The following is a 72089-nucleotide window of genomic DNA, read 5'->3' on the forward strand; positions in this document are numbered from 1 at the left end:
GATACTTTAACCCTGTTTCTGTCAATCTCCATTCCTAATATCTTCTTAGCCTCTCCTAATTCCTTCATGTCAAATTCAGAGCTCAGTTTCTTCTTTAGTTCATTCACTGCCCTTTTGTCTCTACTAGCAATAAGCATATCATCTACATATAGTAGAAGATATGTCCTATTAAGATTGTTTTCTGAGTCAAAATACATGCAGCTGTCATAATTGCTTCTGATGTAGTTTATCCTTTCCATGAACTCATCGAATTTTATATACCACTGCCAAGGACTTTGCTTGAGACCATATAGAGACCTTTTTAATAAACACACCTTATTCTTGGCTTTGTTAGGATGATAGCCCTTTGGTAGTTCCATGAGAATTTTCTCTTCAAGATCACCATGTAGAAAAGCTGTCTTGACGTCTAGTTGTTCTAGTTCCATATATAACTGAGTGACTAAGGCCAGGATCATCCTTATAGATGAATGCTTGACAACTGGAGAGAAAATTTCATTGAAGTCTAATCCCTCAATCTGTGAATACCCCTTAGCTACAAGTCTGGCTTTAAACTTCACTCTCTTTACAAATGTGGTGTATTCTTTAAGTTTAAACAACCATTTGCATCCAATTATTATGTCATCCTTCTTCTTTTCAACCAGTTGCCAGGTATTATTCTTCATAAGTGATTCTAATTCCTCCTTCATGGCATCTTGCCACTGACTTTTCTCCTTTCTGGACATTGCCTCTTCATATGATGTAGGCTCCGAATACTCCACCTTTTCTGCTGTATTTAAAGCATAGGAGATCATTTATGCCTCATCATATCTTTGAGGAGGCCTTATTTCTCTCCTTTGTCTATCCCTAGCCATCTTATAGTTACTGAGATTATCAGTCTGTAGAGAAATGTTCATGTCCTGAGCTTGATCCTCAGGTTGTTCAATACTTAGTTCAGATTCTGAGTCTTTATTAACTTCAGTAGACTCCACCTCAACTTGTAACTTCTGATTATTCAACTTGATACCTTGTGTATCAGTCTCATTGTTATTATAGGTCATCCTTGACTCATCAAATGTTACATCCCTTGTATTGAAACATCTAGGGTCTGTGTTCTCTAAATTCCAAACCTTATAGCCTTTCACTCCTTCTGGATATCCAATGAACATACACTTCAAGGCTCTTGGTTCTAGCTTGTCTAGTTTTATGTAAGCATAAGCCAAGCAACCAAATACTTTTAGAATTGAGTAATCTGCTGGTTTCTTGTTCCACATCTCCATAGGAGTCTTGAGGTTCAAAGCATTGGAGGGACACCTGTTTATCAGAAAAGTTGTTGTTGCCAAAGCTTCACCCATAATGTTTTTGGAAGACCTGCATTTAGAATTAAGCATCTTACCCTTTCTAATAAGGTTCGATTCATCCTTTCAGCTACCCCATTCTGTTGTGGTCTACCCCATTCTGTTGTGGTGTCCTTGGTACAGTAAAGTGTCTGGTTATCCCTCTTTCTTTACACATATCCTTGAATTCTTTAGAGAGGAACTCAAGTCCATTATCTGTTCTCAAGTACTTTACTTTCATGCCAGACTGATTTTCAGTGAGTTTCAACCATTCCTTGAATTTATCAGTAGTCTCATCTTTTGTTTTTAACAGGTGTGTCCATACCATTCTTGAGTAATCATCAATGATGGACAGGAAATACCGGCTGCCTCCATGTGTATGAGTTTTAGAAGGACCCCAAAGATCAGCGTGTATATATTCAAGAGGTTTTGTAGATGAGTGTTGTCCTGAACCAAATGATACTCTCTTGCTTTTCCTAAAATACAGTAGTCACACAACTCAACCCCTTGAACCTTATCTCCACCTAATAGTCCTTGCTTTGATAGCTCTTCCAGCCCTCTTTGTCCAACATGTCCAAGTCTCATATGCCATAGTTTGGACTTGTCTTGATTCTCTTGTATGAGTGCAGTACCTCCAATCACTGTTTTTGCTTGTAAGGTGTATAAAGAGTTCAATCTTTTTTCCTTTCATTACCACCAGTGATCCCTTGGAAACTTTCATCACACCATTTTCACATCTGAATGTTTAGCCACTGGATTCAAGAGTACCTAATGATATTAGGTTCCTTTTTAGTTCAGGAACATACCTAACATCTGTTAGCATTCTTTCTACTCCATCATGCATCTGTAAATCAATACTCCATATTCCTTTTACCCTGCATGATTGATCATTTCCCAGCATCACTATACCTTGATCTAATTCTGTTAGCCCATGAAACCAGGATTTTATTGGGCACATGTGAAATGTACATCCCGAGTCTAAGATTCATTCACCTTTTATACAACTCTCTGCCATCATCAGAGCTTCAGCATGTTCATACCCATCTGAGACAACAGCAGCTTCTCCAGTTTTCTATTTGTTCCAGTCATAGGGCTTTTTCTTCTTATTGTCAGGACAATCCCTTTTAAAATGTCCTTCCTTATGGCATAAGAAACACTTGAGCTTAGTTCTACTCTTGGATCTTGACCTGTTTCTGCTAGTGTATTTGCTTCTCTTCTTTGACCTGCCCCTAGCTGTTAGTCCTTCTCCAAGAATCTCTCCACTGGATTGAAGCTTTCTCTGCAGCTCTTTAGATTGTATAGCTGACTGGACTTTGTCTAGTGTAATGGTTTGCTCTCTACCATAGAGCATAGAATCTTTGAAGTTTTCATATGACTTTGGAATTGCATTTAGCAGTATAAGGGCTTTATCCTCTTCCTCAAGCTTGACCTCCACGTTTTCCAGATCATCTAGGATCTTAATAATTTCATCAATCTAATCTTGAATTCTTTTACCATCTTGTACCTTAAATGAATACAATCTCTGCTTTAAGTACAACCGATTGGCTAGTGATTTGGTCATGTATATGCTTTCTAATTTCATCCACATAGCAGCTGTTGATTTTTCTCTGCACACCTCCATCAAGGGCTTATCTCCTAAGCATAGGATAATAGCACACTATGCTTTGTCCAAGATTTCATCCTTCTACTTATCATCCAAAGAACTTGGCATTTCTTCTTTTGTCTTGAATGCGTCAACCCATCCTTGCGACACCAGAATGGCTCTCATCTTGATTCTCCACAGAGCAAAATCATTTTTGCCTGTAAACTTTTTGATGTCAAATTTCATTGATCCCATAGTGTCTATATTTCCCACAGACGGCGCCACTATTATGAGACTCAAACTAATTATTCAACACAAACATGCCAAGATTCTGGTAATCAAACCAATCCAAGAACCAACTCAATTCAACTGGACAATTTCTCTGACTCTCAATTGATCAGTTCTTGTAACCATCTCACAGAAGAAAACAAGTCAAGATAGATTCAAACTCATTCAAGAACACTCACGGCACATTCAACAATTAAGAATTAGAAATCAAATAAGAACAATACACCAGATATACGTGGTTCAGCAATTTACATAGCCTACATCCACGGGGAGGATAATCACTTCTATTATATAATGAAATCTCAATCAAAGTTTACAGTGAATCAAATCTTACAAACGATCGATCACAAAATTGATAATAAAGATTACAGAGCTTAAATAATAATTCCTCACAATCCTTCTTCTCTGTGTGACTGCCATTCTCTGATGTGGATTCCCAATTTCCCTGTTCTTCCCTTTGTCGATCTCTCTTGATTGTTCTGTCTCTCAGAAGTAATTCCGTTAACCACTTTTCTCACTTCTCAGCTGTATATATATCACCGATGCTTAAAGTAGTTCCAACGGATTTATTTATTAAATGGGCTTTCTTGAATTATCAAGTCCAAAACCTAAGTTCTGATGAGCATTCCCTTGGCCACCGAGAAACCCCTTTTGAACTTTGGCCCATGACTAAATTCAATAATAGACCCAAAGTATAAATCCACTTGATTGGCACTTGATCCAACACGAACTTTTCCCGACCCGAGTCCCGACCCGATCAATTTTGGGATCGGGATAGGGAACTCTTCCCGACGGGATTCCCGACCCGACCCGAATATAAAATAATATTTTTTAATTAAAAAAATAATTTTTTTATAATTTTATGTTTTAATATTAATGTTTTATAATTATCTAACATATAATTTTTTTATATTTATATTTTTTAATATTAACATTGAGTTATAAATTTTTATTTTGTTTTTTTATTATTATGAATAATTATATGTTTTTTTGTATTAATCAAGTAGTTGTTTTAATTTATTTATAATGTACTAAAAAGATGTTTTAGTTTTTTAATGGTTATATACAAATAAATTTTAATTTATTTGTAACGTACTAAAAAATTGTTTGATTTTCTTCATAATTTTTTTTAAAAAATATTTTCATAGAAATTTTTTTTTATAAAAATATTGTTCGGGATTACCCTCTTCCGACCCGACGGGATCCCGAACATTAGGGTCCCGACACTTCTCAGGTGCGGGATCGGGACAAAAAAAATATCCCAATTTCTATCGAGACGGGAATCGGGTAAGGGGGTTACGGGACGGGTCCCGACCCGATTCTACCCCTAGTTTTGGGGCAAAGAAGAGACAAGATGTTTCGGACAATTTACTATGTCAGCCGCACTCTTGATAGAGCACAACAGAATTACACTACTAATGAAAAAGAGATGTTGGTTGTGGTGTTCTCATTCGATAAATTCAGATCATATCTCATTGACTCTAAAGTAATTGTTTATACTGACCATGCAACAATTCACTATCTTTTTGCCAAGAAGGATGCCAAGCCGAGATTGATTCGGTGGATACTCTTGTTACAAGAGTTTGAATTTGAAATTAGAGACAAGAAGGGAAGCGAAATTTTAATGGCGATCATCTGTCTCGTTTGGAGTTGGGAGGAAAAGCTGAATATGAACTCATGAAGGAACAATTTCCCGATGAGCATCTTTTTGTGGTAAATTCTAAACTACCTTGGTTCGCCGATTTTGCTAATTTTATTTCTTGTGGTGTTTTGCCTCCAGATCTTAATCATCAGCAAAGGAAGAAATTTTTTTCATGATGCCAAGTTTTATCTGTGAGATGATCCTTTTGTGTATAAGAAGTGTTCGGATCAAATGATCAGGAGATGTGTGGCTGATGCTGAAGCGAGAGAAATTTTGGAACAATGTCATTTTGCACCATATGGCGGTAACTTTGGAGTCTCACGGACAGCCTCCAAGGTATTTCAATCTTGTTTTTATTAGCCAACTCTGTTCAAAGATAGTTATACCTTGGTAAAATCATGTGATAGATGTCCAAGGATGGGAAATATATCTAGGCGTCTGAATTACCCCTTACAAATATTTTAGAAGTTAAATTGTTTGATGTTTGAAGTATTGATTTTTTGGGACCATTTCCCATTTCCTTTGGTCAATCTTATATTTTATTGACTGTTGATTATGTTTCGAAATGGGTGGAAGCAGTCACCACCCCCACTAATGATGCTCGTGTAGTGGTGAAGTTTGTGCAGAAAAATATTTTCATGAGGTTTGGCACTCCAAGGGCAATTATTAGTGATTAAGGTACGCATTTTTGCAATAAGATTTTTAATTCATTACTGACAAAATTTGATGTTAGGCATAAAGTTGCATGTGCATACCATCCGCAAACAAATGGACAAGCTTAAATATCCAAACGAGAAATCAAGAAAATTTTGAAGAAAAAAAAAAACTATCAAAACTAACCGGAAATATTGGGCAATCAAGTTGGATGATGCACTATGGGCTTACCGAACCGCATTCAAATCTCCGATTGGCATGTCTCCCTATAGGTGTCTGCCAGTGAAGTTAGAGCATCAAGCGTATTGGTATGTGAAAAAATTGAATTTTGACTTGAAAGCAGCTGGCGAAGAACGACTGTTGCAGTTGAATGAGATAGAGGATTTTTGTAATCATTCTTATGAAAATGCCAAGATCTACAAAGAACAGACCAAGAATTGGCATGAAAAAATAATACTGAGGCGAGAATTCAAGCCTGGTCAACATGTATTACTATTTAATTCTCGTCTCAGATTATTTCCAGTTAAGTTGAAATCGAGATGGTCTGGTCCGTTCACAGTGGTAAAAGTGCATCATTATGGAGCCATTGAACTGAGTTGTCATGACGGACAAACCTTTCAAGTCAATGGGCATAGGTTGAAACATTATTTTGGCAATGAAGTGCGGAACATTGAGAAATTTGCATTGATCGAGCCCGCATAAAATCACCAAGAAAGTCGGGCTGACGAAGTTAAACCAAGCGCATTTTGGGAGGCAACCTAAATTTTAATTTTGTTTTATCTTTATTTTCTTTTTAGCAATTTTATTTCTTTCAGTTATTTTTTGTCTTCTAATTATTTGGTCCTAATTGAGAGTTTAATTTCAGGTACTATTCTTCACAAAATCACATTTTGGAGTATAAAATTTGAAGGTTTGGCGCTCCAGCGCGTCCATTCAGGCGCTCCATCGTTGCTCTGTAGATCAGGAAAAAAAATTTTTGCAAAAGTTTAGCACTCCAGCGCTGCTCTGTAGGTGAGAAAAAAGTTTTCAAATTCGAAGTTTGAGCGCTCCAACGCTGGTCTGATGCTTGACAAAATGTTCAAATTCAAAGTTTGAGCGCTCCAGTGCTATATTTCAAGCGCTCCAGCGCTGTCTCCAGAAAAGATCGGGCGCCTCAACGCTGCCTTTGAAGCGCTCCAGCGCTACTGCGGAATTTTTGAAAAATAAAAAGGGGATCTCACTTCTCACCTCATTCTTCCCTCATTCTTTTCCGTCGTGCCTCACGCCTAAATTCTAACCTAGCTTCGACTCCATCTCTAAAAACTCCATCAACATCGTCACTTTTTTATATCTATTACTTCATAGAGTCAAATTTTTGTGCTTGATCATCCAATTCCCAGAATTTTGTAGCTAGGGTTCTTCGAGAAAGGGGGTCGACCCATCTCCATCTGTAGAAATTTTTGTTCGAATTCAAGGAAGGGAGGAGTGCTTATTGTTCTATATCTTGCCGAATTTGCTGCTACAATCATGTAAACTCCCAGTCGAGGTAACTTGCGAATTTGTGTTGCTTGGAGACTGAAATTCTGTTTTCCCGTGAGAATTGGATGCCAAAATTGTTAAATGGTAATTAAGTGTTATGGTGTTTTTCTGAAATTGCGTATGAGGAATTGTGGCAGTGATTTGTGAATGTTGGCCGTGTATATTGGCTGGATAGCTTTGTTGGAGTGGTTAATGCGTGGTAATTTGTGTTGATTGGTCTGTGATTGCACAACATTTTTGGAAAGGTGTATTTGCAGTTATGTTTTTGTTGTATTTAGTTGTGAGCAAAATATTGTAATGGCCCCGAAGAAGAAGCAAAAACAGGGTGCCTTTTCATCTGCGAGTTATGATCAAAATCGTTTTTGAAATGAAGATGCCGCTAAAATTTACAAAGTGATGGTGAATAAAAGCATGGTTCAAGAAAGGGGATTTGATAATAACGCAGGTTTGGCTTTTTTGAGGTAATGCGAGCAGCTTATGCTAGAGGTTGGATTGAATTTGTTAAACCGCCCGCTGAAGCCGTTGTATATTTATTCCAAGAGTTTTATGTTAATCTGAAAGTTAAACATGAAGGATTTCATGTGCTTGTACGAGGACAGAGGGTGGCTTTTGATGGGGCTACCATTAATACACTCTACGGTATGTCGTCTATTGAAGAGGATGAGTATGCAACGTATATCGCAGGTGAAGTGGATTATTGTAGTGACCCGTATCCAAAATTAGCGATCAATGCATAATTAATCATATGTTCATGTTTAGATTAAGTAAAAAATGATTAAGTAAATTTCAAATGGATTAACGAGTCCAGAAATGGATCCAAAACACTCGAAAATGGTTGGAAGGGTCCGGAAGGATCAGACGATCCGAACTGAGTGCGGAGGATCCGAACATGAACGGAGCCATGCTTCGGAGGCTCTGAGGGCTTCGGACGCTCCGAAGTGGGTTCGAACGACCCGAACACCTGCGGCCAGCTCTCCCAAAATATTATGTCATTGGTGACATCATCCGAAAAGAGTTCGGACGATCCGAAGGTGCAGAACGGAGGCTCCGATCTGTAGTCCCGGACAGGTGTATGGTTTCATGTGTGAGTGTTGACACGTGGCAGGCTTCGGATGGCCCGAGGAAGAGATCGGAGGATCCGATCGGGTTCGGATGGTCCAAAGACGAGTTCGGACGATCCGAACGAGTTTTATAAATATGAGGTCCGAGCTCCTCATTTAGTGCGAATTCCAAATTCCACTCCTTCGCCCACGTGGCTCTACTTTATGGCTTTGGGTACTCTTATTTTAGAGTTGGAGTAGGTATTATATTCTAGCATAGTCAGACAGTGTCTGACATAGTAGCGGAGCAGTGCTCGTGTAGCGAAGCCGTGCTCGAGGTTGTGGAGCTGCAACAGGGGTGTAATCCTAGTTGCGAGATAGTCGCCATCAGTGGGCTGACGACGGACGCAGGTATATCTATGGTCTCCTAAAAATATTTAGGAGTATGCAATAGCTTAGTTAAGGCTTTTAGAGCTTAAGTAATGATGCATGGGTAATTGCATTGTAGAGTTGATGATAAGCTTGGAACCTAGAGTGGGACTGCTAGGACTGCCTGTAATAAGGTACATAAGTACTGACTGAGATAGACACCGGTTTTTTCATGCTTATATGTTGCATTTGTGTGTCATATTATTATGCAGCATGTGCATATCATATTGTGCATGTCCATCTTTTGAAATGAGCCATGTAGGGTTGCTCAGCCCTGTTCGTATGGTTCATGTCGAGCGCCCCGCGACCGACGGGTTAACCGGCACTGGCATCTGGAAGACACGGTCTACGTCCGTTAGGAATGAGCAGTGTACGCAGGGTTTGCTCCTCGGGTTGTACCACTCATGTCCTAGGCGCCATTACTGAGCAGTTGTATATAGTTATAAGAGATATGAATAACCGGTCATTTGCATGCATCATATTTGTATGTTTTACCCGTGCTTTCATATTGATCTTAGAGCTCACGTCCAGTCTTTTCTGTGTATCTGGACACCCCATTCGACGGGGCAGGTGTAGGTGCAGGATTGAGCACCAGGAGCTTCGAGTAGCCAGTGACCAGTGAAGACAGCAGGATTAGCTATAGGTTTTTGCCCTTTAGGCTTATTTATTCGATTGGGTTGTATAATCGAATTTGTTTAACCGGTTGTATTCTGCCGGTCTGATTTTATTTAAGTCTTCCGCAGCGATTTATTTTGAATGCATGCTTAATTATGCTCTTAACTCTGATTAGGTAGTGGATCCGGGTTGGGTCGCTACATTTATTGGTATCAGAGCGGCATGCAAAGAGACTTGGGATATAGTATTAAGACTTTGGGTTATCCTTATAGGATTGATGAGACCTTGGAAGAGGTGATGATGTGGCGATTAGGTTGCCCGAAGACTATCATCATCGGCAGGATTTCTGAAGATTTGGCTTATGGGATTCCAACAAGTGCGGACAGGAGAGATGGATCGTGTCTGAGTCTTCGAGATTTCTATTCATGTGGATCCTAGCTTTGGATCGAGTACCGGATGCCAGAGGCAGTGGCAGAGGATTGGTGGGGACTTACTTGATGTTTGCATCTGTACAGTCCGTACCATGATGACACTACTCTGAAGATTCTCCAGTCGTAGTTGGAGATATTGTCAGATAGACCTTTACCAGAGAGTGCCTCGAGTGCCTAAGGCATGACAGGTTTCGAGAGTAAGGTCATTAAACTCATGCGGAACATGGTTTTGCCGGTATGCATGTATCGATGCTTTTGGTAGGCACACGGGAGTCTTCATGTTCAAAAGCATGAATTGAATACAAGAAGAAATCTGACGGTAGATCGTGAGCAGAAGAGGTCGACTGACAGGCACTGATGCAGAGCATAGCTGGTTAGCTATCACGTGCCATTTCTCCGAAAGTCTTGGCAGGACGAGATACCGAGAGATTTGAGCAGGAGTATGCTTGTATCGATGCGTGTGTCTATTAGAAGCTTCATGCTCAAGAAACGAAGACGAGTACGATGATTTAAATACTGTATTGTTGTAGTTGTAAACAATATTTCAGTTGTAATGAATCATCATAATATGGTTGTATCATTTCAAGTTAATGATTGTACATTTTCATTGTATTTTCGGAATACTATAATTGTATTACATGGAATTGTAATAAAGAAATTGTACATAACTTGAAATAAATGATACATGTACTATTTATCCAGCAATTCGTGGATGATTGCATGATTCTGCTAAGTTTTGGCATGACGATTAGTTGATTAGTGTTCAACTATTGTAGCTCATGGGATTTTAGTGGGCCGACTGTGACTGTTTGACTTGCGGTTAGTTTAGGCGTTTTCCTAGGATTGACCTAGTTAGTCAGAAAGCTAAGATAGTGCCAGCGATGAGTGGACTCATCTAGAGGAATTAAGGGTATTGTTCGGTCTAGAACATTTGGCTTTGTTCTAGGTTGTTTCCTTAGAACAGTAGGCTGTCTGACCTTCATTAGGTTGAGACTTGTGATGATGGGTTTTCATCAGGGTACCAGGTCCAGTATATACCAAGCGTTGTGGACTATGACCATGACTAGACGTGATGGGACGCGACCCTATGCCAGCGTTACCTGGGAGCCTTTGTGCTTCAGGAGATGGCGGTAGGAAGGCTACTCAATCTAGGGATTTGGCGACAGTCACAACGAGGTATGGCCTTGGATTAGATATCTAGTTTGATATCGGTGGTTCGATATCTTCTAGTGTGCCAAAGATATAGGTTGAGTATTCTGTTGTGGGAACCAGTCTTGGAGAGATTTCCTTGACAAGTGTGTACTCTGAGCAGATAGGTTTTAACCTTTGGGTTACTGCTAGACGTGTGGATCTAGTAGAAAGATGGATTTCTACCAGCGATGGCTAGGGGTTGTCATCAGAGTTGTGGTTAGAATTTCTCTGTGATAGGAGTCATTCAAGAACTTGGATGGGATGTTGTTTTAAGACTTCGACTCGAATACAAGGACTACTCCATGATGATTGACTTCATCTGTGATTGATTATATCAGATGTTAAGGATTGTAAAAGATTATTTGAGATGTGAGAGAAACGTGGCCTATACCCGTGAAGCCTTGGTGGTTGTCCAGGTGGGTTATCATGGTAAGCTACCTCAGTCTTGAATTGTTGCACAGTCTTAGCGAGGGATATAATTAGGAGTGTGTCCGGAGATTGTGAGAATCTTTGGGATTCGTTAGTTATGATTATTGGACTTGATGAGTCCGCTAAGTACTGTCTGATATTTTCAGAGGTTGAGCGTAGGATTTTCCATGGGATGGAAATGGGCTAATTTGATAGATAGCGAGCGAATCTTGGGTTTAGTTTTTCTTGATGTTCGTCTTGGGTGAACAAGACAACGATTGGTAGTGCTAAAGTGGTACGGGATCTGTACTAATGACTACTAGTGGCTATTGGCTAACTCTATTAGAGTTAGGTTGATTAAGTTTAGTGTACGAGGCAGCTGTCAGTAGTAAGGCACGAGATTGTGTCGATAGGCTACTAATAGCTATTTTCTGGTTATCAAGTATGGGTCTATTAAAACCAGAGCGATTTGGGTATTCCAAGTGTTTGGAAATAGTTCGTTGTGGCAACGGAATCAAGTTTGATCTAGCCACGTAGGATGGATGATCAGTGGTGGTCTGATCTGATGAGTGCGAGCATTAGCAGTTCGACAAGATAGATAAGGTGAATCCAATCAGTGATGATTTGGATATAGCAATCGAGAAATACTTGGGATAATATTTTGTCGCTTAGTGCTTAGGATATGAGTACTTGGTACAGTCGCGGAGCAGGTGATGCTTTGGAATCTCTAGGTTTGCCAGAGAAGAATCTACCGAAAGACTACAATTGACTTGTATGGTCAAGTTAAGTGTTAACTTGACAGGGAAAACAAGCGAAGGAATTGGTAGCTCACCGGATAGTGTTCTTGTGATGATATCTTATTATACCGTTGGGTTTGAGATCCAAAGAGAATTGTGTACTCGTATGAACATCAGTTGTCTGATCGTGAGGTGTGACATTAGCTTGGATCTAGTTCTCGAGATCCAGCAGAGTGTGTCACTAATTTTCAGCGTGTGGTGCATGAGATCATTGAGATGATCGAGGCAGTCGTTGATCGACTTAGTGAACAACAAGATTGTTGTGCAAATTGAAGACTTTGCAAGGTAGAGATGAAGAAAATTTGTTCTTTCCAATCAGTGAGTCACCTCCGTACAGACTTTTTGTCAAGGATATTGCGTTTTAGCAATGGACAATGGTCGGATGCGTGATAGGTAGCTAGTGATGATGGTGAGTTATACCAGGTGCAATGACTGTTGAGTTTCGAGACGGAATAAGAAGCGTTTCCATATGTCTGTGCACTGTGAAATGTCCCAGGCGAGCATAATGGTGGGAGCTTGCCTTAGTCTTGATGAGCGTACAGTTATTGGGAGTATGTATAACTATCAAGAGGATGTCCATCGATTGGAAATTCATGAGGTGAATAACCTAGGGTCGAGATGATTTAGATCATCAGAGGAGTGATGATTTACATTGGAGTACGCGTGGCTTCGCAGGCCAATGGCTAGGATATGACTTAGCGTCATTATTGGCGAGTGATGATAGTTTTCATCAGGTCGCAATGCTGAGTTATACTAAGAAACATGAACTGTGATTAGTACAAGACTGGATGGTCTGAGTTCCCAGTAATTACCTTTGGGAAGCTTGTTTTGCATCGAAGGAGCATAGGGAGGTTGACCAGTCTATGGAATCATGTGAAACAGTTATTTTGTAGTATGACCCTGTGTCAACTGAATTCTCTAGAGGAGAAATTTGTAATTTGCTGCGACAGCACAGTGTTGGGAATGATATTTCCTGACTAAAGGTGTTAAGCACAGAGAACTTTTAGAACCATTAGATGGTTAGATTCGATTAGTGATTCGATGAATGTCTTAAGCCGGTCAGGTTATGACTTGGTCTTTGTCAGTCTAAGATTTCCCTTGGGATGATGATCTCGATTGAGCGGGTGTTTGTATCCTTTGTGATCAGGGAGATCGTAGTCGGAATCAAAGGTGTATCAGTGTTGTGATATGCTAGTGCCAGAGGAGTTCGACTGTCGACCAGTAGCGCAATAATCTTCAGTTGGAAGAATGTTAATGCGGTTCATCATTAATGGAGCTTACAAGGAATTCGACAAGAGACTGAGTGTGTCGGAAGCTATTTCAACCAGAAACTTAAGCAAGGGTTTTTAGTTTGTTCTCGAGGTTTACCCTAGATTTCGAGGACCAAATCTTTTAAGGGGGGAGAATGTAGTGACTCGTATCCAAAATTAGAGATTAATGCATAATTAATCATATGTTCATGTTTAGATTAAGTAAAACATGATTAAGAAAATTTCAAATGGATTAACGGAGACCAGAAATGGATCCAGAACACTCGAAAATGGTTGGAATCGGACGATCCGAACTGAGTTCGGAGGATCCGAACATGGACGGAGCCATGCTTTGGAGGCTCTGAGGGCTTCGGACACTCCGAAGTGGGTTCGGATGACCCAAACACCTGCGGCCAGCTGTCCCAAAATATTATGTCATTGGCGACGTCATCCGAACAGAGTTCGGACGATCCGAAGGTGCAAAACGGAGGTTCCGATCTGTAGTCCCGGACAGGTGTATGGATGCATGTGTTAGTTTTGACACATGGCAGGCTTCGGACGGCCCGAGGAAGAGATCGGAGGGTCCGATCGGGTTTGGATGATCCGAAGACGAGTTCGGACGATCCGAACGTGTTTATAAATATGAGGTCCGAGCTCCTCATTTAGTGCAAATTCTGAATTCCTCTCCTTCGCCCACGTGGCTCTACTTTAAGGCTTTGGGTACTCTTATTTTAGAGTTGGAGTAGGGAATATATTCTAGCATAGTCAGACAATGTCTGACATAGTAGCGGAGCAGTGCTCGTGTAGCGGAGTCGTGCTCGAGGTTGTGGAGCTGCAACAGGGGTGTACTCCTAGTTGCGAGATAGTCACCATCAGTGGGCTGACGATGAACGCAGGTATAGCTATGGTCTCCTAAAAATATTTAGAAGTATGCAATAGCTTAGTTAAGGCTTTTAGAGCTTAATTAATGATGCATGGGTAATTGCATTGTAGAGTTGATGATAGGCTTGGAACCTAGAGTGGGACTGCTAGGATTTCCTGTAATAAGGTACGTAATTACTGACTAAGATAGCCAGCGGGTTTTTCATGCTTTTATGTTGCATTTGTGTGTCATATTATTATGCATCATGTGCATATCATATTGTGTATGTCCATCTTTTGACATTAGCCATGTAGGGCCGCTCAGCCCTGTTCGGACGATTGATGTCGAGCGCCCCACGACCGACGGCTTAGCCGGCACTGGCATCTGGAAGACACGGTCTACGTCTATTAGGAATGAGCAGTGTACGCAGGGTTTGCTCCCCGGGTTGTACCACTCATGTCCTAGGCGCCATTACTGAGCAGTTGTACACAGTTATCCCAGATATGGATACCCGGTCATTTGCATGCATCATATTTGTATGTTTTACCAGTGCTTTCGTATTGAGCTTAGAGCTCACGTCCAGTCTTTTCTGTGTATCTGGACACCCCATTCGACGGGGCAGGTGTAGGTGCAGGATTGAGCACCAGGAGCTTCGAGTAGCCAGTGACCAGTGAAGACAGCAGGATTAGCCGTAGGTTTGTGCCCTTTAGGCTTATTTATTCGATTGGGTTGTATAATCGAATTTGTTTAACCGGTTGTATTCTGCCGGTCTGTTTTTATTTAAGTCTTCAACAGCGATATATTTTGAATACATTCTTAATTATGCTCTTAACTCTGATTAGGTAGTGGATCCGGGTTGGGTCACTACAATTATGATGCTATCATTGCAACACTTTGTGAAGAAGGGGCTCAGTGGAAAATGAAAGATAATGAAGTGGTAAATTTTTCCTCTGGGAAGATGAATCGAGATGCGCTGCTTGTGTGTTGCCCACCGGTCACACTTCTGAGGTGATGAAGAAACGGGCTGTCCTCACTTAAAGTATTGTCACGGATAAGACAATTAATTTGGAAAATATCATTCGGGATTCTATTCTTGCGGTAGTTAAGGGCACCACTACTAGAGGATTGCCGCATCCTTCTTTGATCACGGACCTTTGTGCACATGCCGGAGTTACTTGGAGTGCGGATGAGGAGCTTTTCAAAGTCCACGGACCTATTACAAGTATCACTCCAGAAAATTTTCCACCACCTCCTCGAGCAGCAGTACCTCAGGACCATCCCACCAACAGCAGTCAGCCACCACTGCATGATCTACCACTTTCGGGAGCTGGAATGTCTTCCAGTGAGCGTTTGACACGTTTGGAGCAGCAGATGGAGAGCCATTATCGCAGGACTGATATGCTTATGGATTACATGGTGGATTTTACGATGAGCCTAGCCCAGCGTTTTCCTAGCTCCAGTGATGATCAGCGGTTTCCTCCACCACCTACTTGGCCGCCACAGGGTGACGACATGGACGATGACCACTGACGTTCATTGTCATTGGTATGTGTATTCTCCTTATTCTTATCGATATATTGCACATGACAATGCATATATATAAGTTTGGGGGGAGGTTTTGAATTTTTTTGGTGGGAATTTTTTTGTTTACAAAGACTGTGGGGAAGTTTATTTGTTTTGCCTGCTAATTTGGTCAGTTGAAAAAGATAGTACTGAATTTCTGATGGTTTGAGAGTTTCACTGAAGTTTTTCACCAGTTCATGCTTGTGTTTTATTTTTCATAGTTCGTATTGTGTCTTAGTTCGTGTTGTGTCTTTGTGTCAGTCTTATTGTTCGTTTGTGTGTTTGTTTTTTTTGAAAAAAAAAGTGAAAATGAGAAAAGAGAAAGAAAAATGGCCTATGATGATGAGTTGGAAAAGAAAAAAGAGAATATAATCTAGTGTTGGCGACATTGTATCTTGAGCTCTCACATTCTATGCACTATAGCCTTGACTGTCGATACTCTTGACAATTAGAAAAAGTTATGTGGATTTTTTAAGAAGATTAGATGATTTGATTCTTAACTTTGGTGATGCACACTTGAGACTGAGGTAGATTTTTACAAACAGGGGGATGATTTAGGCAATTTTGTGGTTGAGCCTTGTTAGCTTCTTACTTGTTAGCCTTTCTTTTGTAGTCTTGAATTGAAAAATCCAAAACCCAAAATGAAAGCTAAAGAAGCAAAAATCCAAAGAAATGAAAAAGAAAAAAGATGAGAAAGTAAGGTGAGGGAGATATTGAAATAAAATGGATTGAAATCATAATCCAAATAAAATGTAAAAATATGGAGAATGTATGGAGTAGAGGAGTCAGAGAAATATCTGACAGTGCAATGAAATTGATAAACCTAGCATACTTAATACTACAGAAATTGAAAATGCCCAATTCCCTTTGCCTGATTCCTGAGAATGTTTAATTTGAAAATATATTGGATACTTGTCTCTTATAAAATGTTCTTGACCCTAAAAAAACTACCTAATAAGTCTTTTTTATCCTTGTGAGTAAGGGTTGAACTTGGTGGAGATTGTGTTGAAACTAGAGGGTGGGGTTAATGACTCTTTAAGGCTTACTGGTTGCATGATTTGATCGAAAATTAGGTGGGTAGACAATATTTTCTAATCACACACGCACGAAAACTCTTGAGAAAATTAGCTACACGTGGATTAATTGTTGAACATCTGAGGCCGATTGGTTTACTAAAATTTTATTGTTTTCTTGTGTGCTGTCTAGTTGTTTGTTTGTTTAATTGTTTTGTTTTGCTCGGGACTAGCAAAAATTTAATTTTGGGGGAGATTTGATAAGTCCAATTTTTGCACTTATATTTTATATGAATTAGCTTGACTTTTGTATGTATTGAGCGATATTATGCAATTTTTCTTGTTAGTGTTAGTTGCAGAAATTAGAGTGGAAACTATTTTATTTGAATTAAAGAGTCATAAAGTGCAAAAAGAGGTGAAGAAAAGAGATGAAAAATAAAATAAAAAATGCACAGACTGGCACCACAATGCCTGTTACCGGCGCTCCAGCGTTATACGGACCTTCTGGGAAAAAGAAAAGTCAAAAAATCAGCGCCCCAGCGCCATGTCTCAAGCGCTCCAGCGCTGTCTTGAAAAATTGTCGGGCTCCCCAGCGCTGACCGCTTAATTCGTATTTACTAGCAAGTGCACTAGGTCAAGTGATAGTAAAGTGGACAGAGAGTCCAAGTATCGATCCCACAGGAACTGTAGTTAATTCTCAAGAATTAATTATTTTACTTAATCTAGACAAAAATAATAAAGAAAGATGAAACGAATTAAATAAAAATTTAATTACTAAAAATAATAAAAATTAAAATAACTGAAATATAAATATAATTAAATTGAGACAACCAAGATACACGCAGGTACCGAACAAATCATGTAACATGTAGCCAATTCAGGACTCAGATTTAATCTTAGATTACGGGAATTCTCTTAACTTGTTCAAAGGTCTTTTTCTAGAACAATCAAACCTACTCAAATATTGACGGATTAATTTTTCATAATTCTAATCAAATTTGAGTGCATTAAATATTTGTGAAAATTCATTTTTCGCCTAAAACCACACACTGAAACCAAATTCCATTTCTAGTCGGTTTTACCATGTGTTGATTATCAGAGTGATCAAAATAAATTCCTCCTCTGTCGACTTGAAACCGATTAACATGCAAGCAAATAATCCACAAGACAAATATGAATCTAACAATCAATAAAATAAAATCAATTCTGAAAGATCTCAAATAAACATCCAAGCTTTCTACATAAATTTGTCCAGCTCAATCACGCCGTCTTGTTTGAAGAAAATCTACTCAATAATTGAAAACAATGATTCAAAAATAAAAGAAGAAGAAGAAGAAGAAAAGAAAAGAGAAATCTTCTCTCCCAAGCCTTGTAGCTGCCTCCCTTGTGTTGTATGCGTTCTGAACCCCTTCATCTGATGATAGAAAGTCTATTTATAAAATCTTCAAAAGATTGCATCCTTCGGGAATAAGATGCACGGACCCCGTGCCAGGTCCGTTCCTGGGTTCGTGCCTATGTTTTTTTTACCGCGCAGTTTTCTTAAAAAAATCATATCTCAAGTTCTAGCCGTCGGATTGAGCTGAAATTTGGACAGCAGATTTAAAACATCTTGAATTTATTTTTAACGGTGGAGATCGGATTTGAATCTCTATAAAATTAAAATTGAATTTTTGACCAAAGCTGCTCCGTAATTTATTCAAAAATCTATTTTCCTACAAAATTAACCCGGAGAGTAAAATACACATACATGCACTAAAACACATAAAAACACATAAAAACAATATGAATGCACACAAAATAGACATAAAAATATCACGAAATAATGCATACAAAATGCACTTATCAACACCTCATACTTAACTTTTGCTCGCCCTCGAGCAAGACATGCAAAAACAATATGCAAATAACGACATAAGTAAGAATGAATCATGAACAACATAGCCTCCGACAAGTTTAAACTTCAACAACTAAAAACCACAAACTTTTGATTGTTCACAATACACTGTCAGTTTAACGTAAACGTGTGTGTGTGCCATGTCATTCAAGTTTCGTGCAACTTCAAAAGAATCTATCCTAAGAATGCTTAGCGACCTATGACAATTCAATGCAAGTGTCACAATCCAGCACTCTTTCATCCCAACAATCCCAAACAAGAACATGCACTTTCTTGAGATTAATTATGCACCGTCGGATTTTTCACCCGGTTTATTTTTTAAGCCCCAATAATTACTAGCAAACTTAGCTATAACTGAGATAATATTCAAATTTCAACCCCCTCGTCTATAGCCCGGATGGAACTACAATCCCATTTATCCCGCAAACTTAGCTATGAAAAAATTAATTATGATTTCAATCATTTTCCAAGCCCGGATGGAATTGTTATTTTTTTAAAATTTCAAATTTTTAACCCCATGGAATCCGCATACTTAGTCAAGAACAAGGGATTAGGGTTTCAATCCCTTACTCGTAACCCGGTTGGAGTTAACTTATTTTTTACAAAGACTTTGTTCAAAAAATATTTCTAGGTGCGCCGCGCCCAAGATCATACATGCAATGTCATAAAATCATCAGGAATCCAAAGACACTATCATTATCAACAAACATCTATTGTCGTGCAATGGTCAAGCAAACACGAACTTTATCAATTACTTCGCTACACTACACCGGTATAACATGCGTGCTTAAAATAATTCACGATTCAACCAACAGCTTCTCATGTTCAATCAAAAGCAACATTATTTTTCAAAAACAATTTTTTTTCACAACTCTATCATCATCGGCCAACATTCATCATTCTACTTATTCACACAACACAAACAAAAACATAATGATATGCATGATTACGAACTATATGCAATGAACTAAACCAAATGAATGCAAAACACAATGATCAACGAACAATGAAATAATCTATTCTACCCCCCCCCCCCCAATATTTATCCAAAGCATTGCCCTCAATGCTCTAGAAACAATGAACAACATGCAAAACGAACATCAAAAACAGAATGAAACTGAAAACTGAAACTCCCCTGGTTAATTCTCTGGCATCTCCATCATTCCCTTTTCACACTCTAGCAGCGACATCTTTTAAGGTGACAGTAGCAGACTAGGTGAATCGGCATTACGGCAAACTGGCATGGGAAAGAACAAAAATCAAATATAAATAAACAAAAACCAAAAATTAAACTAAAATATAAACGGAAAGAATATTGTGTTACCTCCCAGTCAGCGCTAAATTTATAGTCTATAGCCCAAATATCCAGTAGTAGCCATCAAAGAGCGGCTGTCGCCCATAGTAAGAATCATACGATTCTACATATGGGTCTTGATTTCCTACGCCCTCAAGCTTGGTGTGATATTGGCACTGTAAACTCATCGGTCCAGCAATACTCGGCATGAACTGATTAGTATGGAAGGAGACTCCGAATCTAGGCTGAAGCTCATAGAGGATGGAATATTGTGGAGTTGGTGTCAATGGAAAGAATGGATCTTCAAGTGGTGTACATGTAAAGACAATTGAAGAGGTCAAATATTTTGCTTTGTATATTTCTTCCTCCTCCACTATCACTTTTGGCTCATCCTCACAAGAAAATTCCTCAAATAATATTTCCTCATGATCTGACACAATTACTTCATTTTCTTGACAGATCTCAGAAAGTGGTTCTATAAAATGCTCAATCTGCTCATCCAAGAAACTCAGGGAGTTGATGCGGCTTTCTAAGAACTTATTTATCTCAGTATATTGTCGCAAAATGTTCTCCAATTGAGCCACATAATCTTCAGAATGCTCTATACACTATTCTTGAAGCTTAAATGGTTGGTTCGCAAAATTTTTGGAGTTGAATTCTGGAGGATATTTGTGACTCCAACCCTGCAGTGAAGGATCACAATGCCAATGATAGTCGAAATCTGCCATATCATTTAACAAGTGCGTAGCACTGTCGTAATCTCTGTGAAACAAGTGACTGCCAGTAGCCAAAGCTCCATAATCTACCCAACTTCTAGTTGGCTCATCCAAACCACTATAAAAAATCTGAACTAGAGTGTATTTTGAAAAATCATGGTACCGAATATATCTACCAAATAATTGAATCTCCGCCAAACAACATAAAATGATTCTGAGTATTGTTGGCCAAACCTTGTGAACACGTGTCGATGATCCATCTCCAAGTACCTCACAAGTAAGAAAAAATATAATTAATAAAGAAAAATAAAACAAATGCAAGAAAAAAAATGTCTAGTCTCAAGAAAAAAATATTCTATCATAATATTAACTGAACAGTCCCCGGCAACGGCGCCAAATACTTGACTGCTTAATTCGGTATTTACTAGCAAGTGCACTAGGTCAAGTAATAGTAAAGTGGACGGAGAGTCCAAGTATCGATCCCACAGGGACTGTAGTCAATTCTCAAGAATTAATTATTTTACTTAATCTAGACAAAAATAATAAAGAAGGATGAAATGAATTAAATAAAAATTTAATTACTAAAAATAATAAAAATTAAAATAACTGAAATATAAATATAATTAAATTGAGACAACCAAGACACACGCAGGTACCGAACAAATCATGTAACATGTAGCCGATTCAGGACTCAGATTTAATCTTAGATTACATGAATTCTCTTAACTTGTTCAAGGGTATATTTCTAGAAAAATTAAACCTACTCAAATATTGACGGATTAATTTTTCGTAATTCTAATCAAATTTGAGTACATTAAATATTTGTGAAAATTCAGTTTTCAACTAAAACCACACACTGAAACCAAATTTTATTTCTAGTCGATTTTACCATGTGTTGATTATCAGAGTTATCAAAATTAATTCCTCCACTATCGACTTGAAACCGATTAACATGCAAGCAAACAGTTGATCAGACTATCCACAAGACAAATATGAATCTAACAATCAATAAAATAAAATCAAGTCTGAAAGATCCCAAATAAACATCCAAGTTTTCTACATAAATTTGTCCGGCCGCCCAATCACGCCTTCTTGGTTGAAAAAAATCTACTCAATAATTAAAAACAATGATTCAAAAATAAAAGAAGAAGAAGAAGAAGAAGAAGAAGAAGAAAAGAAAAGAGAAATATTCTCTCCCAAGTCTTGTAGAGGCCTCCCTTGTGTTGTCTGCGTTCTGAACCCCTTCATCTGATGATAGAAAGCTTATTTATACGCCCCAAATCTTCAAAAGATTGCATCCTTCGCGAATAAGAGTTTCCAAAAATAAAAAGTCTGCACGCCGTCTCTCTCGAGCGGGCTCAAGGTGCGCTCGAGCGAGAGATCTTCTGTATATTTTTTTTCTGTCCGTAATTCTCACTCAAGCGGGCTCAAGGCTCTCTCAAGCGAGCAGTTTTCTGCCTCAAAACTCAAAAATTTCGCGACATCCACGGACCCTATGCCAGGTCCGTGCCTATGTTTTTTCAGCGCGCAGTTGTATTAAAAAAATCACATCTCAAGTTCTAGCCGTTGGATTGAGCTGAAATTTTGTCAGAAGCTTCAAAACATCTTGAACTTTATTTTGAATGGTAGAGATTGGATTTTGGATCTTTCTAAAATTAAAATTTAATTTTTGACCAAGACTACTCCGTAATTCATTTTTCAAAAATTCATTTTTCTACAAAATTAACCCGGAGAGTGAAATACACACACATGCATTAAAACACATAAAAACAATATGAATGCACACAAAATAGACATAAAAATATCACGAAATAATGTATATAAAATGCACTTATCAAGCGCCCCAGCGCTGCACTGCATCAATTTTTGGAAACTTTTTAGACGGATTTTTAAGGAGATTTCTTGAATTAATTGAGGGAGAGACGAGGGTTTGCATCTATTCTGAAGGTTTAGGACTGTTGTTGCAAGACTTTGGAGGCACAAGAGCAAAAGAACTCGGTACGAAGGCGGAAGACGATGACATCCGGTGACGGAGAAGCTTAATATACTTCGTTCTAGTTTCTCTTGATACACTAATTTTTATAGTCTGATGAAGTGTTTGAAAAACATGATTTATTTAATCTTTAAGTTTATCATGAACTAATTTCTTAGTCTAGATGTAGACGGATCTTGATTGGAAATCATGATTTGGATATTTTGATTGATATATTTGAATTCTTCGCATAGTTTATTTGTGTTTTTCTGATTTTAATGCTTTCAATTTACTGGTCATAGATTGAATCATATATTATTTGGAATCTATCACTCGAGAGATGAGATTTTGAATACGATATATGAAAATACATCTTTGGTGTTTATATTTTTCGATAGGCATATAACTCCATAGAAGTCGTTAGAAGAATTACTGTGCTATTTATCGGATTTAATTGTTGAACTTATATAGAGATATTGAGTTTACTATTAAATACGAATTTTTGCTTAACACTTGAGAGAGGGAGTAGAAAATAATAGACATTTTTGGCTAATAAACTAGAAGAATTTGTAATTAAGAAATCATTAGAAATAAATTGTGATGGAAAGTCAAGTAAAGTCGAACCTCTAGAGTTCATCTCCTATTGAATTTTCATCTTGCGAATTCGTTGTTAATTAAGTTTAATTCTTGCAATTTTAGTTTACTTAAATTCAACTCATTATTCGTAGCTTTACATAGGATTAAGATTTGATTAGTTGCAAATATTTGATATAATACTCCATCCGTCCCATATATATTGTCCTCTTTGAATTTTCACACAGATTAAGAAAAATGTATTGGGAAAGCAAATTTTATATAAACTTTCTATTTTATCCCTATTCAATGTATTAAAAAATGATTGCACAATTCTCAAGATGTAGTTAATAGGGGTATATTAGTAAAGAAGTGTAAAAAAAATATTATTAAATATGATATATGACTATATATTTGGGACAAACAAAAAAGAAAACGTGGACAATATAACTGGGACGGAGAGAGTACCAATTTATTCATTTTCTGTGGGATCGACTTGGACTCATTTTCTATATTAAAAACTTGACATTGTATGTTTGCGAGCGAAAAACACGCAACATTGTTATAAGTGCATCCTTTCTCATAACCCGCGGTCAATATTTTTCGATGTGTTAGCCTGTTAGGTAAACGTCTGGATTAACGCAATAGTATGCAAATCAGTCTAGTCAGGTAAACCGCAAATCGCCATAGTCATTACTTTTCGATACGCGAGGTAAATCGTAAGCGCCCCTAATCGCTAAGTAAACCACAAATCCTGTGCGATAGACTAATCCAAAAAAATATTAATAGGAAAAATCGAACAATTTATGACCAATCAAGTGCTTACCAACTCAAACAATTTAGACATTCCCTCGAGGACACATCCTTTCCCATAATTGATTCTACAAGTGCTTGCTCTCATATTAAATAATAAATTTAATTTAACCGTCTATATGATATAATTAGTAGTTAGTAAAAATAATGAAATCACTTATTTTTTGTTAAAATTATATATACAATGAATATTTTTTTTCTATTAATTCAAATAATATAATACAAATATTAGCCAAATATTTGATTTGTTATGATGTGATTAAATTTATGTTTACTGTTCTTTAAACAATAAATTTAATATTTGTCTAAATCAATAAAAATTTATTTATAGAAACTTTGCTGTATTTATGAAATATATATATATATATATATGAGTTTCTTTCAAGTGCCCATCACCATGCCCACCAATGACGTAGGTCCATGTAGTGACCCTGCATGGAATCACCTACTAACTGGCAACTAATAGCATGCATTAAACTTAATACAGCAAAATACTTAACAGAGTAAAAACGTGCGGAAACATAATCCATAATCAGCTTAGTAATATAATCCAGGCTTAAATCTGTAGTGATACAACCATATCGAAATTCTTAAAAGTAAACATTATACAGCTAATAAATCGTGCTGTATAAAAACTTTCAAAGCTCCTGCTCCCTAGTCCTGCCTTGAACTACCAGCTCCGTCCATCCTGCAACCTACCCCATGGAATAGGGTGTCCAAGATAACAACTAGGACGTGAGCGCTACGCCCAGTACATAGACATGAGTAAACATATGTATATAATGCATGCAACATGATGACTGGTACAGGGTCATCTGAAAAGTCATGCTCAGAACCGGCGCCATATGAGTGCTGCCACCGCACGGATCAACCTCTGGGTGCAACCACACTCGTCTAGTACACCAGAGTAGACAGACATAAATGCCCCCGCCGTCGCGGTACCCTCAGTGACAGACTATCGAGTATAGAGCTGAGCGGCTCTATAATCAGGTATAACAAGAAATAGGCTCAACGTGTATATGCACATGACATATGAGTATAGAAAACGGTAAATCATACATCATGCCATATAATAATGCCAAATAAATGCAACATATAAACATGTATACTCGCTGGCAATCTCAGTCAATGTGTACGTACCTCTAGGCTAGTTCAAGTATAATAGATCCTAGGTTCCAAGCCTATATTCAAAGTTCACCGTATCACTACATAAATTCTATAAGCCTTAACTAAGCTAATAAGTACTCCCAAAACTTAAATAGATTCCCGGACCATACCTTCGTCCGTAGTTAGCCCTTTGGAGTCGCTAGTCCCGGATGACTATAACCACACCTTGGTTATTCCAGAACCTCTATTATAACCGATAGGGCCCTCAAGTGTATATCTCACACTATATAACTGAAGAAGGAAACTCGGGAATTCGTAATTGAAAATGAACTCTGAACGGCCCTTTTTATAGCCAAATTTCTCGGCCAGGATCGGAACTTCCGATTTTGGGATCGGAGCTTCCGATCCAGCTCATTGCGTGCATGTCTGCCACGCCAGGATCGGAACTTCCGATCTACGATCGGAGCTTCCGATCTGCTCTATGACCGACACTTGTCAAAACTCGCGACTGAGTCATCGATCATTTTTGACAGCTGGGGATCGGAACTTCCGTTCCAGGATCGGAGCTTCCGTTCCGATCGGAGCTTACTATCCGGGATCGGAGCTTACTATCCGGGATCGGAACTTACTATCCGGCCCAAAATGAAAAAGCCCAAATTTTACTTCTGAAGTCCAATAACACTCCGAAATTGGTTAAATACCAACCCTTAATCATGTTTAACATATTATTATCTTAAAATGGTATATGGGTTACTACATTCTCCCCACCTTTAGATATTTCGTCCGCGAAATAACATCTAAAGACAATAAAGATAACAATATGAAACATCAAACCATGTCTTATTACAACAACGGTAATTACATCTTATATGGTAATCAAAAATACAAAGCAAACAACTCAGGATATTCTGCTCGCATACGACTCTCAGTTTCCAAGTTGCTTCTTCAACGCCTCGGCGCTGCCACTGTACCATCAAGTGGTATAGTCTTGTTCCGAAGAACTTTCTCCTTCCTATCTAGGATACAGATTGGTCGTTCAACAAAAGACAGATCTGGCTCTAGCTGAATATCAGTAGATTGAATCACATGAGATTCATCAGCTATGTACTGTCGAAGCAACGACACATGAAAAACATTGTGTATACTGGAAAGAGATGGCGGTAAAGCCAAACGATAAGCAACATCTCCGATCTTCTCCAGTATCTGGAAAGGCCCAATGTAACGAGGAGACAACTTGCCTTTCACACCAAATCTCATCACCTTCCTAAAAGGTGATACTCGCAGAAAAACATATTCACCAGGCTCAAACTGAAGTGGCCTGCGGCGAATATTCGCATAACTGGCTTGTCTATCTTGAGCAACTTTTATCCTATGCTTGATCAAATCTACCTTGTCTACAATCTGCTGCACCAATTCAGGACCCTCGACTTGCCGTTCCCCGACTTCATTCCAGAATAACGGAGTACGACACCGTCGACCATACAATGCCTCGAAAGGTGCCATATCAATACTACGATGATAACTGTTATTGTAGGCAAATTCAATCAAAAGTAACTGATCCTGCCAAGATAAACCAAAATCCATGACAGAAGAACGTAGCATATCCTCCAGCGTACGAATAGTGCGCTCTGACTGCCCGTCAGTCTCCGGATGATACGCCGTGCTCAAACTCAGAGTGGTACCCAACGCCTGCTGAAAACTACCCCAAAAATGTGAAGTAAATCGCGGATCTCTATCACTGACGATACTCACTGGAATCCCATGTAATCGCACAATCTCCTGAATATATAAGCGTGCCATGCGATCATAAGAATACTCCCGGTTATAAGGAATAAAGTGTGCTGATTTCGTCAAACGGTCAACAACGACCCAGATAGCATCACACTGACGTGACTTCATAGGTAAGTGGGTGACAAAATCCATAGTCACGTGCTCCCACTTCCATTCGGGAATCTCAAGATTCTGCAGTAATCCACCTGGTCGTCGATGTTCAGCTTTGACCTGTTGACAAACCAAACATCTCGAAACAAACTGATAAACACTTCGCTTCATTCCCTTCCACCAGAATCTAGTTCGCAAGTCCTTATACATTTTCATACTTCCAGGATGAACTGATAATCGACTCCTGTGAGCTTGAGATAGAATATTATTCCTGAGCTCCGCAACATTAGGTACAACCACTCTATTGGATAGGCACAATAAACCATCTGCCTGAAAATAGAATCCAGATGTATTAACTCCATTGGCTAGACGTGCCAATCGCTGAGTCTTAACATCAGATATCTGAGCATCTCTGATCCGAGAATACAATACCGGCTCAGATAGAATAGTATACAAACGAATCTCATTCCTCCCTTTCTTGTGCTTGAGCGTAAAACTCAATGAACAGCATTCTTGAATCATATGAGATATTTCATTAGTCTGAAGTGCAGACAGTCTCACCTGCCGACTCAAGGCATCAGCAGTAAGATTAGCAGAACCTGGATGATATTTGATTTCACAATCATAATCCTTCAGGAGATCCATCCAGCGTCTCTGTCGCATATTCAATTCTGCCTGAGTGAATAAATACTTCAAACTCTTGTGATCCGTAAATATCTCAAATTTCTCGCCATAAAGATAATGTCTCCAAATCTTGAGCGCAAATACAATGGCGGCTAACTCGAGATCATGCACTGGATAATTACTCTCATGCAACTTCAACTGTCGAGAAGCATAGGAAATAACATGTCCATGCTGTGTCAAAACACATCCTAACCCCTGACCAGAGGCATCAGTATAGACAACATAACCTCCTGATCCAGAAGATAGAGCTAGCACAGGTGCAGTAGTAAGACGTCTACGCAGCTCGTGAAATGACTCCTCACAATCCGAGGACCAAATGAAGGCAACATCTTTCCGTGTAAGCTGAGTTAAAGGCCTGGCCAACTGTGAAAAATTCTCGATGAACCGACGGTAATATCCCGCTAGACCCAAGAAACTACGAATCTCAGCAACCGTCGTCGGTCGAGACCAGTTCAGCACTGCCTCTATCTTACTAGGATCAACAGATATCCCTTCATTAGAAATCACATGACCGAGAAATACTACCCGATCAAGCCAGAATTCACACTTGCTTAATTTCGCATATAGCTGCTTATCTCGTAACGTCTGTAGAACAATTCTCAAATGCTGTGCATGCTCATCCTTATTATGAGAATAAACAAGAATATCATCTATGAAAACGATGACAAATCTATCCAGATAATCTCGAAATACCTGATTCATTAGATTCATAAAGACTGCCGGTGCATTCGTCAAACCGAATGGCATCACCAGAAACTCATAATGCCCGTATCTGGTCCTGAAAGCAGTCGTAGATATATCTGAGTCTCGTACCCACATCTGATGGTATCCAGATCTCAGATCTATCTTCGAATAAACAGAAGTACCCTGTAGTTGATCAAACAGATCATCAATCCGCGGCAAAGGATACTTATTCTTGATGGTGACACGATTCAACTGCCTGTAATCAATACATAATCGCATCGATCCATCCTTCTTCTTGACAAACAAAACAGGTGCTCCCCACGGAGAAACACTCGGACGAATATATCCCTTATCAAGTAGATCTTGCAACTGCTGTTTCAATTCCCTCATCTCTGACGGTGCCAGACGATAAGGTGCTCGGGATATAGGCGTAGTTCCTGGTACTAGATCAATACCAAATTCAACCTCTCGAACCGGAGGAAAACCAGGAATCTCATCAGGGAATACGTCAGGAAACTCGCTGACAACCGGTAGCTGATCAATACCCGTACTACTCATGGACATATCAACTGCATAGATGAGGTAGCCCTCCCCACCTGACTCCAAGACATGACATGCCTTCAGAGCCGAAACAAGCGGCATCGGAGGTCGCGCACCCTCACCATAAAAGTACCAACTATCACCCTTAACAGGATGAAACTGTACCAGACGCTGATAACAATCCACAGTAGCGTGATACAAAGTCAGCATATCTATTCCCAAGATACAGTCAAAATCCGTCATCGCTAATATCATCAAATTAGCCGATAACTCATTACCCTCAAACTCCAGAAGGCAACCCATCACTAGACGCTTAGTTACTACCTTCTGCTCCAACGGAGTAGATACAACTAAATCCATATCTAATGATACATAAGGTAATCTATGTCTCTTAACGAAGCGACTAGAAATAAAGGAATGCGATGCTCCCGTATCAATTAATACAAGTGCAGGAATACCACATAACAAGAAGTTACCTGCCAACATGCGATCGCTTCCCTCAGTAGCCTGCTCCTGAGACAGAGCAAACACTTGCCCTTGAGTCTGAGAACGATAACCAGAAGAACTCTGTGGTGCTGGCTGCTGACGTGGAAAAGTAGAAGCCTGAGATCCAACCTGGGATCCCGATCCACTAGCAGAACCCATGCGCTGAGGACAATCTCTCCGCAGATGTCCCTGCTGACCGCAAATATAACAAGCACCAGTAGCTCTCCGACATGAAGCTGCAGGATGCTTCCCACCACAATGGCTACAAAACTCCTCCTTCTTCTTCTTCTTCCCAAAACGGAACATACCTCGTGAACCACGAGATCCAGATGAAGTAGTAGGAGTAGAAGAAGACGTAGGTCCGGATTGCACAACAGATTGAGCTCGAGGCTCAACAAATCCACTAGGCTGTGCTGGCATCATCAACTGTCCACGCCTGTTGCTGGTCTCCACAAGACGGCAACGGTTCACCAAAGTCTCATAAGATACCGGGTCATCACAGACGACAACCTGAGAGTAGATATCTTGGTTCAGGCCTTGCAGAAAGATATCATATTTCAACGCATCACTCTCATTGATATGGGGACTGAAAGGTAGCAGATCAAGAAATCGCTGTTGATACTGATCAATAGTCATTGATCCTTGCCTCAAAGTAAGCAACTCCATAGATCGTGCTTGGCGAACAGCCGGAGGAAAATATAATTTCTGAAACTCCCGACAGAAATCCCCCCAAGTCACCTGTCCTCTCTCAGTACGTGCCTGAGCAACCTTGGCATCCCACCAAAAACGTGCTCTATCCTCTAGAACGAATTCTAGAACTTCCAGTTTCTGCTCCTCAGTACACTCAAAAGCTCGGAACGTGCTCTCAAGTTTAGACATCCAGCTTCTAGCTTGTTCAGGATTCTCGCCTCCCACTAAGGGTTTCGGTCCTACCTGCATAAACTTATTAATAGTATAGCGACGTCGACCCTCATGAGGACGATGTTGATCATCCTGATGATGATGGCGACGATGATGATGACCACCTCCGTGGCCAACACTACCGTGACTCTCGTCAGCCATATCCTGAAAAGAATTGCACATTAAAATCCCAAATGCGCAAAAATTTACTCAAGACTAAACTAAATCCCAAGTACTAATCCCAAAATCTATGCATGCTCTGATACCAAAAATGTAGTGACCCTGCATGGAATCACCTACTAACTGGCAACTAATAGCATGCATTAAACTTAATACAGCAAAATACTTAACAGAGTAAAAACGTGCGGAAACATAATCCATAATTTACATATCAGCTTAGTAATATAATCCAGGCTTAAATCTGTAGTGATACAACCATATCGAAATTCTTAAAAGTAAACATTATACAGCTAATAAATCGTGCTGTATAAAAACTTTCAAAGCTCCTGCTCCCTAGTCCTTCCTTGAACTACCAGCTCCGTCCATTCTGCAACCTGCCCCATGGAATAGGGTGTCCAAGATAACAACTAGGACGTGAGCGCTACGCCCAGTACATAGACATGAGTAAACATATGTATATAATGCATGCAACATGATGACTGGTACAGGGTCATCTGAAAAGTCATGCTCAGAACCGGCGCCATATGAGTGCTGCCACCGCACGGATCAACCTCTGGGTGCAACCACACTCGTCTAGTACACCAGAGTAGACAGACATAAATGCCCCCGCCGTCGCGGTACCCTCAGTGACAGACTATCGAGTATAGAGCTGAGCGGCTCTATAATCAGGTATAACAAGAAATAGGCTCAACGTGTATATGCACATGACATATGAGTATAGAAAACGGTAAATCATACATCATGTCATATAATAATGCCAAATAAATGCAACATATAAACATGTATACTCGCTGGCAATCTCAGTCAATGTGTACGTACCTCTAGGCTAGTTCAAGTATAATAGATCCTAGGTTCCAAGCCTATATTCAAAAGTTCACCGTATCACTACATAAATTCTATAAGCCTTAACTAAGCTAATAAGTACTCCCAAAACTTAAATAGATTCCCGGACCATACCTTCGTCCGTAGTTAGCCCTTTGGAGTCGCTAGTACCGGATGACTATAACCACACCTTGGTTATTCCAGAACCTCTATTATAACCGATAGGGCCCTCAAGTGTATATCTCACACTATATAACTGAAGAAGGAAACTCGGGAATTCGTAATTGAAAATGAACTCTGAACGGCCCTTTTTATAGCCAAATTTCTCGGCCAGGATCGGAACTTCCGATTTCGGGATCGGAGCTTCCGATCCAGCTCATTGCGTGCATGTCTGCCACGCCAGGATCGGAACTTCCGATCTACGATCGGAGCTTCCGATCTGTTCTATGACCGACACTTGTCAAAACTCGCGACTGAGTCATCGATCATTTTTGACAGCTGGGGATCGGAACTTCCGTTCCAGGATCGGAGCTTCCGTTCCGATCGGAGCTTACTATCCGGGATCGGAGCTTACTATCCGGGATCAGAGCTTACTATCCGGCCCAAAATGAAAAAGCCCAAATTTTACTTCTGAAGTCCAATAACACTCCGAAATTGGTTAAATACCAACCCTTAATCATGTTTAACATATTATTATCTTAAAATGGTATCTGGGTTACTACAGTCCAATAGATGACGTAGGTCCAATAGAATAGTGTCACATCATTGGTGAGCATGATGGTGAATATAGTAGATGGGCACTTGAAAGAAACTTTTATATATATATATATATAAATCGTGGAGCTCCAAACGACGTCGTTGAACTTCCCCTGCTTGCAAAGACCCAATAAAGAAAACAATTCTTTGCAGTTATACAAAAGGCTGTTTGTTAGGTACGGTTACAGAGCACAAGCATAACCGAAAGGTCGAAGATGAGTGAGCTGGCCGAGAACAGCGAGGAAAAACAAGGCGTTGACGCCGCCGCAGATGACGTGGCGGCCGTGGATGGCGGGGCTGTGGAGGCCGGGGGTGGCGGCGGAGTTGGAGAGAAGGTTCGGGGCCCGTGGTCTCAGGAGGAGGACGCGGTTCTGAGCGGGCTGGTGAGTAAGTTCGGGCCCAGGAATTGGAGCCTGATCGCCCGAGGAATCCCGGGGCGCTCTGGGAAGTCGTGCCGCCTCCGTTGGTGCAATCAGCTCGACCCTTCCGTCACGCGCAAGCCTTTCACTGGTAGCGTGTGTGATTTTAAACGAATTTGCCCGCCATTTGTTTGGATTTTTGTGTTTGGGAGAAGAAATGAAGTCGTGTTGTTTTCTGGGATTTCATGGGTTCTGGGTTTTTGAATCTTTTTCGGTGTTTCTTGATTTTGAGTATTTTGGGAGTATGTATATATCAACTGTGGCTTTCTTTATGATTGGTTTACCCTTGGTTTGTTTTCTTTTTTTGTTGGGAGGAGCGTATACTTGCGGGAGTGGAGTTGTTTCACAGTAATCATTTTACATATTTTCAGAAAATGGTGATTTCAGTTGTTCCGATGCTCTTCATGTGGTTATTTGAGTTTGGATTTGAGTCATTTTACGATTTATCGATGAGTTGTTCATAAATGTTTGAGCTCAGTGTTGATTGCCGTGAGGGTTTTGTGACTTTTGTCATCCTAGGTAGGTTCGGTTGAACAACAGAAATGTAATCACATCACAAGCATGAATTTATCATTTGAGTTTTCGTGAATAAATGTTGCAAAGATTTTGCATGAACATGAGGGTATAGCACACACTTGCTCGCCGAGGCTCTGCCTTTTGCATCTTGACACAAAGCAAGGCGCGCAGTCCTTCGATGGGGTCTTGGTGTGCTTTGAAGGCTCAAGGCCACTTTTTCATGGCCTGCCCTTGCGCTGCGGTTTGCATTCCTTTTGATACTTCCAATGCAAAGTATCTTTCATGATTCAAAAATTTCATTGTGTTGACATATTTAAGTTTATCTTTATCTGTACCAGATACATGTATATCTAAATTCATTTGGTAATTATGTTTTAGAATAATTTTTACCTGCGAGCAAAAACCCCTTTGTTTTGTTTGGTACCATTCCTGAATCCTGTACTATGAAATGTTTCTACTCATTACAAGCTAAATGTGAGCTTTAGAACACCGTTTCTTCCTCTATGCATACCAACTAGGATATGGTTTATTCCTCACTTAGCAGCTAGATTGGGGACTCCAAATTTAATAATTTATTTGGTTTGTACATCCATTTGTATTATCCATTTCTGAAGGAATACACCATGCATGATTGATGCCACGTTCCAAATCATCCACCATATGCTGATAAAACTGTTTAGAGAATTCTAGATGTGCTTGAAAATTGCTTAGTGTTGAGATTTTGGATCATTGTTGTGAAGATTGTATTGATTTGAATCTAAGCTCCTCTTGTAAAAATCTTAAGAACAATATATAATGGTCCGTAGCAAATGGAATGATAGATTAGTTACAATTTAGGTTATAACTAAAGAGAGTTAGTGAGCCTTCTGCACTTTGGTTTTTCTAATTCTCAATAAAATACAAGTTTTAACCACATTTTTGTTAGTGTCAGGTGATACATTTTAAAAATTTCTACTATTTCAATCTTTTCTTCTTTTGTGTTATCAATGGGTTCGGTTCTGCTCACTGGCATAGTTTGTCCATGAACCCATTAGCAAAGAAAGTTTTCTGTTATTTGCATTTGGTTCTCAATGGGACAAATGATGAGGACACCATACCCTTTTACTGCAGATGAAGAAGATCGCACGATTGTAGAAGCTCATGCAATTCATGGAAATAAATGGGCATCGATTGCGAAACTTCTCCCAGGGAGAACAGACAATGCAATTAAAAACCACTGGAATTCTTCCTTGAGGCGTAAGTCTGTGAGCCTTGAATACTTAAAACCAGCAAGTGACCAGGTATTGGATGATGGCAGTACTGGCTGGGTGAAGGCAGATTCGGAAGAACCATCATCAGCTGGAACTCTCGATTTTATCAAGTCCTCAGAGAACGTGGAGACAAGCTTGACGGAAATTCAACAAAAGCAGTCCAATTACAGGGCTCAGACGATAAACTGTAGCTTTCTCCTACAAAATGCACCTACTATATCTGGTGGCACCGCTAAATCACCAAGGTCCTTAGAAATAGTCGATGATGTATCTATGGCAGATCCAAGCAACGTGTTTGAAGACAAAACTCAAACTGCTGCAAACCATTGCATTGCCATTCAAAATCCACGCCCTTCTGACCCATCTTCCGAAACGAACATTTCGAAACTTAAACGTCCAGTAGGCAAATTCGGTGCATTCAACCTCTATAATTCTTCTAGCAGTGACACTATGTTAAGGAAGGCTCCAATGCAGGGACTGTTAGTTCAAGACTCAAAACCAGATTTCAAAATGTGCAGGGTTCTTGACGGTACCTGTAACGAGTCTGTGATTCCAATGCACTGTGGGCATGGTTGTTGTGCAGCTTCTGGCGTGCGTTTTTCCCATAGGTCATTATTGGGACCAGAATTTGTGGAATATGAAGAACTCCCAACTTTTTCAAGCGAGGAGTTTGCTTCTGTGGCCTCAGATTTGAATAACATTGCTTGGATCAGAAGCGGGCTCGAAAATGCTGGAAAAGTCCCGGGCGATGCCAAAGCTCAAAGGCATGTTCAGGCTTCTCCTTGCATGTGAATGCTGTTGAAAAAATGAAAAAAATGTGAATAACCCCCATGTGAAGCTCGGGTTGATTGAAATCTCTCATTTTTGTTTTATATTCGAGAGTTTTTATTATTAGTATACCATGTTTTGAGAGTTGTGGTTCATGAAAGTTATTTTTATTCACTTAAAAGTGGCAGATTTTGGGAAGAAAGTGCTTTTTCATTTTAATTACTGTTACATATCTTGTTGGACTCTTCTCATACCATAGTGCCTAATAACCAGTTTTGATATCATTTCCATAAGTTTTTTTTTAACCTTAAGATTGTCGAAAATGAGTTTCATCAAGTATTAATCTTATAAGTTAGACATGATCATGGTTCATACTCACTTGTTATACAATCTAAAAAATCTCGACCATTAACATTTAACCATAACCTTCCTTGATGATTTCGGTTCTGGTTAAATGCGGGTTTAACCCTTTTATTTTTTAAGAAACATTAAAACTATTATTCTGTTTTGTTTTGTTTTGTTTTTTTTAAATGCTCGAATGTGTTTTCCTCCATGGATTATAAATAATGTGAAGTAATCCGAATGGGTAGAATATTTATTTTGTCAAAAAAAGGGATATAATATATTAGTTTTTATTAATATGTATAAGTATAACTACAAATTAGAAAGACAGTGATCAAAGCTGACGTGAAAACAATTAAGCCGATACATCTAGGGATGAATTCTATTCTACATCAACACGTTTACTTTAATTTAAAAACAAATTTCATTTCCCAAAAAAAAAAACGATTTTAAATTTTTGTTTGAAAAAAAAAAAAAAAAAAACCCAATGAACCACCGTGCCGGTTCATGGGTTCGTTCATCATGAAGGGACATAAGGATCAAGATTGCAATCTGTCGAACAAGTCAACCACTCGGTCATTGAACCACTCCCGATTCCAAGTTGTGTCTTCGTTCAAATTAAGAGTGTAAACGGATCGAGTCGATTCATAAGTTTTTTGAGCAGACTTGAGAATATTTGAGTAATATTCGAACTTATCAAACTCGAAACGAACAAAAACCAAAATATATTATACGATTCGTAAGTCACTCGCGTGCTTTGTTATTTTATTAATACTAGCAAAATATGCACAAGCGTTGCGTGTGTAAAATTATCAATGACTATAATATCTATGAATTAAATAGAAACGTGAATAAATTATTTGAAGGGATATAGTATACGACTATGTCATAAATTAGATAAATGAGATAAATGTTAAACACGGTTTTTTTATACATACAATTATCAAAAACCCATGTTGATCTAAATCTCGTCAACGTCATCCATATTCATGTTTTTTTTATGAAGAGATTTTGAATTTTGATTGGATCAAATTTCAGTTGGTCGAAAGTTGGTCTAATAATGAAGAGAAAATTTAAAACATGGAGGTTATGGGTATCAGATTCATACGAAACTAATTAATTTTTGCACTAATTAATTCATATGGAGGTGACGGTTTTTGCACTTTGTATTTTTTATTTTGTCCCTCCTCTTTCAAGGGTAATATGTGTATTTTCCTTTTTTTTCATCAAATTAATTTTTAAAAAATAAGGTATATTTGGAAACTCATTAAAAGTGCCAAAAGTAGTTACTCTATGAGGTTTAACTATTATTATATAGTAAAGATAAATAAATCTTTAGGTTTTCAACTATTTATTTTAAAACAATAGTTTTTTATAACTGAACTCAATACCCAACCCTGATTCAATCCAAACTCGAACGAAAAGAATATAAAATTTTCGAGCTCTGAATTGAGCTTGAGCTCGTATATATATTTGAAGCATTGCAATTTGTCATTTTCATTTGTTTACACCAGTAGTTCAAATTGCCACTAAAGTTAATTAAAAAATGTATATTAATATTTATCTAACCTATTTCCTTTTATATAACTTGTAACTTTTTACATCTTACAAAGTAATTTTATTGACTTATAACCCAAATTACCCAATACCTAAAAATATCGAAATACTTAGTATTATATGATCTTTCGATTATCACAAGTTCACGACCTTGGAAAGTGATATAAATAGTATTTTTAGCATGATATTGTATAGATTTTCCAGACTCGTGAGATTCTGTAAGCACTCTTCCAAAACAATTTGAGCATAGTTTTAAAGAATCGGAGAAATTTACCCGTCGAAAACAAATTCCTTTCTCGTGTTCCAAAACTAACTTGGCCTTTATTTCTCGTGGTGCCCCCTTTCTCAGTCCATCTTTCCCTTTCATTTCACCAGTCCACAGATGCAATCACATGTTGACCGACGCTTTCACATAGGCAGAGTACGTATTGGTTGTTTTTAAGATACTCCAATCGAAGAAATTGCTTCGAAAAACAGAAGAAAGTCTGCAAAACTTGAAGAATCTCGTGTGCCAATTGGCTATTTCTTTCCCCTTCACCGACGTTTTTTGTTCCACTCTGTTTTTTCCTCTGCACACTCTTTAAAAACCTATATATTTCTCCTATCTTTCCCGGGACTTTCTGTGTGTATGTATGCACGTTCAAGCAGATAGAAACATGGTGGGGTCTGTATTTGATGATCTTGATATTGTTTTTCATTTACATGAGGATTCTTGATCTGGGTTCTTGTAAAAATGTCATCTTTACGCAAATCCCACGATATTGATTCGGAATCAGCTGCAAACAGCGATGGTGGTGGCCATCATGTTGCTGCCGTGACTGATGGCGGCGGGGAACTCAGGTTTGATGGTATCGAGGTTGTACAAAATGAGAATAATAAGAAAGGCCAAGATGAGAGGAGGGAATCTAATGCATCCGAATGTTCAGTGGAGATTGTGGATCTGGAAGCTGGGTTGTCTGAAGCTGAAACAAAGGTGCATTTGGCAAAAATCGAAAGGGATTGTAGGATTTGCCATTTGAGCTTGGATGCAGCACATCAAGATTCTGGTGTCCCCTTTGAATTGGGCTGTTCTTGTAAAGCTGATTTGGCTGCTGCACACAAACAATGTGCCGAGGCTTGGTTCAAGATCAAGGGAAACAAGTAAGTAACACTAGTGGATTCTTTTGTTATGTTCATATCAAATATCAGTCATTACAAGATTTTGTGTTTTGCTTATAGGTTTCTTGAAGAATGAGGTGAATTTTTTCTTGTTTTAGATTGTTTTGATTCTCCTTGGATTTCTGAGGTTACTCGTATCAAGTATTGAAATTTGTTCCTTAGTAGGACTTGGTGCTGTGCAAAGTTGACAATAATGGAACTTTTTTCTGTACACCTTTTTTTTATAGTGACTACAAAAGAGTATTCTGCTGAGTCATATGGGAAAAAACATTTGGAAGATGGCTATACGAGATGGATGGAATCTCTTATAGTTGGGAAAAAAGTCGAAACCACTAGGAATCATTTACTGCTTTCCCCACCTTTTACTTCCTTTTTAGAGCCGGTCACTATACGATAACCGTGGGTTCTGTTTTGTTATTCGTATTTGCTTTCAGCTGGAATTGTTTCAAACTGGATATTTATGTAAAGATCTATATTCCGGGTTTCTCTTTTTACCAAATTAAGTTCTTGAATCAGACCGCAATGTTCATGACTCTGTCATTGTGATTGAGAACTCCCAACTTGCTAATGTGTTTGTTTAAGCTTGCGTTTGGAGGAATCTTTACTGTCGACGGACAGGGCGTGATGACGAGACAATCTGTATATTTGATAGAAAGATAGATACTCTACTTACTCTGTAAAAGCATCGAAAGTGTTTGAACTCGCCACATCTTTACTGTCGATGGGGCGTGATGACAAGACGATCTGTATCTTTGATATTAAGATAGAAACATAGATATTACTTTTGATCCATCCATTGCAGGAGTCTTTCTGAATAAATATGAGTATCTAGATGATCTTTGAAGTATCCGAATCATCTGGATCGACTCTTTCTTGCTTTTGTGCTCAACTTATTTTTTCACGACTTCAAAGAAACAAGTCAATTTCATTCTTTGATCCACCATCACAATATCATCATCATAATTAATATTTTTTTTACAGGTTGTAATGGTTTGTAAGCATAACTTTTCTGATAGTCTTGTATGTTTCGGTTAAAAGAGCTGCTATCCGACGTTGAACTTCAAACTGCAGCTCTACTGTCACCTCCGTTTCTTTGTAGTACTCTGGTTATCAGATGTGCTGACATACATTTGGTTGCGATCGCCTTGTAGGAAATTTGAACTGGGTGAAATTTTGTTATTCTGAATCTTGATGTTGTATTTCGCAGAACATGTGAGATATGTGGATCAATTGCACGAAACGTTCTTGGTGTAAACGAGATGGGATCGACAGAACCTTGCAACGACGTGACTGAAGTCGCTGCCTTACCGACAGCGCCTACACCATCATCTCAAGTTCGAAACTTGTGGCAAGGTCATCGATTCCTCAACTTCTTGTTGGCTTGTATGGTGTTTGCATTCGTGGTTTCCTGGCTTTTCCACTTCAATGTACGCTCATGACTTTTCAGTGGCAACATAACCATCGATTACAACAATCTCGCCATTTTCTGCTCGCTCGACTGTTGCCTGGCTCTGTATATTAAAGTAATAGAACCCCATAAAATTTGCCAAATCACTGTCGCTACTGCCTGAAAATTGTACCATGTTTGTGAGATTCCGCAGCTTTCTAGCACTGTTCTTCAATATGTCTGTTAATTATCCACCCTTTGTGATATGGAATTAAGTCTTTCCTAAACCTGAGGGTGAGAGTTCAAATGAACAAAATCAAAACAGTTCCGGTTTGGATTTTGATTTCCATTGATTTCGGTACGTCTAGCTGTGGCTTGAATCGATTTGAACAAAAAAAAAAATGATAAAGAACACAATCCGTGAGCCAAATGTTACAAGAAAAACAAGCTTTCATTACCATAGTTGATCAAAAGATTTACAGACGCACAAACCTATCTATCAGTTACCCAACCACACAAACTCACAAAGAAAGACAAAAGATTCACACTAGGCAAACAAAATCTATCTTCAACCAGAAATCTCAATGGACTTCACGTCGGCCTTCTTGGCATCATCCAGCTTCGGAACAGTCACTGTCAGAACCCCATCCGCCATGCTCGCTTTCACCTCATCCACCTCGGCGTTCTCCGGCAGCCTGAAACGCCGCACGAAGGCGCCGCTGCTGCGCTCCACCCTGTGCCATGTATCCCCTTTCTCCTCTGTCTCCCTCTTCCTCTCGCCTCTGATGTGCAGAACCCGGTCGTCCTCGACCTCCACCTTCACCTCCTCCTTCCTCAGCCCGGGAACGTCGGCCTTGAACACGTGGGCGGTGGGTGTCTCCTTCCAGTCGATCATTGCGCCGGAAAACGATGAGATCTCGGACGGGAAACTGGAACGCAGATTGTGGGAGCTGGAAGGGAAGCCCTCGAATGGGTCCCATATGTCGAGAGAGAACGGATCGAAAGCGTCGTTGGATCGGCGGCGGAAGAAGCTTGGAATCAAAGCCATTTTTTAGAGAAAATTCTTCAAGAAATCGACGAGAATCCGCTGAATTCTTTGAGCGAGATAGATAGCGAGGGGTGGCGGTGGTTTTATACGGGAAGACGGATAGATTTCGGAGAAGTCGTGGTCATTCGAGAGGCTTCACGTTCTAGAAGTCTCTCGTATTTTCGTTATGTTAATCAACTTCTATATACACAACAAATAATAATACTTCATCCGTTCTAATCATCCGAACTGACAAAAATATATTATATATATATATATTATTAGAGTTGAATGTTGAAAATAAGAGTCGTAAAATTTTGAAAGTTAGTGTGTGATAATGTAGATGATGATTTATTAATATTTGGACTAATCTCTGAATAAGATCTATAAATAGGTTTCATCAATTGTGTAGAAAATCACAATTGAATTGAGAGAGAAAATTTTATAAAGTGTAGAGTTTGATATATCTTGAGTTTTAGAGTTTTTACTTTTTAACATAAATTTTTACTTTTTACAACACGTTATCAGCATGATCGCTCGAAAGTTCTCTATAATTTTCGACGCTCCAAAACACAAGGAGAAGACAAAAATATTCAACAAGTAAAAATATTTATTTTACTGTTTATATATTTTTACTATGTATATATATTAATATATAATTTCATGTTAATATATAAAAGGATGTCTATGACACCGACCTTATAATAACGCGATATGATATATATATTTATTTTGTATATATACTAACTATATTAATATATAATTTCATGTTATTATATAAAAAAATGTTTATGTCTATGACACCGACCTTATAATAACGTGATATGATATATATTTATTATATATATTATACACTAACTATATTAATAATAATTTCATGTTATTATATAAAAGAATGTCTATGACACCGACCTTATAATAACGTGATATGATATATATTATTGTGTATTTATATACTAACCATATTCATATAATCTCATGTTATTATATAAAAAGATGTCTACGACACCGACCTTATAATAATGTGATATGATATACATAATTATTTAATTATGATTATCATTATATGCATCACATGATTATCACAAATTTTTATTCAACACATAATCAATTTTTTTTCTTACCCCAACGATCACAAACAGTAATAAACGGCTAGTTTTTTTCTATAAATATAATCACTCAAACACATTTCAGTCACACCAAAATTTACTCTTTCTCTCAAAATATTTTCTCCTCGGTTTTTTCGAATAAGAAAAAAATGGTGTTTTTAAGGCTATTTTTCATAACTATTATGGTTATCATACTCACGAGTCTTGTATTTATCGATGATTATCCATCACGCACTTTTTCTCTATTTGTACACGCACTTGTACTCATTGTACTTCCATTATTTTGTATTGTCATATTAATGAAAATTAACTAATAAAATGCATTGTTATTTTTCTAGTACAATCATGTCAAATTTGACAAATCTTGAATTCGTTGCTCTCGATATCACTAAAAAAATAACGAATTATTAATGAGAAATCATCAATCCCGACCCACTGTATCTACGACCTTTCCAGAAGCAAATGTCGTAAGTAAAATTGAAAACCAAAATCAAAGGCATAAACTAGATTTTGGTCGAGGTCGAGGACGTGGGCATGAACGTGGACGCATAAATGATCGTGATCGTGGTCGCGGCCGTGAATATGAAAATAATCGAGATAATTACTTCAATAACTCATCTCAAAAGAACTTCACGAACCACCCACAAAAAAGGCAGCATGAAAATATGAGTGAAAATAAAAATCACTCAAAAAAATATGAGAGTGCTTGTTATAGATGTGGCACTCCAGGACATTGGTCACGTACCCTGAGCACCTATGTAAGCTCTATAAAAATCGATAAAGGGGGAAAGAAAAAGAGACCAATTTTGTCGAAAATAGTAACCATTTAAGTGGTTCAACTCATTTCAATGCTACTGATTTTTTGAATGATTTCGAGAACATTGATTAATATATTGGTGTGACTAGAATGTAACATGCTATATTTTTCATGTATTCTTATGAAACATCTTATATTTTGCACACACACACACACACACACACACACACATATATATATATATATATATATATATATATATACCTTGATTTTTTTTATTACAATTTTTTTGAAGTTAGATATGGAAAATTCTACGAGCAAAGATAAACTCATGAAAGTTTGCATACACGATAGTGGTGCGTGCAACGCACACTATTCTTCGAGATAAAAAATATTTTTTGGAATTAAAACTAACAAAAATAATGGTGAATACAATATCAGGTCCTGTAGACTTGATTGAAGGTTGTGGTAAAGCACATTTTTTGTTACCTAATGGTACAAAATTTTTGATAAATGATGCTTTATATTCACCACAATCAAAAAGAAATTTGTTGAGTTTTAATGACATATATTCTCATGGGTATGATACTGAGACTATAACTGATGGAAATCAGAAATATATGTGTTCTATCACATATAAATCAGGAAAGAAATACGTAGTTGAAAAACTAACAATGCTCCCTAATGAATTGCATTATATACATATAAGTCCAATCGAATCAAATATGGTGGTTAATAATTTTTCAATATTAACCAATTGGCATGATCGATTGAGACATCCTGGTTCAACAATGATGCGAAGAATTATTGAAAATACAAATGGTCATCCACTGAAAGACCAGAAGATCTTTCAGAATAATAAGTTTCAATGTAAAGCATATTCTCTTGGAAAACTTATTATAAGACCATCACCAGCTAAAATCCAAACAAAATCACCCATATTTCTTGAACGTATTCAAGGTGATATTTGTGGGTCAATTCATCCATCATGTGGACCATTTCGATACTTTACAGTCTTGATCGATGCCTCTAGAATATGGTCACATATATGCTTATTGTCAACTCGAAATGTGGCATTTGCAAGATTAATGGCTCAAATAATAAAATTGCGGAATCAATTTCTCGATTATACGATCAAGAAAATAAGACTTGATAATGCTGGAGAATTTAGTTCCCAGACTTTCAATGACTATTGTATGTCAATGAGAATCACTATTAAACATCCTATAGCTCATGTTCATACACAAAATGGATTATCTGAATCATTGATTAAACGTCTACAACTGATTGCTAGACCAATGATTATGAGAACAAAACTCCCTATTTCTATATGGGGACATGCAATTTTACATGCTGCTGCATTGATTCGCATCAGGCCAAGTGCATATCATAAATATTCTCCAATGCAGCTTGCATTTGGTAAAGAACCAGAAATTTCTCATCTGAGAATTTTTGGATGTATGGTGTATGTGCCTATTGCACCACCTCAACGATCAACAGTGGGTCCTCAAAAAAAGATCGATATTTATATCGGTTATGATAATCCATCAATTATTCGATATCTTGAGCCTCAGACAGGCGATGTGTTTACAACACGTTTTGCTAATTGTAATTTTAATAAAAAAATCTTCCCAATGTTAGGGGAAGAAAAGAAACACATCGAAAAAAAATCACATGGTATGTACCATCATTGTTACATTTGGATTCAAGAACCAAACAATGTGAAAATGATGTACAACAAATTGTGCATTTGCAAAGAATAGCAAATCAAATGTCAGATGCATTTGCAAACACAAAAATGGTAACAAAATCATAAATACCTGCTCTAAATTCCCCTGCTCGAATTGAAATTCGAAAGAAACAAATTGAAGACACTCATGATGTCATAAGATGCTTGAAGCGTGAAAGGCCAGTCGATTCCAAGGATAAAAATCTTCGAAAAAGAAAAATCATAGAGAAATACGATGATCACAAAACAGAAAATGTTGTTCCAAAAAAAACACCTAATGATGACAATGTTCTGTCAGAACCACAAACTGACGAGAATCGTGAAATCTCTATCAATTATATTAATACTGGAAAAATATGGAACCGAAAAGATATAGAAGATATTGATGAGATATTTTCTTATAATGTGGCATGTGACATCATAAATGAGAATGAGGATCATGAACCAAAATCTTTTGGTGAATGTAAAACTCAGCATGATTGGGTAAAATCGAAAGATGTCATCCAGTTTGAATTGGATTTGCTAAATAAACATAATGTTTTTGGACCTATAGTCCTCACACCTGAAGGTGTAAAACTTGTTGAATACAAATGCGTTTTTATTCGAAAGTGAAATGAGAAAAATGAAATAGTAAGATATAAAGTTAGACTTGTTGCACAAAGTTTTTCTCAAAGGCCTGGAATTGATTATGAAGAAACGTATTCTCCTATTATGGATGCAATTACGTTTTGATATTTGATTAGTTTGAGAGTATCTGAAAATTTGGAAATGTATCTTATGGATGTTGTTACAGCTTACTTATACGGATCACTTGATAGTGATATATACATGAAAATTCCTAAAGGATTTAAGATGCATGAAGCACAAAGTTCAAAACCCAGATAATTTTATTATGTGAAATTGCAAAGATCATTATATGGGTTGAAGCAATCCGGCCGAATATGGTAAATCGGCTAAGTGGGCACTTGATAAAAAATAGATATGTAAATGACCTAATATGCCCTTGTGTTTTCATCAAGAAAACAACATTCGGATATGTAATTATTGTTGTATATATTGATGATTTAAACATCATTAGAACGAATAAGAAAATTCAAGAAGTTATGATGTACTTGAAGGAAGAATTCGAAATGAAGGACCTTGGAAAAACCAAGTATTGTCTAGGTTTGCAAATCGAATAAAAAGAATGTGGAATTTTTGTTCACCAGACAAATTATACAGAAAATGTCCTTAAACATTTTACAAATCCATTAAGTACTCCAATGGTTGTTAGATCATTAAATATAGAAAATGATCCATTCCATCCATGTGAAAATGATGAAGTTATTCTTGATCCAGAAGTACCATATCTAAATGTCATTGGTGCCTTTATGTATCTTGCAAATTGCACTAGACCTGATATATCTTTTGCTGAAAATTTATTGGCAAGATTCAGTTCATATCCAACAAATAGGCACTGGAACGGAATTAAACATATATTTCGTTATCTACGAGGAACGATAGATTTGAGACTTTTGTACTCAAAAGATACCAATCAAAGTATCATTGGTTATGCTGATGCTGGATACTTATTTGATCCACATAAGGCACGTTCCCAAATCGGATATGCATTTACTCGTGGAGGCACTGCAATTTCTTGGCATTCACAGAAACAAACACTCGTAACAACTTCATCAAATCACGCTGGGATTATGAAGCAAGCCGTGAATGTGTGTGGCTAAAATCAATGACCCACATGTCCAAAATTCTTGTGGATTATCAGTAGACAAGAAGCCGGTGACACTATATGAAGATAATGCTGCATGTGTTGCTCAAATGAAAGAAGAAAACGTCAAAAGTGACAGAACCAAACATATTCCCCCAAATTTATTTGCCTACACTCAAGAGCTTGAGAAGAATAAAGATATTGATATCTGTTAAATTTAGTCAAATGAGAAACTCATCAAATCTCTTCACAAGACACTTCCTACGGCAATATTCAGAAAGCATATATATAACATTGGAAAATACGTGAAAAATCGTTCGTGTTAACATAAGGGGAAATTTATGTGGCTGCACTAGTTTTTTCTTACTATGGTTTTTATCCCAATGGGTTTTTTCTAGTAAGGTTTTTAACGAGGCAACATAAAACACGTAATAAAGAAAATCATCGTATGACGATCATCATCACAATGGGGAGTATTGAAAATATATTATATATATTAGAGTTGAATGTTGAAAATAAGAGTTGTAAAATTTTGAAAGTTAGTGTGTGATGATGTAGATGATGATGTATTAATATTTGGACTAATCTCCAAATGAGATCTATAAATAGGTATCTCTATTTGTGTAGAAAATCACAATTGAATTGAGAGAGAAAAATTTATAAAGTGTAGAGTTTGATATATTTTGAGTTTTGAAGTTTTTACTTTTTACCATAAATTTTTACTTTTTCACAACACGAACCACATTTTTTTTATTCATTTGTATAGTCTAATTTTTATATTTAATGTTATATTTTTTGTAAGGAATAATTAATAGCACATAAAATCAGATTTACTAGATGTTGACAACATCTCCAATAACATACAGAGCGCCTCAGAGCAAAACTTTTACTAGAAAACAAACCAAAGAGTTTTATAAACCCTAAAACTAGTGAATTATTGTCAAATCCAATTTTCTCAAAAGCAAGTGAGAAAATAAACAATAAAAAAATAGATGCCTAAAATTCTGCTAAATGAAGACAAGAAAATACAATAAGAGATTTGACCCGAGATGCCAAAATACGAGAGCAACAAGCCTTCGATCTTCAATCTTCAATCTTTGATCTTCAAATGCTCTCAAAACTTCAAGGCATCTACTATCAATAAATTCAGCAACAACGGCTTAGAAAATTCTTTAGCTTTTAGTATGTTTTTGAAATCTCTCAATTTCTATGCTGAAGTTTTTCTCTCTTTCTGCGTAAGCCTTCAATATGCTTAAATAAAACTTCATCCTTTAGTTTTCATATACACGTAAACTATTGTCTCCATAATTAGCATGATCTTGTTTCATTTGTTTCAAAATTGTATCTACAAAGATAATGTAGGGATCCAACCCGGGATCACTAACTAATCAAAGATTAAGCATGCAATTATATATTAAAATGGTAATAATTAAATCCAACGAAAACTTATATCCCAAGTACAACATACATCGACAGAACAACCGACCAATATTAAATATTATAAAACCCCATCGAAAAGTCCTTAAAAGTCCTCCCTAAGCACCTGAACATAGGAAATCTCGCAACGCAACCACTGCAGCTCAACGACCGCTGCCTCCGGGTCCGTCCAACCTCAGACCTTCCCCATGGAATAGGGTGTCCAACACAAAAACACTTGGACGTGAGCATAACGCTCAGTACAGAAGTACGAATATACATATATCATGCGTGCATATGCAGTATGAAGGGTACTGGAAAACCTGTCCAGGAAAACTGCTCAGTCAAGGCGCCATGGTATGTATCACGCTGGGCCGTCGTATCAGGAGGTGACTCTCATACCAGAAACCCGTGAATATAACCAGTTCCAAGTCCATGGAAAACCATCCACTAAAATACGGGGCTGAGCGACCCCAACTACAGGCTATGCAAAACAAGGCATAAAGATCAACGTGTACATGCATGCCGCATAATATCTATGCACATAGTAATGTCACATAAAACATGCAAACACAATACATGTATATTCAACCTTGTATCTCGGATAATACGTCCGTACCTCTAAGAAGTAACCCCAAGAACCCTAGCAACCTAGCAGTTCAGGTACTCACAGTCCAAGCCTATAAACAATAATTACCATATCACTCATAATATCCTAAAAGCCTTAACTAAGCTATTTAATGCTCCTTAATCTCTTTAGGGATCCAAAGTTATACCGGCGTCCGTAGTCAGCCCTCTGATGCCTCAAAACTTAGGTACAGCTCCGCGAGTGCCTCCGAAGCGCTCCGTCACTTTAGGCTTCCAAATACAACGCCTAAAAACCTCTAAAATCGCTTAAAAGGAGCTAAGAACGAGGGAGAGGATTTTTGAAGGTGAAAATGAAATGAAGCACTTGGCCCTCTTTTTTAGAGACAGAGTTCGGACCGTCCGAACCCTGAGATCGAACCGTCCGAACTCCCCCATCAACCATGTCCGAACAGGTGTCCTGGCTTGTGACGTCACTGCTGACCAAATATGATTGGACCGTCCGATATAACCTTCGGAGCGTCCGATCTTAGCCTCCTGTCAAATCAAATTCTTATCAACTTATTCGGATGAGATCGGACCGTCCGAACCCTCTTCAGAGTACCGATCCTCTTATAGCCTCTGATCATGTTCGGAGCGTCCGAACTTCCCGAGGCCAGAACCCTTTTCGAGCCCTACTTTGATCCTTAAATCCTGTTTTATCCCGTTAATCATCATAATACACTTGATTAACTTATATTAGAGACGGGCTACTACATTCTCCCCCACTTAAGAGATTTTTTCCTCGAAATCAAGATTAAGTTAACGGAAACAAACTGAAATATCTTATTAAAATACTGCAGTTCCAATTACAACTTAATTGCAAAAATAAGATACAATCAAAAAAATCCGAATGTTCAGAACGCATACGACTCTCGAACTCCCAAATCGCCTCCTCGGTGCCTCGTTGCTGCCACTGAACCATAACTAGATAAATGAGTTTATTCCGAAGCACTTTGTCCTTCCTGTCAATAATTTTGAGTGGTTTCTCCACGTAGGACAAATCAGGCTCCAACTGAACCTCTGTCGGATGCAGAATATGGGACTCATCAGCCACGTACTGATGAAGTAGCAACACGTGGAACACATTATGGATACCAGATAGATACGACACCAAAAGATAAGCTATGTCCCCGATCTTTTCCAAAATCTCGTACGGACCAATGAATCTCGGAGCTAGCTTTCCCTTGAGACCGAACCTCATAACCTTCCGAAAAGGCGAAACTCTCAAGAACACATACTCCCCGGCCTCCAAATTAAACAGTCTGCATTTGGTTTTGGCATAACTAGACTGTCTATCTTGTGCAGTCTTGATCCTTCTCTTGATCAATTCCACTTTATCAACAATCTACTGAATCAATTCCGGTCCCTCCACTTGTCTTTCTCCTACTTCATCCTAGAATAAGGGTGTACGACAATGGCGGCCATAAAGAGCCTCAAATGGTGTCATGCCGATACTATGATGATAACTATTATTATATGCAAACTCTATCATCGGCAAATGGTCTTGCCAGGATAATCCAAAGTCCATCACTGAAGTCCTCAGGATGTCCTCAAATGTCCGAATAGTTCTCTTAGACTGACCATCAGTCTCTGGATGATACGCTATGCTAAGACTTAAGGTAGTACCCAAGGCCCGCTGTAAACTACCCCAAAAACGTAAGGTGAACTTCGGATCTCTATCATTGACAATGCTCAACGGCACCCAATGCAAACATACGATCTCTTGAATGTGCAACCTTGCCATGTGATCAAAACTGTACTCGCGATTGTACGGAATAAAATGAGCAGATTTGGATAACCTGTCCACCATTACCCACATGGCATCACACCGTTTGGACGTCATTGGCAAGTGGGTGACTGTGAAGGCGGCTGTCAGGAGGGCCATGGATCACTGTGATGAGGAGGTGGTGGCTGGAGTAGGCCGACGGCCGTTGGCGGAATGCCAGTTGGTGTAGTGAGCGTTTGCCGAAAAATTTAATTGAGAATCCTTGCGAGCAAGAAATGAACATCATGATTGAGCAACTTTTCATGGAGCTCTTCAAAGGATATGGCGGTATCCCGGGCTTGAATGGCATGGGCAAGTTCCTTGTAGTAATCATCAAGGCCATGGAGCACCTTGATAGTGAGATCTTCAATGTCAAGAGGAGCGTTCATGAGGGCCAGTTCATCAGCTTTGAAATTGATGAACTGCATGAACTTAGAGATAGACTGGGAACCCTTCACGGGATTTCGGAGTTGCGTCTTTAGTTGAGTGATGCGACCACGAGAGGGTTTTTTATAGGTGAGGACAAGAGTGTTCCATGCATCATTGGAAGTTCGAGAAATGGCAATAAACGGAATCAGAGAGGGAGAGAGCGAGCCAATGATAATGTTCAGAATTAACTAATCCTGACGCACCCAGGAAGAATAGGCTGGATTAGCAACCTGAGCATTCGAGATAGTATGCAGACGATCTGGACAAGGATGAGATCCATCAATAAAACCAAGAAGATCATGGCCGGTGAGAAGGGTCATGAAATGAAGGCGCCCGGAAAAATAATTGGAGGAGGTCAGCTTCAAAGGCGCATGGGCAGCAACATTTAAGGCGATCGGAGCATTGGTAGCGGCAGCCATTGTGGTCTGAGTAGCCATGGAGAAGGCGATCGGGAAAAAAATAACGTTGGAGATGAAGGGTGGACAGTGGCGGCGCTAGGGCTAGGATTGTAATTAGTGGCATAAGCCTTGAGCTCTAGATACCATGTAGAAGCGTATGAGAGAATATGATTTCATTCATATTGAAGATTGATAATACACTGTACATTTATACACATCTAGAGAGAGCAGTATAAAAAGAAAACAAAGATACAAAAGATAATACAAAATATACAGACGATCATCAGAATATATTCCAAGATATTCCAATATATTATAATATATTATAATAATTACATAGGTTAATTAATAGTTTAAATAATCTAACTATGAAAATGATTTGCATACAAACATGGAAATGAGAGGTGAGAATGACCATTTCATCAAAAAATAGATGGGAATAGTCATTCCAATGGGAATGCTCATTCTCTTTCCAATGTGTTTATATTACCAAGTTAAAAACCAGAATAGTGCACGTGTCAATTTTCTATGAATATTTTTACTAATTTGGATGTCCTTTAAATAGTCAGGGCCAATTTTTAAATCTCGAAAATACTGTTTTATTCGTTGGGCAGGGTGGAAAAATATTAAGTGCTACTTTTATAACTTGTAAAAGTGTCACTAGTTATTTTACAACTTTAACACTACTCACACCTAGTCTCTGAAAATCTATTTGTTTGAAATGAAAATCTCTTTGTTTGAAAATTCAAGAATTGAGATAAATAATTTAATTTTACTTGCCCGGATCCTAAAATGCTAAATTTTGAAAAGTTTTAAAATAAACTCAAGAATTCCATAAAAGCGATTTTGGTCACCTGAAAAAAATTTAAAAATCAAAATTTTATTTACTTTTCCCAATTCCTCATAAATCTCAAATCTTGCGAAACTAGGAATTACCGCAAAAATTCACCGTCTTCTCAAGACGGACCCGGAATAACTGAACTCAAAACTCAATAATTCTATTTAAATCAATAATTAAATATTTTGATGTCGAAAAGATAATTAAAATATTTAAATAATAAACGGAGAGATTAAAATAATATAAATAAAACAAATGAACATTTAAAAGCATATGAATAAATACACAAGCGAAATTAAAAATCTTTAAAACAAATTGGACAATAAATTTCTTTAAAATAAGTAAACTAGACATTTAAAATAATTTAAATAAATAACCGATAAACTGAAGTCATTTTAAATAAATAAGCTGGACAATTAAAATTATTTAAATAAGCAAGCTTAAAACTTTAAAATCATCAAAATAAATAAGTTGTATAATAAAAATAATTTAAATAAGTAAACATAAATTATTAAAATCATTAATTAAATAGTTAGTACAATAAAATTATTTAAATAAATAATTAACATTTTATTAACATATAATTCAAATAAAAAATTTAAATCAATTAAACTTAAAGATAATAGGGGGAATTGCCGTAAAATCCCCAATAACAAATATAAATGTTCTCTCAGTCCCTATGTCAGTGAAATTGTTTTTACACTTCCTGACATAACTTATTTATTTGTTTCAACTCCCTAATCAAAATTTTCACAATTTTGTCATTATTCTCTCTCCAATCATAAGTCAACCTTCTTCTTCCCTCGCATTCTTCCAACAAACTTCTTCATTTCAGGTACTTAAATTTTTTTAAAAACTCATCGTATAAATCTAAGCAAATTTTCACATATAATTTCTCTATTACTTTCAAAAGATTTTTTTGGCTCTTCTTATAATGGTGATTATTCAATCAAGAAGGCCAAAAAAATTTTTAGAGTCTACAAAATTAAAGTTGGATTTCTTCCAACCTTGTGAGTGAGAATTACAGAAATCACAGGCTACATCTTTTATTTTGCCGTTGCTATTTCGTCGATCATTCTCATTCCCTTTTTTTTCAATTTTTGTTTTTTTCAATATTTAATTTATTGTCTACTCTATTTTCGAACTCCGGAAGAAAAAATAATCACAGACCTTCGATAAATTCCATGTATGGATGGGAATTTATAATGAAGGTTTTTTATTTTTAAAATTGGAAGTTGAAAGATATATTTTAATTGTTTATGATCGAAATTAATTTTTATCATAAACTTGTAAATAATTTGTTAAAAATAAATTTACTTGTGTGTGGACCTACAATAAAATGGAATGAAGATAAAACGAAATTTTGTGGAAAAATAATAATTTACAATGCATAAACTTGTAAGGTATTGATGATGATCTTAAGAAAAAAATTGAAATTTTGTGGTATAATATTGACACTTTGAAGACAAAATACTTATATGATGGTATTAGATCTTCAAATTTTGTGGTAATCAAGCATATTGTCATACCACGAACAAGATGACATTTCTTACATAAACCGCCAAGTTGATTTTTAGCATTGATTATTAATTTCTAGTCATTTTTCATATTCACAATCGTTGAGGTCTCAAACGACTAATCAACAGAAAATTTTATTGAAATTAGACTTTAGTGAAATTAACTTGGAAAACACACTCTATGACAACCAACATTAAATTTTATTGGAGGAAAAATTATTATTAATAAGTCATGCAAATTTTTGCTTTTTATTTTTTAGACGAGGATTCACTTGTTTGATCAGGGAGTCTGATACAATACATGAATAACAAGAGTACACATGTAACCTAATTCAGCATAAATTGTTTTACTTATCGGGATGAAATTTTGGACTAATAATATCAACCTTGCCAAATGAAAATAAATTAGGTTCAAATTTTCTTGGATTCAGAATCATTCTATATTAATTTGGAACAATCTTGGACATTTGCAACACAAATAGAGAAGTAATTGGATATGAGAGACTCATTATTTGCACCAATGCGAATATGTAATATTTTGGTGAATAATACATAATTATGATGTCCATGATGAATTTTCATTGTCGTAAGAATTATTGTTCAATTACATTGATGTTGATAATCTAATGTTATGTGCACTAATTTGAAAATTGTAGAAGAGTAATGTATTGCTAATTATTGAATGAGATCCACTTGTGGTGATATCATTCATTACTTAATGTCTACAATTTCGCAACTAAATGTAATCATAAACTTAAAAAAATGTTGAATACGATATTTATACATCGATTAACCTTATTTTTAAGACGGATCTTGTATTTGAATTTTGCTATTAAAAGATGATGCTTGATCATGGAGTTTGGCACATCACATAAGAGTACACATGCGACCTATTTTAGCATAAGTTGTTTTACTTATCGGGATAAAATTTTGGACCACTAAGATCGACTTTGCAAAGTGAAAATAAATTAGGTTCGAATTTTCTTGGATTAAGAATCATTCCATATTAATTTGGAACAATGCCGAATATTTATGGAACAAATAGAAAAGCACTTAGTTATAAGAATTTCATTTTTCGCACCAATGCGAAGATGTTATGATTTGATGTATAACATACGTTATAATTCTTATGATAAGATTTTGTTGTCACATTATTTGTCGCCCAATTACATTGGTATTGATCAACTTATGTCATGTGTGCTACTTTTACTAATGTAGAAGATAAATGTATTGCTCATTATAGAATGAAATCATATGTGGTGATACCATTCAATGTCCAATGTTACATTTGTGTAACTAGATGTAATTATAAACTTAAAAATTATTGAATACGATATTTAAGCATCGACTAGCCTAATTTGTAAGACGACTCTTGTATTGAAATTTCACTATTAAAATAACATGTGTGTTCGTAGTGTTTGACACAACACATGAAAATAAGAGTACACATGCAATCTAATTTAACATAAGTTATTCTACTTACTAGAATAAAATTTTGAACCAATAAGATAAACTTTTCCAAGTGAAAATAAATTAGGTTCAAATTTTATTGGACTCAGAATCATTCCATATTAATTTGGAACAATGTCGGATATTTACGGAACAAATAGAGAAGCAATTGGTTATAAAAAATTCATTTTTCGCGCCAATGCGAAGATGTTATGATTTGATGCATAACATACATTATGATGCTTATGATAAGATTTCATTGTCACATTATTTGTCGCCCAATTACATTGGTATAGATCAACTTATGTCATGTGTTGTTGAATCTGAGTTTTTATGATCTATTATATCAATTTGTAAGACGACGCATGTATTTAAACTCCACTAATCCCAAAAAATATAAGACTAAGAGATCCGGCACAACGTGTATGCATTAATAAGATACATTAACCTTAATCGAACATAAATTGTTCCAACTTTAAGGACAATCATTTGGGCCATCAAGATCAATTTTTCCTAGCGTCTAAGATTTCGGCTCTAAATGTCAGTATTTGGAACAATCCTAACAATATCAGGGATAATACTTTTCATTTTCGGCACAATAGGACATGTCATTGCGAACTTGAGATTCATCGTTTGCACATGCACCAAGATGCTACAATAAGTCTCATAACAAACTTTATGAGGAGTTTTTAATACCTCGAGATTGGTAGAATAATTACCCAAGTGTTTGTCAGGTAATGTTTTGTGCACTACTTTATCTAAGGTATATGAGGAACACAATTATCATTAATCAATGAGATCACATTTTTTGATGTCAATTGTCTCTTAATGGCTACAATTGAGTTATAATTCAAACTTTGAAACTCATAAGTTGTTGAATCTGAGTTTTTATCATCTATTACATCAATTTATAAGACGACACATGTATTTCAACTCCACGAATCCCAAAGAATATAAGAATACGAGATCCGACACAACACATACACATTAATAGAATACATTAGACTTAATCGAGCATAAATTATTCCAACTTGAATGACAATCATTTGGGCCATCAAGATCACTCTTTTCTAGCATCCAAGATTTCGGCTCTAAATGTCAGGTATTTGAAACAATCCCAGCAATATCAAGGATAATACTCTTAATTTTCGGCACAATAAGAGATGTCATTGTGAACTTGAGATTTATCATTTGCACATGCACCAAAATTCTACAATATGTTTCATGACAAATGTTATGAGGAGTTTTCAATAACTCAAGATCGGTAGAATAATTACTCAAGTGTTTTTCATGTAATGTCTTGTGCACTACTTTGTCTAAGGTATAGGAGGAACATAATGATCATTACTCAATGAGATCACATTTGTTAATGTCAATTGTCTATCAATGACTACAATTGGATAATAATTCAAACTTTCAGACTCATAAGTTGTTAGTCCAAGATTTCGGCTCTAAATGTCAGATATTTGAAACAATCTGGGCAATATCAAGGACAATACTCTTAATTTCCGGTACAATAAGACATGCCCTTGTGAACTTGAAATTCATCGTTTGCACATGCACCAAGATGCTACAATATGTCTCATAACAAACGTTATGAGGAGTTTTCAATACCTCAAGATCGGTAGAATAATTACCCAAGTGTTTGTCATGTAATGTTGTGTGCACTACTTTGTCTAATGTTTAGGATGAACACAATGATTCTTACTCAATGAGATCATATTTTTTTATGTCAATTGTCTCCTAATGACTACAATTGGGTAATAATTAAAACTTTGAAACTCATAAGTTGTTGAATCTGAGTTTTTATCATCTACTACATCAATTTGTAAGAGGACGCATGTATTTCAACTCCACTAATCCCAAAGAATATGAGACTATGAGATTCGGCACAACACTTACGGATAAATAGGATATATTAGCCTTAATCGAGCATAAATTGTTCCAACTTTAAGGACAATCATTTGGACCATCAAGATCACTTTTTCCTTTCGTCCAATATTTCGGCTCTAAATGTCAAGTATTTGGAACAATCCAACAATATCAGGGATAATACTCATTATTTTTGGCACAATAGGACATGCCATTGTGAACTTGAGATTTATCGTTTGCACATGCACCAAGATGCTACAATATGTCTCATTACAAACGTTATGAAGAGTTTTCAATACCTCAAGATTGGTAGAACAATTCCAAGTGTTTGTCATGTAATATCTTGTACACTACTTTGTCTAAGGTATAGGAGGAACACAATGATCCTTATTCAATGAGATCACATTTGTTGATATCAATTGTCTCTTAATGACTAAAATTGAGTAATAATTCAAACATTCAAACTCATAAGTTATTGAATCTGAGTTTTTATAATATATTACATCAATTTGTAAGACAACGCATGTATTCCAACTCCACTAATCTCAAAGAATATGAGACTATGAGATCCAACACAACATGTACGCATTAATAGAATACATTAGCCTTAATAGAGCATAAATTGTTCCAACTTGAAGGACAATCATTTGGGTCATCAAAATCACTCTTTTCTAGCATACAAAATTTCGGCTTTTAATGAGAGGTATTTGGAACACTCTAAAAAAGATTAGGGATAATATAGTTGATTTCCGACACTAGACGACATTGAGCAATCTGCTTTAAATTACTCTTTTGACCCTCACAATAAAACAAAAATCAATAGATTTATAACATTGACCAATCAAAGGCGTTTACTATCACATACCTCTCATTATTGAGTCTGTTGATACAATACATTTATCATTCACTTGTTCCTTCAAGTTATACCTTATAAAAAAATTTAACTTTGCAGAATGGAATTGAAGATTGCACCACAATGTCTGTGTGGCACAACACATGAGCCATAAAAGTACAAATGCATCTTAATTGAGCACATAACGTTCTACTTCTCAGAATAAAATTTTGGGTCATTATGACCGATCTTTCTAAGTGATAGTAAATTAGTTTCAACTGTATTCGATTCGAGATCATTTCAAATATATTTGGAACAACACAAGAGATCATAATACATAAGAGTACACTACAACCAAAACTCAAATTAATATAAAACAACTGTGTGTTCCATATAATCATCAAATCAAGCATAAACCAACAATGCTTCCACTGGAACATGTATATCTCCTCGAAGGTCTGTGCTCGAGCCAACTTCCATAACCGCTTTCTCCTGTGCAAGTGTGAAGATGGAGCATACATTGTTTTCTTGATTATGAAAGCCCAATATTTTTTGTTATGTCGACGATAACTTCTCAACACCTAAATAAAAACAAAATAATTTACATTGAGCTTAAAAAGATAAAATCGTGTATGAAAATTTTAATAAAATTAGATAATAATAAATAATTTAGTATTATTAGATTCACAAAATTATCTACTAAATGTTACAATCAATAACATGATGACTCCCCATAAATAGTCGTTCAGGCGCTTGATAATCTTAGGATGTCTGTCCGAGAAAAATTGAACTCGTCGAATAGAATGCAATGATATGAAAGTAGAATACCTCTCAAAATAAAATGTTTAGATGTTCGTGTTTGCTATCTACCCTCAATATCATTGTGAGTTTCATTCATATATAAAGATAAATCACAATAAGGACATTATCGTCATCGTTTAGAAACACGAACATCTTATGATGTGGTGCTATGTATTGCATAATCATGAATTCCGAAAAAAATTATGCTAATTTGTTGAGACTCACAAATATATTCATCAAAATACACCCACTATAGAATATTGAAATTACAAACATATGTTTTTTACGTTTATAACAACAACAAAAAAAAACAAGGTTTCCATATTTTATTTTGAACATAATAAATAACATAACATTCAATATAATAAGATAAACACTGAAGATCATGACTTTATTCATAACCCATTCCGCAACAAAAATATCACAAAATCACAACTGTAAATAGAATATTCAAATACGGGCTAATTGCATCCACACCCTTGTAAAAATTCTAAAAGACATAAAACCCCATGTGTAAAATTAATAGCATGTTAGACCATATGTTTTAAAACAATTAGCATAAAAACCCCTATGAGAGGGAATAAATGTTCCCGAGTTTGTATAACATAGGGGTGAAATGTGCTACATTTTAAAAAACTGAGGGATGCATTAGACTATTAATATTTCTTAAGGGGTTTTATGCCTTTTAGACTTTTCACAGGGGGTGTGGATGCAATCAGCCCATTCAAATACTATAAAAACTATCACATATAATCTTTATAATCTAGTACTAAATTATAAAAATTGACAATAAAATCGTTATAATCAAGAACAATAATGAATTTCAGATAATTAACCTATAATTAGTTGAGATGAACCACAGACCCACAGAGATACATAAAACCTAAATATTGGTCATCAAATCTGTATAGTTTTAATTTTTTTATGAAACTTCCACATAACCACCACACAATATACACAAAACATCAAAGAATCAGTCAATTGGAAAAGATTAAAAAAAGAAACAATCATTAAGATGAAATTTCATCTAAAAAATTTCTTAATTTTCCAGCAAAAAAAAAATTACCTTGAAGTTGATGTTTCAATGTTGGTTTTCATATAAATTTTCAAAATAAGACGCTTCTTCACTTTAAACTCCTTTATCTCATTTTTTTGCACCAAAGCTCGACGAAAAAGTACAGATCGTGGCTGGTTTAAGCATTGAAATTCAAGTAGAAAGACGTTGAAGAGATGGAAGATTGGAAGGGGAGAGAATTATTATTAAAAAATAAATTATTAATTAGTTTATATTATATTTATGGGCAATTTCGTAATTTACTTCATTTAGGGAGTTCAAACAATTGTCAGTATGTAATCAGGGAGTTAGAACAACAAATTTCTGACGCAGGGACTGAGAGAAAACTTTAACTTTCTATTAGGTATTTATTAATCATTTTCCGAAGATAATAATCATAATATTTATTTAATTTAATGTACGTGATACAATAGATTGGATCTTAGTCACTACAGTTTCAATTGTGGCTACAAATTCCCTTTTGTTCCTGATTAAATAACTTCTCACTCCCTATAAAAATGGACCACGTTTTTCTCCTCTATTTCCCACTACTCCATTTTGACTCGATGTTTTGATTTTTAAATCAAATTTTCATTTCTCAATTTTCTTCCCATTTCCATCGGGCCCTCATTTTCCTTATTCCTGATGGGCAGCCGTTGTTGGGCTTCTTGGCTTCAGGAACTGGGGCAAAGAACTCAATCTACTTTGGGCAGAAATAAAATTTATTTTATCGGCTTAAGAAATACCATTCTGCATTTCAATTTCATTTAGATTTCAAAACCGCTCCTTACTACGCCTAAAATCGACGCATTCTTTCACTACTCTCTATTGCAGGCCTCCCTCCCTCTCCCTCCTGTGTTTTCTATCTATATTTTCTCGGTTTTTTCCCCATATATACATACATAACTAGCACTGTATCTATCCATGGCTACGTTAGAAAAAACTTCTCCCACTGTCTTTTGAGTTGCAAATTTGTACGATGAAGATCGCATCGCTTGAAACATCGCCTTTCTTTGATTTGTTTTCTCTCATTATTTGTTTTTCTTCGGACAAAAGGGTGATTGTTACGACCCGTTGGTAGATCTTGGTAAAAGCTCTGTTTTTTGGGTGAGTTTTATATATGATTGCTCATTTATTTTATTCGATTTGTTGAGTTGGGTTGAATCTAATTTTCTGTTTGATGTGATAAATCTTTTATTCAGTTTTGAGTTTTTCGATTAAAGAATTCTTCACATTTAATTAATTTTTTGGAATCATTATGGTTGGAACTTGGATGTCGTTTTTTATCCAAAAAAGGTTCTTGGCAAAACCCTTTCGATTAATTACTATTATTAATTATTTTGGAAAATGTTATTGGGCCACAAGATCTAATGAGAGTCATTCACTGCTATCCCCATTTTTAATATTCTGAAAAAAAACATAATAAGATGGTAGTGCTATATATAATATTTGTTGTGAAAAAGTAAAAATTTACGGTAAAAAGTAAATACTTCAAAACTCAAAATATATCAATCTCTACACTTTATAATATTTTTCTCTCAACTCAATTGTATTTTTCATCACAAATGAAGACCTATTTATAGATCCACATTTGAGATTAGTCCAAAAATAAATACATCATCATCTACATCATCACACACTAATTTTCCACATTTTACAATTCAATATTCAACATTCAACATTCAATATTCAACATAATATTAAAATAATAATATTTTTCAACACTCCCCCTTGTGATGATGATCGTGATATGATGACTGTCTTCATTACGTATTTTATACTGCCTCGTTAAAAACCTTACTAGGAAAAACTCAGTGGGATAAAAACCATAGTTAGGGAAAAAGAGTGCAGTCACGTAAACTCCCCCTCATGTTAACATGAGTGATTATTCACATATTCCGCAGATTGCGCATCCCAATGTTGTATATATGCTTTCTGAATATCGTCGTGGAAAGTGCCTTTGTGAAGAGATCTGATGAGTTCTCACTTGATTGAATATAACAGATATCAATATCTTTATTCTTCTCAAGCTCTTGAGTGTAGGCAAAGAACTTTGGGGGTATATGTTTTGTTCTGTCACTTTTGATGTATCCTTCTTTCATTTGAGCAATACATGCAGCATTGTCTTCATACAACGTCACAGGCTTCTTGTCTACTGATAATCCACAAGAAGTTTGGATATGTTGTGTCATTGATTTTAGCCAAACACATTCACGGCTTGCTTCATGTAGCGCAATAATCTCAGCGTGATTTGATGAAGTTGTTACGAGTGTTTGTTTCTATGAACGCCAAGAAATTGCGGTGCCTCCACGAGTAAATATATATCCGGTTTGAGAACGTGCCTTATGTGGATCAGATAAATATCCAGCATCAGCATAACCAATGATAATTTGATTGGTGTCTTTTTAGTACAAAAGTCCCAAATCTGTTGTTCCTCGTAGATAACGAAATATATGTTTAATTCCGTTCCAGTGCCTCTTTGTTGGATATGAACTGAATCTTGCCAATAAATTTACAGAAAAAGATATATCAGGTCTAGTGCAATTTGCAAGATACATAAGGGCACCAATGGCACTTAGATATGGTACTTCTGGACCAAGAATAACTTCATCATCTCCACATGGACGGAATGGATCTTTTTCTATGTTTAATGATCTTACAACCATTGGAGTACTTAATGGATTCAATTTATCCATATTAAAATGTTTAAGGATCTTTTCTATATAATTTGCCTGGTGAACAAAAATTCCACATTCTTTTTGTTTGATTTGCAAACCCAGACAATACTTGGTTTTTCCAAGATCCTTCATTTCGAATTCTTCCTTCAAGTACATCATAACTTCTTGAATTTCTTTATTCGTTCCAATGATGTTTAAATCATCAACATATACAGCAATAATTACACATCCGGATGTTGTTTTCTTGATGAAAACACAAGGGCATATTTGATCATTTACATATCCTTTTTTCATCAAATGCTCACTTAGCCGATTATACCACATTCGGCCGGATTGCTTTAACCCATATAATGATCTTTGCAATTTTACAGAATAAAATTCTCTGGGTTTTGAACTTTGTGCTTCAGGCATCTTAAATTCTTCAGGGATTTTCATGTATATATCACTATCAAGTGGTCCGTATAAGTAAGCTGTAACAACATCCATAAGACACATTTTCAAATTTTCAGACACTGCCAAACTAATCAAATATCGAAACGTAATTGCATCCATAACAGGAGAATACGTTTCTTCATAATCAATTCCAGGCCTTTGAGAAAAACCTTGTGCAACAAGTCTAGCTTTATATCTGACTATTTCATTTTTCTCATTTCGCTTTCGAATAAAAACCCATTTGTATCCAACAGGTTTTACACCTTCAGGTGTGAGGACTATAGGTCCAAAAACATTGCGTTTATTCAGCGAATCCAATTCAACCTGGATGACATCTTTCCATTTGACCCAATCATGACGAGTTTTACATTCACCAAAAGATTTTGGTTCATGATCATCATTTTCATTTACGATGTCACAAGCCACATTATAAGAAAATATCTCATCAATATCTTCTTTTCGGTTCCATATTTTTCCAGTATTAATATAATTGATAGAGATTTCACGATTCTCGTCAGTTTGTGGTTCTGACAGAATATTTTCATCATCAGGTGATTCTTCTGGAACACCATTTTCTATTTTATGATCGTCGTGTTTCTCTATGTCTTTTCTTTTCCGAGGATTTTTATCCTTGGAACCGACTGGTCTTCCACGCTTCAAGTGTTTTATGACATCATGAGTGTCTTCAATTTGTTTCTTTGGAATTTCAATTCGAGCAGGGGCATTTACAGCATGTATATATGATTTTGTTACCCCTTTTGTGTCTGCAAATGCATCTGACATTTGATTTGCAATTCTTTGCATGTGCACAATTTGCTGTACATCTTTCTCACATTGTTTGGTCCTTGGATCCAAATGTAACAATGATGGTACATACCATGTGATTTCTTTTTCGATGTGTTTCTTTTCTCCCCCTAACACTGGGAAGATTTCTTCATTAAAATGACAATCAGCAAAGCGTGCTGTAAACACATCGCCTGTCTAAGGCTCAAGATATCGAATGATTGATGGACTATCATAACCGATATAAATACCGATTTTTCTTTGTGGACCCATTTTTGATCGTTGAGGTGGTGCAATAGGCACATACACCATACATCCAAAAATTCTCAGATGAGAGATATTTGGTTCTTTACCAAATGCAAGTTGCAATGGGGAGAATTTATGATATGCACTTGATCTGATGCGAATTAATGCCGCAGCATGTAAAATTGCATGTCCCCATATAGAAATAGGGAGTTTTGTTTTCATAATCATTGGTCTAGCAATCAGTTGTAGACGTTTAATCAATTATTCAGCTAATCCATTTTGCGTATGAACATGACCTACAGGATGTTCAACAGTGATTCCCATTGACATACAATAATCATTGAAAGTCTGGGATGTAAATTCTCCAGCATTATCAAGTCTTATTTTCTTGATTGTATAATCGGGAAATTGATTTCGCAATTTTATTATTTGAGCCATCAATCTTGCAAATGCCACATTCCGAGTTGACAATAAGCATACATGTGACCATCTGCTAGAGGCATCGATCAATACCATAAAGTATCGAAATAGTCCACATGGTGGATGAATTGGCCCACAAATATCACCCTGAATACGTTCAAGAAATATGGGTGATTCAGTTTGGATTTTAGCTGGCGATGGTCTTATAATAAGTTTTCCAAGAGAACATGCTTTACATTGAAACTTATTATTCTGAAAGATCTTCTGGTCTTTCAATGGATGACCATGCGTATTTTCAATAATTCTTCGCATCATTATTGAACCAGGATGTCCCAATCGATCATGCCAATTTGTTAATATTGAAGAACTATTAACCACCATATTTTATTCGATTGGCCTTATATGTGTATAATGCAATCCAGTAGGGAGCATTGATAATTTTTCAACCACATATTTCTTTCCTGATTTATATGTGGTAAGACACATATATTTCTGATTTCCATCAGTTATCGTCTCAGTATCATACCCATGAGAGTATATGTCATTAAAACTCAACAAATTTCTTTTCGATTGTGGTGAATATAAAGCATCATTTATCAGAAATTTTGTACCATTAGGTAACAAAAAATGTGCTTTTCCACAACCTTCAATCAAGTCTACAGGACCTGATATGGTATTCACCATTGTTTTTGTTAGTTTTATTTTCAAGAAATATCTTTCATCTCGCAGAATAGTGTGTGTTGTACCACTATCTGGTATGCAAATTTTCATGATATTATTTCCATGTTTGCTCATAGCATTTTCCATATCAAACTTCACAAAAAATGCAATAAAGAAAAATTAAGTACAATACAAATGCAAAATATAACATGCTTTATAATACAAGAATGCATGAAAAATACAAATTTGTTACAATGTAGTCCCACCAATATTTTAATCAATGTCTTCGAAATCATTCAAAAAATCTGCAGCATTGAAACTAGTTGAACCAATTAAACGGTCACTATCTTCAACAAAATTTGTCTCTTTTCCTTTTCCCTTTGTCGATTCTTTATAGAGCTTACATAGATGCTCAGGGGTTCGACAAATATGTGACCAATGTCCTGGAGTGCCACATCTATAACAAACACTCTCAGTTCTTTTTGAGTGATTTTCATTTTCACTCGTATTTTCATGCTGCCTTTTTGGTGGATGGTTCGTGACGTTCTTTTGAGATGAGTTATTGAAATAACTATCACGATTATTTTCATATCCACGGCCGCTACCATGACCGCGATAATTTTTACGTCCACGACCACGCCCACGTCCTCATCCTCGCCCACAACCAAAATCTGGTCTATGCCTTTGATTTTGATTTTTATTTTTAATTACGACATTTGCTTCTGGAAATGCCGTTGATCCAGTGGGTCGGGATTGATGATTTCTTACTAACAATTCGTTGTTCTTTTCTGCCACAAGAAGACATGCGATGAGTTCAGAATATCTCGAAAATCCACGCACTCTATACTGTTGTTGTAGAGTTATATTGGATGCGTGAAAAATGGAAAATGTTTTCTCAAGCATTTCCATCTCTGTGACTTCAAGTCCACAGAATTTTAATTGTGAGACTATTCGATACATCGCTGAATTATAATCACTGACTTTTTTAAAGTCTTGGAATCTTAACATATTCCATTCATCACGGGCGGTTGGGAGTATAACTTCCCTTATATGCTCAAATCTTTCTTTCAGCCCTTTCCATAAAATCATTGGGTCTTTTTCTGTGAGATACTCACATTTCAATCCTTCATCAAGATGTCTACGTAAGAAAATCATAGACTTTGCCTTTTTTTGTGAGGATGATATATTATTTTCTTTTATGGTATCACTTAGACCCAATGACTCAAGATGCATTTCTACATCGAGAGTCCATGGCATGTAATTCTTTTCGGTGATATCGAGCGCAACGAATTCAATCTTTGTCAAGTTTGACATGGTGGTACTAGAAAAATAACAATGCATTTTATTAGTTAATTTCCATTAATATGACAATACAAAATAATGAAAGAACGTAGATTATAAGTGCGTATATAAATAGATAAAAAATCTGTGGTGGAAAATCGCCGGTGAATACAAAACTCGTGAGCATGATGATCATAGTCGTTATGAAAAATATCCTTATAAATGTCATCATCTCCATCTTCAAAAAAACCGAGGATAAAATATTTTGAGAGAAAGAATGAATTTTGGTGTGATTGAAAATGAGTTTGAGTGATCATATATATAGGCAAAAAAAACTAGCCGTTTATGACCGTTTGTGACCGTTGGGGGTAAGAAAAATCGAGTATGTGTTGAATAAAAATTTTGTGATAATGATGCAATGCTTATAATGATAATCATAATTAAATAATTATGTATATCATATCACATTATTATAAGGTCGGTGTCGTAGACAACCTTTTATATAATATTGTGAAATTATACTAATAAAGTTAGTATAAAGTCAGGTATAGTATATCATATCACATTATTATAAGATCGGTGTCATAGACAACCTTTTATATAATAACATGACATTATACAAATATGATTATAATGTTTAAAAACCTTAGAGGCTTTTATACTTGTCGTATCCCTTACCGGGAGTATGGGATGTCGTCTTAACATCCTCCCAGGATTTATAACAAGTTTTTAAAAAAACATAACATGATATTATATATTAAATATATACACAATAAAAATATATAAACAGTAAAATAAAAATTCTTACATGTTGAATATTTTTATCTTCTCTTTGTGTTTTGGAGCGTCGGAAATATTCAAGCGATCGTGCTGATAACGTGTTGTGAAAAAGTAAAAATTTACGGTAAAAAGTAAATACTCCAAAACTCAAAATATATCAATCTCTACACTTTATAATATTTTTCTCTCAATTCAATTGTATTTTTCATCAAAAATGAAGACCTATTTATAGATCCACATTTGAGATTAGTCCAAAAATAAATACATCATCATCTACATCATTACACACTAATTTCCACATTTTACAATTCAATATTCAACATTCAACATTCAATATTCAATATAATATTAATAATAATAATATTTTTCAACAATATTATTCGTTTTTTATTTTTATTTTTTGAGTTATGGAGTTTTATGTATAACCGATACCATCCATCGGTTTACAGCACTTGATCTTTTTTAATTTTTAATTGAATAAACAGCACTTGATCTTTTTTAATTTTTAATTGAATAATGCTAGAGGTACAACATATATCGTGTACATCGATATTTACAACAAATATATCGTGAGATTTTGCTATTATATCGCGATATTTTACATTCAATTTATCATGAGATTTTGATAAATGAAATTTTTGTATTGAATTTTTTGTGTTGTACAAATAAATGTACAAATTTAATTGTACATATCGCATTGCTCTTTTTAATTAATGTTTCTACCTCTGAAAAAAATATCAACAGTAGCTGTCTTACATAGATCTACGGATTATTTTATTTTATTTTTTTTTTAATTTTGAGTATAGAATCCATGACATTTGTTTAATATTTTATCGTTTCAGCGAGGAATTGTGATGTACTGAAGATTCCATGTTATTTTATGTCGCATGCATTGAACCCTGTTTGGAGCAGAACGAATAATTAATTGAGTGATATTAATTCGTGTGTTGCTTTGAACCCTTTTGATTTTTCAGTACTCCCCAAAGCATTTCTTGGACATTATGTGTCCAAAACACTTTCAAACCAAAATTCTCTTTTTTTTTGAATTTGGCATATAGTTATTTCTCTCTTAGCGTTTGAAGAGTGAGTCGGAGATGCGTCTTATGTTTTTCTTTCTTTGTTGAATATACTAAAATATCGTCAATAAAAACTACGAATAACTTGTCAAGGAACGATTTGAACACTCGGTTCATGAGGTCTATAAACGTCGTTGGTGTATTGGTTAACCCAAATGACATTACGGTGAACTTATAGTGTCCATATCTAGTCCGGAAGGCTGTTTTTGGGATGTCTTATGCCTTGACTTTCTGTTTATGATGATAACCTATCCGAAGACCGAACTTCGAGAAAACAATGGCTTCCTTGAATTGGTCGAACAGATCATCAATCATTGGGAGTGGATACTCATTCTTTATTGTGATCTTATTCAATCATCACATTGTAATTTCTATATGCACGGGGATTCTGCACATAAACAAGAGCCCATAACCCTTATAAAGGTACGACTGTTTCAATATTTTTTTATATACTATATTGACTTAAGCGTTACTTCACTTTTTTTTATGCACTGTTATAATTTGAAATGATCCGGTTTGATTTATTGAAAAAGTGATTCGTCGATAACCGATTCAAGATATTTTATTCCGTGGGATTTTTAAAATTCTAGCAGTTTTAAATATTTTAGTATAATATCATTTAATCATTTTCTATTTGATTAACTTAGATTTCATTCCGTGTATTTTAAAAATTGACACCGTATGGTTGCAAGTTGCGTGCGAAAATACGGCAATACTTTATCATCTCCTCATCTACGGGTTATTTATAATTAATAATTTATTTAAAAAATAAAAAGTTCTAAAAATAGTCCTATATAACTCCACCATAAACAGTGGACGCTGCAGTTTTTTTTTTTTTTTTTTAATTTTTTTTTAATTTTTTTGTGTCGTTTGTTGATTTTTTTAATTTGTAATTATGTTCTATTTTGCTAAAATAAAATTTGAGGTCACGCATCAATCAAACATATTAAACAAATGAATTTCACTAATTCGAAAGACAAATAATTTATCAAAAAATAGATATCTTGTGAAAGTTTTCATGAACTTTATCCATAAAACGAATCAATTCCTATCTATCGTGAAAACTAACACTGTGTTTGGATACCTAAAAAATAGGATTTGGAATTGAAATTGTAATTGGATTTGGAATTGTATTTTAAATATATGGAATTGGAATTCCATTTCGGTATTTGGAAAAAAGTTAAAATATACTTTGGAATTTTATGGTATAAATTTTATATAAATGATATTTTGTAAAAAATTTTTGAAGTAAACTTAAAATTTATAACCAACGTATATATATTTATTATTAAAATATTTTTATTATTTTTATAAACCCAAATCCCGTGAAATCCCATGAAATCCGACCAATTTTATAAGGATTTCAGTTAGTTAAATGAAATTCCATAAAATCCCATCAAATACCAATCCCGTTTTGAAATCCCGTTTTTCCAAACGCTAAAACGGTATTTTCAATTTCAAATCCCACCAAATCCAATGCAATTCCATGATTCCAAACACTGAAAATGAAAATAATATTTTTAATAAGTTTGATCGGATAAGAGATATCTTTACTATATTATAATACATAAACATATAGAAAAATCATATTTGGTCCTTTTAATGTATTACCAAATTTACCATTTATCATTTTTCTAATATGTTTAATAATGAAGGTTCAAAAAAATAAATTTTTTATTCAAAAACTTTTCACATTTTGTTCTATTATCCTCATTATCCAACCACTATCACATTATTTTGACATTTAAAAAAAATTATAATTAAATTCAACTTTATAAAATAATATTTAATTTCAAATAATATATATTTTATGCACATAAAATGTATGTACTCCGTGTACTAGTGTCTATTAGATATGTGAGACAATGTCATTGGAGTTATGATTTTGAAAATGATGGTTAACCGATAATAATTTAAAAAAAATATTAGTTGATTTATCTTTATTTTTTTAAAAATCAAATAATATTTATCTTAAAATAATGATTTTTTTAAAAAAATCAAATGGTTATCTAATCAAGAATCATGTTCAAAATAACAAAACTCCAGATACTATCTCATATATTTGATACAAGGATGTTCTATCCATAAAACGGATCAATTCCTATCTATCGTGAAAACTAATACTTTGAACATGAAAATAATATTTTTAATGGGTTTGATCGGATAAGAGATATCTTTACTATATTATAATACATAAACCTATAGAAAAATCATATTTGGTCATTTTAATGTAGGGAAAATTGCATATATCATCCCTATGAAATTCCGAGTTTGCTAATAACTCCCTATGAAATATTTTTAAGCTAATAACCCCCTGTGATTTAAATTTTATAGCATACACACCCTTTCCAGTTAAAAATTGACAAAAATACCCTTACTTAAATAAATAATTAAATTAATTTTGTTTTATAATTCTATATTTAATTAGTAAAATAATCAAATTTTATTAAAATAAATATGAAAATTATATAGAATTATTTTATCATAATATTTGTCATACACGAAATATATTTTAATATTAAATTGTATATAACATTAAGCGCATTTTAGTCATTTTTTAGCCAGAAGGGGTGTATGCTACATGTTTAGAATCATAAGGGGCTTCTAGCTCAAAAAATTTTCATTGGGGGTTATCAGCAAACACACGATTTCACATGGGTGATATATGTTATTTTTCCTTTAATGTATTACCAAATTTACCATTTATCATTTTTCTAATATGTTTAATAATGAAGGTTCAAAAAAATAAATTTCTTATTCAAAACTTTTCACATTTTGTTCCACTATCCTCATTATCCAACCACTATCACATTATTTTGACATTTCAAAAAAATTATAATTAAATTCAGCATTATAAAATAATATTTAATTTCAAATAATATATATTTTATGCACATACAATGTATGTACTCCGTGTACTAGTGTCTATTAGATATGTGAGACAATGTCATTGGAGTTATGATTTTGAAAATGATGGTTAACCGATAATCATTTTAAAAAAATATTAGTTGATTTATCTTTATTTTTTTTAAAATCAAATAATATTTATCTTAAAATAATGATTTTTTTTAAAAAACCAATGGTTATCTAGTCAAGAATCATTTTCAAAATAACAAAACTCCCAAGTCTCATATATTTGATACATGGATATTCTATCCATAAAACGAATCAATTCCTATCTTTCGTGAAAACTAATACTTTGAACATGAAAATAATATTTTTAATGGGTTTGATCGGATAAGAGATATATTTAATATATTATAATACATAAACTTATAGAAAAATCATATTTGGTCATTTTAATGTATTAACAAATTTACCATTTATCATTTTTCTAATATGTTTAATAATGAAGGTTCAAAAAAATAAATTTTTTATTCAAAAAATTTTCATATTTTTTTCCACTATCCTCATTATCCAACCACTATCACATTATTTTAACATTTAAAAAAAATTATAATTAAATTCAACTTTATAAAATAATATTTAATTTCAAATAATATATATTTTATGCACATGCAATGTATATACTCCGTGTACTAGTGTCTATTAGATATGTGAGACAATGTCATTGGAGTTATGATTTTGAAAATGATGGTTAACTGATAATCATTTTTTAAAAATATATTAGTTGATTTATCTTAATTTTTTTTAAAATCAAATAATATTTATCTTAAAATAATGATTTTTTTAAAAAACCAAATGGTTATCTAGCCAAGAATCATTTTCAAAATAACAAAACTTCAGGTACTGTCTCATATATTTGATACATGGATGTTCTATCCGATCCAACATATTAAATATTAATTTTTTTTAAAAAAAATTACTAATAGTTTTTAAAATAAAGATTTTTTTAAAAAATAAATGGTTTTCCCATGAACAATCATTTTCAAAATCACAAAAACTCCGATGATATTGTCTCACATATTTGATAGACGGATCTCCTATTCGATCTAACCCATCAAAAAAATTATTTATTTTTTTAAATCAACTAATATTTGATAGATAAACTAATATTTTTAAAATAAATATTTTTTTTAAAAAAATGGTTATTGCGTTACAATAATTTTCAATATCACAAAATATACTGTCTCACATATCTGATAGACGGATCTTCTATTCGATCCAACTCACGAAAAATATTAATTTTTTATGTTATAAATATTAGTTTTCACGGTAGATATGAATCGAATTGATTCATTTTACGGATAAAGACAATGAGAACTTTTCAAATTAGATATCCATTCTTTGAAAATTTATTTGTTTTTCGAATTAGTGAAACTAATTTGTTTGATATGTTTGATGACTGACCTCAAATATCATTTTACTATATGTTTGGCTAAGCTTATTAGAAACAACTTATAAGTTGCAGGAGCTTATAAGCTGTTTTATGAGCTTATAAGCTGTTAGGTCTTATTTTAAAAATAAGTTGTTAAAGTGTTTGGATGAATTTATTTTAAACAACTTAATGATATTGATGTGTTTCGTATTATAAGATCTTCTTAGTGTTAAAATTACGAAAATGGTATAATAACATGAAGGATAAGAAACACACTAGAAGACTTTATTTTATAACACTTTGTAACAACCCACTTTAACTTTAGGACTTATTTACTGCCTAAATCGGAACTCTTAGATAACCACAAGGATAAGACAACAAGACTTATCAACAAAACACCATACAATATTAACCAATGTTTGAATCCTCATATTCAAACTATTAAACACTTCTTCGAAAACTTTTTGTCTGAAGCGGTCGAGTGGTTTGATGAACCTTTGGTTGATCCTTAATGATCTGATATATTTCATGAACGTGAGAGTTGATTTGAGTAGAAGATAATATGGATTTCTTGAGTGCTCAAAGTCATGTCTCCGAGAATGGAAGCTTGAGTGCGAGAGAGCAAAGATAAAGGTAATACATTCAAAGTTCTTTTTCTCGGTAGCATCCACTATTTATAGTGACCCACTATTTATAGTGGCTTTGGCAATATTGATCCGTTCAACATTCAACTATAAGCTCATAAATGCAAAAACACTGTTGTCGCAATCTTTTTTTAATAGATAGTACATTTCAATTAATGGGAGATTTGGATGTTTCAAATATGGGAAGAAA

At 35.7% G+C, this 72089-nt stretch overlaps 4 protein-coding genes across 5 annotated transcripts in view; 3 read left to right on the forward strand and 1 right to left on the reverse strand.

Annotated features, from left to right (window-relative positions):
• The first annotated feature begins 32037 nt into the window (after positions 1–32037).
• On the forward strand, positions 32038–35044 carry LOC140867081 (transcription factor MYB1-like). The gene is made up of 2 exons (XM_073272159.1): positions 32038–32408; positions 33944–35044. The coding sequence occupies exons 1-2, from the start codon at positions 32114–32116 to the stop codon at positions 34873–34875; spliced, it is 1227 nt and encodes a 408-aa protein (XP_073128260.1). The 5' UTR covers positions 32038–32113; the 3' UTR covers positions 34876–35044.
• Positions 35045–36900: 1856 nt separating this feature from the next.
• LOC140867083 (uncharacterized) lies at positions 36901–39530 on the forward strand. The gene is made up of 2 exons (XM_073272160.1): positions 36901–37890; positions 39116–39530. Exons 1-2 carry the CDS (start codon positions 37484–37486, stop codon positions 39345–39347), a joined length of 639 nt encoding a protein of 212 aa, XP_073128261.1. The 5' UTR covers positions 36901–37483; the 3' UTR covers positions 39348–39530.
• Positions 39531–39727: 197 nt separating this feature from the next.
• LOC140867084 (18.1 kDa class I heat shock protein-like) lies at positions 39728–40445 on the reverse strand. The gene has a single exon (XM_073272161.1). It carries the CDS (start codon positions 40341–40343, stop codon positions 39864–39866), a length of 480 nt encoding a protein of 159 aa, XP_073128262.1. The 5' UTR covers positions 40344–40445; the 3' UTR covers positions 39728–39863.
• Positions 40446–59386: 18941 nt separating this feature from the next.
• Positions 59387–72089, forward strand: part of LOC140865929 (7-deoxyloganetic acid glucosyltransferase-like) — a 15897-nt gene continuing 3194 nt past the window's right edge. The window contains exons 1-2 of one of the 2 annotated variants that reach the window (XM_073270772.1): positions 59387–59727; positions 67235–67399. The gene's annotated coding sequence lies outside the window, so the exon portion shown is untranslated. The remainder of the gene's footprint in view (positions 59728–67234; positions 67400–72089) is intronic. The other variant, XM_073270770.1, reaches the window with a different exon arrangement.

This window comes from Henckelia pumila, chromosome 4, assembly GCF_033568475.1.
Source record: "Henckelia pumila isolate YLH828 chromosome 4, ASM3356847v2, whole genome shotgun sequence".
NCBI classification, from domain to species: Eukaryota; Viridiplantae; Streptophyta; class Magnoliopsida; order Lamiales; family Gesneriaceae; genus Henckelia; species Henckelia pumila.

Bases quoted from the DNA above. Each gene is read 5' to 3' on its own strand.
- LOC140867081 (XM_073272159.1), top strand. From the start codon at position 32,114: ATGAGTGAGCTGGCCGAGAACAGCGAGGAAAAACAAGGCGTTGACGCC. The intron at 32,409-33,943 runs GTAGCGTGTGTG...CTTTTACTGCAG, and splicing joins CACGCGCAAGCCTTTCACTG to ATGAAGAAGATCGCACGATT.
- LOC140867084 (XM_073272161.1), bottom strand. From the start codon at position 40,343: ATGGCTTTGATTCCAAGCTTCTTCCGCCGCCGATCCAACGACGCTTTC.
- LOC140867083 (XM_073272160.1), top strand. From the start codon at position 37,484: ATGTCATCTTTACGCAAATCCCACGATATTGATTCGGAATCAGCTGCA. The intron at 37,891-39,115 runs GTAAGTAACACT...TGTATTTCGCAG, and splicing joins TTCAAGATCAAGGGAAACAA to AACATGTGAGATATGTGGAT.